Source organism: Plectrocnemia conspersa, unplaced genomic scaffold (genome assembly GCF_051122295.1).
Source record: "Plectrocnemia conspersa isolate PC_06_02 unplaced genomic scaffold, ASM5112229v1 ptg000012l, whole genome shotgun sequence".
In the NCBI taxonomy this organism is placed as follows: Eukaryota; Metazoa; Arthropoda; class Insecta; order Trichoptera; family Polycentropodidae; genus Plectrocnemia; species Plectrocnemia conspersa.
In genome coordinates this window covers 9436217-9508305 of record NW_028277176.1, presented here as the reverse complement: position 1 = coordinate 9508305, position 72089 = coordinate 9436217, and the positions used below count along the sequence as shown (strand labels likewise).

General features: G+C 31.0%; 6 protein-coding genes and 1 long non-coding RNA gene across 10 annotated transcripts; 3 read left to right on the top strand and 4 right to left on the bottom strand.

Moving 5' to 3' along the window:
- The first annotated feature begins 18497 nt into the window (after positions 1 to 18497).
- On the top strand, positions 18498 to 19638 carry LOC148228149 (BOS complex subunit TMEM147). The gene is made up of 4 exons (XM_088199542.1): positions 18498 to 18702; positions 18778 to 18919; positions 18976 to 19098; positions 19164 to 19638. Exons 1-4 carry the CDS (start codon positions 18626 to 18628, stop codon positions 19512 to 19514), a joined length of 693 nt encoding a protein of 230 aa, XP_088055668.1. The 5' UTR covers positions 18498 to 18625; the 3' UTR covers positions 19515 to 19638.
- On the bottom strand, positions 19596 to 29630 carry LOC148228148 (DDB1- and CUL4-associated factor 8). Its single transcript, XM_088200186.1, has 12 exons — positions 29428 to 29630; positions 27995 to 28185; positions 26843 to 27155; positions 26628 to 26767; positions 26318 to 26491; positions 26080 to 26255; positions 25836 to 26011; positions 22369 to 22558; positions 22159 to 22304; positions 21892 to 22087; positions 21703 to 21822; positions 19596 to 21633 (listed from the first exon to the last, which is right to left on the bottom strand). Exons 1-12 carry the CDS (start codon positions 29628 to 29630, stop codon positions 21466 to 21468), a joined length of 2193 nt encoding a protein of 730 aa, XP_088056312.1. The 3' UTR covers positions 19596 to 21465.
- Positions 29631 to 31988: 2358 nt separating this feature from the next.
- Positions 31989 to 37390, bottom strand: LOC148228147 (uncharacterized). The gene is made up of 7 exons (XM_088199555.1): positions 34547 to 37390; positions 34414 to 34485; positions 33763 to 34093; positions 33038 to 33700; positions 32816 to 32973; positions 32578 to 32751; positions 31989 to 32505 (listed from the first exon to the last, which is right to left on the bottom strand). Exons 1-7 carry the CDS (start codon positions 37315 to 37317, stop codon positions 32358 to 32360), a joined length of 4317 nt encoding a protein of 1438 aa, XP_088055681.1. The 5' UTR covers positions 37318 to 37390; the 3' UTR covers positions 31989 to 32357.
- A 2002-nt stretch (positions 37391 to 39392) lies between these two features.
- Positions 39393 to 57012, bottom strand: htt (huntingtin). Its single transcript, XM_088199554.1, has 39 exons — positions 56863 to 57012; positions 56463 to 56604; positions 56271 to 56392; positions 55958 to 56199; positions 55016 to 55150; positions 54816 to 54946; positions 54554 to 54752; positions 54325 to 54494; positions 54047 to 54238; positions 53883 to 53973; positions 53671 to 53814; positions 52680 to 53605; positions 52416 to 52609; positions 52235 to 52354; positions 50401 to 50695; positions 50152 to 50326; positions 49831 to 50091; positions 49590 to 49771; positions 48953 to 49531; positions 48727 to 48887; positions 48099 to 48192; positions 47837 to 48031; positions 47519 to 47764; positions 47059 to 47458; positions 44846 to 45174; positions 44593 to 44775; positions 44128 to 44378; positions 43909 to 44061; positions 42809 to 43844; positions 42540 to 42742; positions 42269 to 42466; positions 41860 to 42030; positions 41655 to 41800; positions 41454 to 41587; positions 41190 to 41387; positions 40895 to 41112; positions 40677 to 40815; positions 40154 to 40609; positions 39393 to 40082 (listed from the first exon to the last, which is right to left on the bottom strand). Exons 1-39 carry the CDS (start codon positions 56925 to 56927, stop codon positions 39642 to 39644), a joined length of 9717 nt encoding a protein of 3238 aa, XP_088055680.1. The 5' UTR covers positions 56928 to 57012; the 3' UTR covers positions 39393 to 39641.
- Positions 57013 to 58824: 1812 nt separating this feature from the next.
- On the bottom strand, positions 58825 to 67980 carry LOC148228144 (uncharacterized). Of its 4 annotated transcripts, none has more exons than XR_015811567.1 (4): positions 67813 to 67980; positions 62581 to 62634; positions 62244 to 62346; positions 58825 to 60555 (listed from the first exon to the last, which is right to left on the bottom strand). It is a non-coding gene; the product is annotated as an uncharacterized LOC148228144 (long non-coding RNA). The 4 variants fall into 4 exon arrangements; XR_015811565.1 differs by lacking the exon at positions 67813 to 67980 and adding an exon at positions 62768 to 62804; XR_015811566.1 differs by lacking the exon at positions 67813 to 67980 and adding an exon at positions 62768 to 62799 and having other exon boundaries at positions 62581 to 62650.
- LOC148228145 (pyridoxal phosphate homeostasis protein) lies at positions 59209 to 60403 on the top strand. The gene is made up of 4 exons (XM_088199221.1): positions 59209 to 59352; positions 59459 to 59816; positions 59885 to 60126; positions 60187 to 60403. The coding sequence occupies exons 1-4, from the start codon at positions 59209 to 59211 to the stop codon at positions 60241 to 60243; spliced, it is 801 nt and encodes a 266-aa protein (XP_088055347.1). The 3' UTR covers positions 60244 to 60403.
- A 135-nt stretch (positions 67981 to 68115) lies between the features above and the next one.
- Positions 68116 to 71845, top strand: Mlc2 (myosin regulatory light chain 2). The gene is made up of 3 exons (XM_088199223.1): positions 68116 to 68171; positions 70590 to 70799; positions 70873 to 71845. Exons 1-3 carry the CDS (start codon positions 68169 to 68171, stop codon positions 71287 to 71289), a joined length of 630 nt encoding a protein of 209 aa, XP_088055349.1. The 5' UTR covers positions 68116 to 68168; the 3' UTR covers positions 71290 to 71845.
- The last annotated feature ends 244 nt before the right edge of the window (positions 71846 to 72089 follow it).

Genomic DNA, 72089 nt, shown 5'->3' with positions numbered 1-72089 from the left:
ATGTTTTTATAAAGGTTGCCTTACATAGGTTTAAAGAAGACGTATTAAAATTGTTTATATATGTTTTCTGAAATACCTAGTTAGTTAAGAATTAATGTTAGTTTGTTCTTAACCTATTGAGGAGATCGCCATACATGTCGGCGACGATTTTTAACTGTTTTAAGGTATCACAGATTATAGAAATAATTAATAAATAACAATTTATTTCATTTAAATTAATGTAAATTACTTTTATAGAAAATATTTTTTATAAATGTAATAAGAAATATTGAAAGCCTCTGTATTGATATAAAAAAATCCATAAAAGCCGAATAAAATAAATTAACGAAATCAAATAAATTATTAAACATACTTATATAAAAAAAGTAGTGAAATAAATGATAGCAATAAAATATTGAGAATATATGTTTTATATAATTTACTAATGATTCAATGTAAAATAATAATAAATAAATAACACAGAAATAACTGTGGAAAGATACTTAAAATTAACTCACTCCCAGGTGTATACTTACAAATTACAAATGTGTATAATTTAACTCACTACTCAAAAGGTTAACAATCTACGACACTTGAAAATAATAATGTCGATTGTCTTAAAACATGCTGCTTAAGTTAGCTTCTAATAAAAACATAGCAGGGGCAAAAAGTTATCAATCGGTGGTCGTTTTTGCAATATTTCCATTTGATTGGAATTCGTAGTATATCATAAAATTACAAAAAATTCAAGGGGGTCTCTGTTTAGAATCCATGTCAAAAGCAATAAAATCGTGCGGAAACGCTCAGTTATCTAGTGATCATATTAAGACTTTTTATAACAATATGTTGATTCATAGCGCCAAAAACAATTATCGCACCTAAGAAGGCAAAAATCCACGTCAAAAGCAATAAAATCGCGCAGCATATAATTTCACTAGCGCCAATCAGCTAAATTATATTTTCGCTGATAGAAATATATATCTACTGGTGAAAATGTATTTGTATTTCACTAGTGAAAATAGAACTTTACTGAAAAATACACATTTGGTGTAACATTTATACATCACATGTAAATAAATATTGATAAGTATTTAAATATGTTAAAGTTAAAATCATATAATTTTGCTAGCACCTGTCAGATATAATATAAAAATATATATCTACCGGTGAAATTGTATTCCGATGTGATTTCACCGAAATGATATATTTAAAAAGATATTTTTGGGGTAGATTCGAAACTGTTTTTGTTTTAGATTTTCTTTGAGGGATAACCAAAGAATTTCTGGTTTAAAAACAGGGACGTCATTTCAGCTTTTTATTTTTTTTATTTCATTAAGTTTTATGGTATTTAATTAAATGGAATGCATTTTCTTGTCCAAATTCAAGGGGTAGCAAATGCCTCCACCTGAAATTATATGTTGCTCTAAACTGTCGTTGAAACTCTGTCCAAACACAACCATATTTATGTAAAAAATTATTATAAATGTTCATTACAATTATTAAGAAAATGGGGTTGTCTGTCTTCAATCTTGTGGAAAAATATTGTGATCAAATTTATACCTATTGTATAACGTGTATATTTATATATCTCTGTGTTATGCTTATAAAATATAAGAACTACTCTAATAAATATATTTTATTAAAAAAAAATAATAGCAGTTTCTCAACAAGAATCAGATAAGGGTGTAAGTCGATTAGTAACACCTGAAAGATATGAGCTCGAATCCAATATAAAACATTTTGTTTTTACATTTCTATAGTGTCTAAGAGATCAAAATTAGTAGTTAATATATAATTATAATAGCAATCAATCATCACAGATTATGTTTTCCCAGCTTTTCCTAATCTAACGGATAAATATCGTGATGGTTAATTGATAACGAACTTGATCATCTATATATGGCATAATAATTTCTCTCATAAAGAACTGAATTCAGCTTATAGCATATAGATATAAATTAACATTTGTATTATAAAAATAAAATCAAATAAATAAAAGCGAGCATTTTGAAAAAATATTCCATTTTTCTTTAACTTTTAGTTAATTTTTTAGAAAAATTAAATTTATGGTATGTACAAAACATGAAAAAAACTACTAATAAATCTAAAAATAACTTATAATTTAACATTAGATTTAATTTATGCTATCTTTGTGTAAAAATAATTTAATAATAAATAATATATATATTTTAATTATATATTATTAATTATTATTTCTGACTTTTTTCTTTATATATCATTTTCAATTTTGTAGTGTATTGATAATTCCGTGTATCGTTTTTTTACAATCATAAAGCATTGGGGTAACATGTTAAGTCACAATGGCCTTAAAATAATTTAAATAAATATTATTCAGTCATTTTAAATATTGTAAAGCAATGTAAAAAATACATTTAAAACTGATTGTAAGTGTTAATTCAATAATATTATTTATAGACAACTATGCATTAAGCTCTTCGAGAATAAATAAAAACAAGAAATCAAATACATCCAATAACTTGTAAATACAACGTTTAATAGTATTATAACATATAAGACCAGTTAATACTTATAAATAGTAAGTTAAATTTGGATTTCGATCAATAACCAGACAAATTATATTGCCCCATTTTAATTATTATATGCTTAATAAAGTAGCTAAAACGACATTGCAAAAAAATAGAAAATAGGCCAATGTGATAAATTTAAAAAAAAATATATTTACTAGTTGGAGAAGTATGATTGAAAGATTGAAATTGTTGGATATTCAAGAAATATTGAAGTTGAATGATTTATTATTTATATATAAATTATAAAATAATATATTATTAGAGTATTTTAATAAGTATTGAATAATAAATACAGATGAACATAGATTTAATACTAGAAATAAAGATAATTTAAGGATAGATAAGTATGAGAAAATGAGTACGGCTAGGGGAATATTGTACGAAGGTGTGATTTTGTTTGATACTATTCTTATAAAAATCCGCGAAAATACCAATATTGTGGGTTTCCTTATTGGAATAAACAATTCCAACTATTGATATAATCATAATAATGTATTCAATGATTGAGTGCGCTAACTCTTGTGTACGTTCACAGTTCGTCCGAGAATTTTGCTCGTTAGTATGCGAGGGGAATTTTCTCAGAATTCCCTTATAAACACACACATACACATTCTCAAACAGAAATTTTCATTATTGCCCCGCACACCATCTCGCAAGCCGTATCTCACACAGTTAGTCGGGGGCAAAAGTGGAAACTTCCAAATATAATTGCGGGGAATGGTCAAAGCGATAAAGTTATTCCGTAAATCGCATTTTTCTTCAAAAGAAATGAAACTCCCGGTTCGATAGTCTATCATCCCCTGTTTCGCTCCGGCCACCCCCTTTCGCGAAAGAAACAAAGCCCGAGGAGGTTGCATTCCTTTTCAAGTTTAACCGACGGATCCACACTCGATTCTCCTATTACGGTCCCTTGTAAAATTCAGTTTACGACTGAATGCACGACACCGCCATTTTATTATGTGATAATATGAAAAACCGTACAAATATACACGATATTATGGGTGGTTTGTGATTTTAACGACGAACACCAGAAGCGACGTCGTTCCGAAGATAAATACTTTAAGAACAGATAACATCTCATATACACAACATAAATAAATAAATCTATAATGAATGCCATAAGACAATCGACTAAGGTTGTATAAGGAAAAAAAACATCAACAGTAAACCACGTATAACTATTTATAAATGATAAAAAATGTTATAAATATGAATTGGTAGTTGTGCGTACGTCCATCGCAAACACCTCATTGATTTTTAATGTAAAATTTATCGACACAAAATGGATAAAGGGATTTCATTTCGCTTTTTATATGTATGTATGTATCCACTTTTCGCCGAGGAAAAATAAGCTTTAATAAATAAAAGAAAAACAAGAAGATCAGAAGCTAATCGCACCCAGTCCACGGGGCCGTTTGATCTTTCATCCGCGCACAGGTATCCAATATCAAAGACAGTGATCGCCAACATTTTTCAACACATTTTAAATATCACTGTAACCATTTTAATGTTAATCACTTTTTATTAATTGTATAGTCTACGAAGCAAAGAACTGCTGGAATCTTGAATACTCGACATATTTCAATAATTTGCCGAATATTGGGTATTTGCTCTCTAGTTCCTTTTGCTTTAACAAATCCAGTTTGTTCTTTCGGTATTTGGCAACTTACATAATTATTCAATCGTTATTTTACTATATTTAATAGTATTTTACTGGTACGGGATATAAGCACAATTGTTCAATAATTCATGCACTTTTCGGTGAATCTTTTTTTGTCCAAGAAAATAAATATGGATAATAAAACAAATTAGATAGCTTTTAAAAACCCACTAAATAGTATGGTACCACTTAATTCTGCTTTAAAAGCCTAAGAAAAAGATCTTATAATTTGAAACTTAAACGTAAATAATAAAAAGAACAAAATGGCAAGCGAACCATGTTTTAAACAAAAACTAAATCGACCGACTAAACAAATCAAAACTGAATATATTAACAACAGATTATTCGCTATTGAAGACAACAAGGAAAATTTAGTAACCTCAAATTCACTACCTAACAAGCTCATCGACTAAATTCGATAAAAATACTTCAAAACTTGAGACATTGAACCCACAAATAATATTATTGTAGACATACGCTTAAATTACAGGATAATTACTAAAGAAAGTACTAGAGAAAATATACAATTTATTACACATTTATGTAACGCCATATTAAAAGTAGCATACTACCTTGTCAAAAATCTAGAAAATATGTTCTTATTTTGACGAGTATTAGACGTTTCACAGTATCATATCAAATAGCATATAATGAAATAATTTAAGAAAATATGTATGAATGTATATATTACATTGAGCCACCTTTCTTCAATATATCGTTTCAAAAAAGCAATTATGTGAATGTGTAAAAGTTTGCTGCCTCCTGAGCGGCTATCTACTTACACTTAAAACCTTCAGGATTTCCACGGACGGGGAGTTTTTCTCTCACACGCGCACATACTCGTAATACATACAAATATACGTACACCAATACATAAAGCCGTTCCCTTTTCTTCTCCATCCCCGAGATGAGAAAAGCGAATCGCAATGTAACAACTTTTATTGGACTCAAATATTTAAAGCCCGAGGCCAGTTTGTGCATACGTAGGTTAGTAAATCTTATTCGAGGATGGGTGTTTACTTTGCGCATTGGCGTACTGGCCTACATACATACATAAATTATTATATAAATAATTTATTTTTTACATGTACATGAGAACGGTTAATCAACGTTGCATTGACCCAACTAGCCAGGAAATTAATTAATACTTGATTAAATTTACACTAACGATGGTTGTTTGATTAAATTAAGTTTAAACCTAACACGAATTGTTTATGTGAATATTTAAATGATCTCGTTAAGAGCTTGTAAATCTTGCGAAATGTTTTATGTTTGCGTTTCTCGTAAGCTCGACATAAATATGCAAATTTTATTATTAATTTATTTTAAATATAAATTACGTATTCAAACGTAAGTACGCCACTGCGATCCGAGTCTCGTTTCACATCGGAAATAGTATGGGATCGTCCATTCTATCAATCGTTAAATCAGAAAATAAAAAAAAAGTAAAAAGGAAACGCTTCGGCCAAAATCGGCGGATTAGAATGTTTCAAAAGGAATAAGAGAGATATATTAGAATTGCAAAGTTATGTTCCGAAAAATAAGCATTATTGCACACTTACTGTTTTATTGATGTTTATTATATTACATATAATATATGTTCATAAAAAACAGTAAATATGCTATTCTTGATTTTTAATTTAGCTACAACTACAATTAAAAAATTGGTAATTTTATAACCTGTAGATTTTTGACACTCATTTTTATGTATTGATATATTTTTGACCATACACTATAAAAATAGTAGGTTACAAATATTTTCCGAAAAATTTATTTGAGTAGTTTAAAAAAATAACTACAGAATTAGTTACATTATAATGCAACTTAATGTACACAATTGTATCGTTTTTATTTAAAAATATATAAAAGGCATATAACCTAAAAACTGATAATACAATATGAAATATAGATATGTTTCTATTATTTTCCTCATTTACTGGGGATAATGATCTAGTGGTATATTTTGTACACTATTTTAATATTTTTTATTATGTTCGCTCAATAATTATAATAATTAATTGATCAAAGGACTTCTATTTAAAAATTAATCCTCATAATATATAATAGATCTAATTTAAATTACAAAAACACATGAGGAATATATATTTTTAATATATAACGATACTTATTTTTTCAAGTAATTAAGAAAATTTTATTTTTAAATATTAGGTAATCCCGGAATTAATGTCGTTTTTTATTAAAACTCAAACTTTTTTTTTTTTTCAATTATTTAATATTTTTTTAATACAAAGTAATTTCTAGTGTTATCTACGACTCTTTGCCATCTTGTTACTAGATCTAAAATTCCTTATTCATAAAAAGCTTTTGGTTTAGATTCGAAGAACTCCGAAAGACCCGATTTCAGTTTTTGTCGAATTGTCGAATTTTTTGTTCCCTAATTGCGTTTCTAAAAAGCGAAATAAGTGAAAGTTGCTCGGTACCAAGTCCAGAGAATAGGGTGGATGCAATAAAACATCCCAGCTAAGGTCCTGGATTTTTTTACGGGTAATATCGGCAACATGCGGCTGGGCGTTATCATGTTGAAGAATGACATTACTTTTATTCACAAGAGCAGCTCTAATTTTCTGTAACGTCGTATTTAATTTGTCCATCTGTTCACAATAGAGGGCTGCAGTAACAGTTTGCCCTTGTTTTAAAACATCATAATAAATTACACCTTTCGAATCCCACCACACACACAATAATGCTTTCCGAGGATGTAGTCCTGGTTTTGGTGTTGGAATTGGGGTTTGACCTCGATTTAACCATTGTTTCTATTTTTTTATATCATGATAAAGAACCCATTTTTCGTCTCTGGTGATAAAGTCATGGAGAAACGGGGTAAAATGTTGCTTTTCTTGCAGTATTTTGCATGTGTTGAGGCGTTGAGCTTTGTTGCGTCGGTGAGCGCGTGAGGAACCGAGATACCTTATTTTTTAACTTTTCGCATTTTCTCAAGATAACGATGGGTGTTCGACCGTGATGTGCCGACTTTCTTCGATAATTCATCAATGGTCATAATCGGATTTGCTTCGATTTCCGCCTTTAGAGCTGGACTATCCACTAGACTGGGCCGTCCACTTCGAAGCTCGTCCTTCAAATCGAGATTGCCCGTTGGAAATTTTTTTAACCCACTTTGGCACTTTCTTTTGTCCAGTATATCATCGTAAATGTCATAAATGCATTCTGTTGCTTCTGTCGCAGTTTTTTTTTAATGAAACGAAAACAGCATACAGTTTCTTAAATGTGTTTCCGAAGGACACGTCTCTGCCATTGGTTGTAAATGGGGTAGAAAAGTTTTTTTTTGTTTAAAAGAAAGGCAAAGGATCACAGAGAAGAAAAAAATTACAACGCACGTCTTCACTGCTCATCGGACCCAAAAATACTAAGCCAAAGTTGCCTATTAAAAAAACGACATTAATTCCGGGATTACCTAATATATATGGAATATAAATCATTGATATACAGTTAACCTTTCAACTAAACAGTACTTGTTTTTAAGTAGTTTAGGAAAAAAATTCAATTACTTTAAATCAAACGTATTTGGTTCAAAACGTGTTGCGCGGCAATGGGTTAATGACTTATTTTACTTGATCTACATATGGTACCTCTCACACTGCCCATACAGTATGTTCTGAGTTGCTTTTTGGAGTGTCGCTGAAGATTTTATCTGTTTACTATATACTACTACGCGTGGATACTATTTTATCATTTTCCCGATTTACCGATTTACGCGATATATTCTGGAACGTATCTACTGCATAAATCGAGGGAGGTTTTAAAGCACAAAATTAATAATTTTACTAAAACAGCAATATTTTATAGCAACTGCCCATATTTGTCTCTTTGTAATTTACTAGTACAAGAGTAGCTAAAATAGCGTTTTAGCGACATCTTTAAAAGCAACAAAGGACAATGAATCATTAGTGTATCTTTCTTATCAATTTATACCGGTAAAAATAAATTTCACGTTTAATATATGATTTAAGTTATGTTATCAATCGGCTTTGACGCAATATGTTTTCTTCGGCGCCTTTTTTTAATAAATTTGGCATATTTATAAAAATACTCAAATACATATTATTCGTAAAGAAAAATACAAATATTGTTGTAAATGTATATAAATTTAAAAATCTGTCGTGTTAAAACATAGTAATTAAAATAAAACTATATTATAATATGAACCTTAAGTTAATTTTTCTTAAATTATTTAAACAGCATTAGATTGAATAAATCGAACTAGTAAAACGAAGCTTAGCTATTTAAGCTATTTAAGAAAAAAAATTAAATAACTTAATATTTTTAATATATATAATACTTTCAATAACAAATAACTTCAACGCAATACGTAAAATATGAGCTAATTATTTAATGTTATTATATTAATATATATTACATATATATTAATATAATAACAAATAGATAAAAACAAATATCTAAGAATACACTACGTTGTAAAAAAATTCTAAATTTATACTTTTTTGTAACTACTATAGTAAGACGCCTACAACTTAGTGACATGTGACGACACTGATAGAAGTATAAATTTCTAACAAAATATATTATATAGAAAATATAGAAAACCTATTTCATAAAATTCCTTAATCCAGTCTTAAAAATGTTGCAAATATTTTTTTGACGTACATCACTAATACATATAATATCATAAATAAAAAAACTAGTTATACTATAAAAATCATATACGTATAATACATACATAAAAGCAAAGTCGTCCAGCACTGAAAATATATTTCATACATACTTCTACATTTCTATGCATGCAAGGAGTAAAGAATACAAGGTAAGGAAGGAGCATTGGAAATTCGAATTCTTACGATCTGCGTTAGGGTTGGAAAATATACCTAATGGTCAATACACGTGATGCATTAGTATGTGTTCGATCCCTTCTCAGGGATAAAAAACTAAATATTTACTTATTTTATACAAAAATAATTAATTTACAAAACCTTCATTAATTAAAATGCACTAGCAATCTGTCCTATATGATGAAAAAAAATATATTAATAAAACATTAAAAATCCCTGCATTTTCTAAAACGTAAAACGTAAAAGGATATTCGCTCGCCTGATATGCTTATACAGTGGGGTTTCCGTGTAATATATAGGAATGGCCACCATTGTACCTATCTATAGTACTATATTTCTCGTCCTGAATACCGGATGAGAGTCCACGGAGGTATAGGTCGCCTTTCGCCTCATGGAAATTATATTAAAAAATCTTTTATCGCCTTTCCATTCTGCTTCTGTGTGCGTATTCACAGGCGTGGAAACAATTTCGCAACACGTACGTATTATATGTATGTATACCTACTATACACACACACACACATGAAGGAAAGTGGATAGAATATGGAATAGGATCGTCGACACCGCAAGACATAGGATTTGATATTATAGCATCCATCAGAATACCCTCATCTCGTAGAATAACTCAATGCGAAGTGCTATGGGGTCGGATGGTGGTTCGTTTCGTATGCATTTATGCCGCCGCAAAGGAAGGGTCACGTATTTTTTATAGAGGATCACAAGACTTTATTCGATACATTTTCAATATCAATACTACATGGAGAATTCGCATTCGACGCCTAAACCATATCACAACTCACCCTGAATAAATTGTGGTACATAGATGGTTTGTAATACTGTTTTTAGAACACTTTTTTTATTATTAAATAAAGTACAAGTATACTTTCAACTGTCGTAAATCCATTTAAAGATGCTCCTGAATCAGGATAGATATTTAAATAGTTTATTTTGCTTTTCTATTAACAGCTTAACGCCCGAGAACTCGTGTACGAGTCTTGAAAGAACGTTGTTTAGTGGCCGGGAACTCAGGCATGAGTCCAGCGCCATGCGTTTTCTTTTATTGAAAAAATACTGGAATACTATTTAAGTTTGCTACATGATAATAAGAGATGGTAGTATACTATTTCTACATAATATCAAACATAAATTTTTTGTAAAAAGAATCGTCTTATCCCAATGCGTTGCAATGCAATACGTCGTCGCCTTTTTGGGGCACATGTATGAACCATAATTATTTATTTCATCTAAAAAATAATACTTTATGTTACACTCCTTGAACAGAAATAGTTTTAAGGGTCAAAACTGTTTGAAGAGGTAAACATAAAATCAATCCAATCAAAAGAAATCGAAACATCCGCGATTGATAGTACATCAATTAACAAAGTTTTTCAATCTGAAATTCTGTATATTATTGCAGAATTTAAAAGTAAAAACGCTACGGTATATGTAGATAAATTAGATGAGACAATAATCAAAGAACTTTCAAAAAATATTATCCATTAACTTACGAACACTTCTACGTGTGTATGGTATTTTGATATTTCCTCACCATTTGGAAAACCACAATGATTCACAGATTAAGAAACTAGGGGGAAAAGCTACAATTCGGATAAATTAACGCCGTATTAGTTTATGGCCGTCATTAAGGCAAATATTTGAAAAAAAATATTATTGCACCTAAAAGAATCTCTGAGGAATAAAACCATAAACGAATAAATATGTTTTTTACATTCCTAACATTTTGGGTAAATTAAAAATGGTTGCAATGGTTACAAACCAGTTTCTTATAATTTAATAATATGTATGTTTAAATGCTTCTATAATTGTTTGTATAAACGATTTATAAAAAATACACATTTATAATATAATATAATTTGCACTCACCAAATTTTTGGCGTCCATTTTCTGCATACAACTGTCACGAACACATGTATTTATATAATCACACTTATAAACTACACTTATTTACACTAATAAACTACTCTTGTAAACTACACTTATTTACACTTATAAACTACGCATTTATTTTTATAATTACACTCCTTATTTATATTTATTTTTATTATTTACACTTTTTAACTATTTCAAAAAAATATTTTAAGTGACATTTTATTCTCACAAATTTCACCCCACTTTTTATTTTTATTGGCTGATGGTTTTTTAGCTTATCCGAAAGCTTTTCTGGTGGACCGACAGAACAGGCACGGCAAGATGTAGTAGAAACTGGTGAAATGTCTTCAGAGTCGATAGATTCGACTGAATTTTGTATCCATCCTTTAGCTTTACCCAAAAGAAAATCTTTGAATTCAATTTCACTATTACGATTCAAATTTTGATAGACACTGAACGAATAAAACAATGAGTATTGAAATAAATGAAAAAACAAAAAAATGTTTATTCCTTTGTTTTTCAAAATATTATTAAACTATGTATATTTATTACAGTCAATTATACATTGAGATTTATATTATTGTAAGGCCGATCGTTCTGGTTTTTTCCCGTGTCTATCAGCTGGCTGTTATGAAAGATAGATATCATTCTGAAATCTCATTTTAATACATTTTCCAAATTTGGATAAGCGTTTTACCTTTACTGCCATCTTTCATCTGTATATGCCTTAATTTTATATTTTTGAGATTCTAGCAGACTCCTATTTTTCTGTATTGTTCCACAAAGTTCTGTCTTACGTAAAAATAAATATTTTGCGAGTTAAACACTATTTTAAAAATTGTGAGCATAAACACGATACCACTTGTCCAGGAATGGGTTTAGTACTTTCAACGCCGTGCTTATTGCAGTTTTGTGACGACTTTTCTATAAGTATGCTTAATTTCTTACAGATAAATTTTTGCAAAATATGTTTAAAGACAACGCACATGTGAGGTTTTGCGAGAAATTATGAATTATTCTAAACATTATTACAATAGAATAATTATTGTACATTTTAAAGAAAAAGATTGTTCAAAACAACCAAAAAAAGTATCACGTGCTTCAAAATAAACTTTAGCACATGAAAGTTGATAATATTTAGTGAATATTATAATTGCTACAAAATATGTTATTAAAATATTAAAAAACCTTAATCGTTATTTTTTTAATTATTAAGATATAAAATGCCTTATTATTCCCTCAAATACTTCATTATTAAATATAGGCTTACAGTCTTTCACATTCTTAAGTATCATCGAATACTATTTGATATAATTTAATCTATTGCCGTGTAAAGAAGTAGAATAATTTAGATCGTGAATGTCAATATGAATAAGACTTCTCGTAAGAGATCTTAAAAATTATACTACCTCTTATTATCCGAACTTAACACAGTAAGGACACGTGTGTATGTATTATATGTTGCGACGTGTGTATGGATTAGTGCTCATGTAAAAGGTTTGTTTGATGGCTGACAGGCTCCTCCCGGCGCTGTAACATAATGCGAATTTTATTTTTATTTTATATCCATTCTTGACATAACCCCGAATGATATTTATGTGCGCCGGCTCGCCCCATTGGAGCAGGTGTCGTCCATTTTTATGAGAAGCCTCCTTTTCCCCATCCCCTAGCGTTATCGTCAAAATCCTTTCCGAATATGTACATAAGGCGGTATGACGACGCCATTATTTTTATGGTGCTTCACGGCGAAAACTTACGCACGCCGACCGTTTCCAACTGCCTACTATTTTTATACATATTTTTTCAGGGATCAAGATCGAATAATGTACGTTGATGAAAGGCGTTGGACGCTTATCTCATTAAAAATATTACATAAAAAAACACAGATACACTTTTTATAGCGATAGTTAAGAGTACTCTGCCACGGAAATCGAATCACAGTGCCTATGCCCTGCCGCGTCACCAGAAAGCCTGCGTCCTTCGGATACTACGCCCGTTCATAAAAAATGTATACTTTCGTTCTCTTTTCCACCTTCCGCTCAGTAACTTCCTTCTTCTTGTATTTGCTCTTCAGTACTGTCCATCAAAAAAACTGAGCACTCAGATCTTAAATACGGCTTTGAGAAGTTAAAGATGGTTCTTCAAGACATGATTTGGTTCTCAATTTAATTTTGAAGAGTTGCAAAGTCAGTCTCGCTGCTCCACTACAACGTATTTTTTATCAGATTCTCAAGACGTTATTATTTTTTGATCTTTGGAAATGCACAAAAATGTGACAAATTGTACATAAATAATTATAAACTATTCGCAGTATTAACACTCCTGATAAATTATTCGAAATAATTATCTTTAAATACATCTACACTTTCTGCAAGTTTTGTTGAACCAACAGTATGGGTTTCATCCAGCCAGTTCCACTGCTATTAACCTTGTCTTTCACCAACACGGTGACAAAATCTCTAAATGCGGGAATTAAAATAGATTTCGGATATACAGATTTTGAGAAGGCCTTCGACAAGGTTTATCATGAATAATTACTAAAAAAATGTTGGACCTTGGTTTCTCGAATGAATTCGGCTTTTCTCAAGTTATGAGAGCGATCGTACAGTTGTTTATTAATGGCGGTCGATTGAAAATATAATGTACAGTGAAACCTCGGATTGCGAGTAACTTGTTTTACGAATGTTTCGCAATACGAACAAAAATGAATCAATTTTGCCTTGCTAAACGAGCAATGTCTTGTCATACAAGCAGTACGTATTTCGTGATTTTCTTCCTGATTGAGTTGATGTTTATTCTCGACATTATATGATTTTTCTATATACCTTGTAGAAAATAAGTTTTGTTGTTTATAAATAAAGATCCAGAACTTAATGACGACTTACTAAAGAAATTCGAATTCATTAAGATTAAATTTGTTTCTCTTAACATCACTTCATTAATCCAGTCCATGAACGATCATAATAACAATAATCTAATTTTAGTGGTAAAATCTTGTTTTATTATGTTATAATTCTTAATCTTTCAAATTGAATGAATTGAGGCTCGTAGATTCGACATTAACACATTAACTTTTTATTATGTTTCATATCAAATATCGAAGCATGGTGTCAATATCGAGGATCAATAAATTGTCATATCGACCCATCTCTATAGTATCATAATAATATAAAAAAAGCTTCGAAGAAAATAAACGATTCTAATACATCAGCCCGAGGCGTTTGACGCTGGCACGTCGCTAAACCATGCTAAATTTTCTTTTCGCTTTTCCGGCCATGATCGCGCCACACCCTCGGGCGCATGGGAGAAAAAAGTCCCGGTCCTAAAGAATATCTATCACCTTCCCCTTCAGAATACATAAAAAAATAACATTGTAACATTCTTTATCTGCGAAAGTGGCGGAGAACACTCGTGCGCCCCCGTCCTCGAGGGTCGTAAAGAAAAAGCCCCCGTCGGACTTTTAGCATACCCGTAAGCCGATGGGTCTTATCGAAAATGGCTTAGTGGATGCAAACTCCCAGAAGCGACATTTTTTATCCCCAAGTTTTCTGTCGCCGGCCACAATGGACACGTCCTGTGGGAGGGAAACGGGGACGCCGGCCACTCGCTGTGTGACACTTATGTGTACACATACATCATAAAAGCGCTGTGGACGTACAAATTGATAATGTGACGAAATTTTACGCAACAATATCTTTTAAAACATGGCGTGACTATCGTGAAATTTGCAATCTCTACGTAACGCAGAGATTGACGTCACTATACAAAAAAAAACTCATTCCGACACTGACCGCAAGAATCAGATTTCGCCTACGAGTCTGTGTTGAAACAGCCCGGGAATTACCATCTCCCGGGACTTGAAAAGGTAGACCGAAATTGACACAACTTCATCACTAGAAATATTTGTAGCACTGAAATCAAAAATTAAGAAAGAATAAATAAGCAGCTCATTGGTTTAATACATAATTTACATAATCCCGAATAGGTTGCCGATGAAAACTATTTTCAAAGTTGCTCCTAAAAAACATATTTTAATAATGAGAAAGATTTATTAGAACGACTTTTTTCTAATTTAGATATTTTGTAATCGGATACTGAAATAATTAATAAAAATAAAACTGATTACGATTTCACTAATATGATGTTGAGCATCGAAGAAGAATTAAACAAACAATTAATAAACCACTGCAAATATTTATCCAGTAAAATAAAATAATAAATGTAGTCAATGAAATGAACTTGAGATTTTGCAACCAACAGGAGAAATAATTATAAATCCTCGTTCACAATTAAGACAACGTCAACGGAAAGCGGTATTCTCAATAGCAGGAATATTCACTACAAAAATTCTGATTTGTCCCCAATTGCTTTGTTTTTCTAAAAAATTGTTTGGCTAAGCAAAAATAAAATATGTATCCTTATTTTTATAACATAATTTTTCTAAAAAATAAATAATTATCTATCTAAAATCCCCTAATTTTTAATTCCTGATTTTAGACTAAATTTGTTTATAAATAGATCATTTAAATATTGTATTACTACATTTTTATATTTTTTTACCAAAATATTTCTGCACACATATGCATATTTTTACATACACACGCCCACATACGTTTAAATATTTCATAGTGCCCCTTGGAGGGTTCGGGGTATTATCAGCGAGAGCTTACTCATAGCTTTGATGGGGTCAAGAGGGTCGAACGTTACTGAAATGCGTCTTTATTTTAATACGGCGTCTACCCTAATATAATTTATTGCTTCATTTTATGCGAAACACATACATTCAAATGGACAATAAAAATTCACACACTTATGATACGCTTTGTGTTTTCTCTTTTTACGTTCGCCTACTAACACAAGTACACACACAAACACATATAAAATATTATTTAGGATTCATATATGCGGTTACAAGGTTAAAAGTCTCTCGAGGTATTGCCATAATCGTCGCATTGCAATTATTTTGTACAATATTTTTTTTTTATTCAAAGAACAATAGAACATCAGTAAAACTGAAACTAATTAACGCAAGAAAAGGTTTACAATATTTTAAAAATACAGTGTCTAACAGGGACATCATTTGGGGGGGGAGAGGTAAGTAGGGACATTTGCCCCCCCCCCTTTATATTTTTGTCCGTTATATTTTTTGTATGTATGTATGTATATGTGTATGTATACAAATATGTATACAATTAAATTTATATTTTTATAATTCGTGCTAAAAATATATATTGCACATAACATTAAAAATTAAAATAAAATGTATTTTTTAAATATGTATAAATATTATACTTTATCAAGCAATAAATATTTTGAAATAAATAAAATTGAAGTAATTCTTTGTATTTAAATGTAAACAATATATACCTACTAGATAGAAAATTGCATTTTTGCTGCACAAAAATCCTTTCTTTTTTATATTTTATATTCAAATAAATTTAATCTTTAGTTTACAAATACGATGTATAATTCAAATTTAGACATAATTAAGTTATTTTTTATAAAAAAATATTAAATTCATACAAATATTTTTATTACTCAAAGATACATATAAATAGGTAATATTTAATTAATGCTAGAAAGACAAACATTACAATTATTTGAAAATTAAAATAATAAAAATTAACTTATTCTAAATACTATGCGTAGTATTATTTTTTAAATTTAAAATTATAACTAATTTATAAAATCTACTAGAAAATGGCCCTTTTGTTTCAAAGTGTCTAATATTTTCTATTTTGTATTAAAATAAATTTAATCCTTGATATATTAGTAAAATATTAAAAAATGTTTTTTTAATTCATGCTAAAATAAGAAACATAAGGCAATATTTCAAAATTACAAAAATAAACATAAAAATTTTCCAAATATAATTTTTAATTTTTTTACTTTAATTTATTATTAATTTTATAATAAAAAGTATAAATATAATATCTATACAGATTAATCTATTCTATATATAGACTCAATAATAATTTACTAATGCAAACTTACAAAAACTAATAATAACATATTTAGTGAATAAATTTCAATAATATAAACACAATAAATACATTTCATATAATAAAACTATTAAAAAAATATTTCAAAATAGTCATAAATGTTATTATTAATATTGATAAGTTTTACACAAATTACATTAATATCTCACAAATATACTTGTTACGTGCAAATTTGTCTTAAAAATATAAATAATTATAGTATATCTTATATAAAACACAAAAAAATAGCTAAAAAACATATTTTTTATACTTACAATTTATTATCTAGAATGTCAACATCATTAAGTCTTCAAAACACATTTCAACACAGCAAAATTGCACATTTAAACACTTACTCACATAATTTTAGTATATTACCGATAATTTTCATGAAAAATATCCAATAACAATGCATTTTTAACATTTAAAACAATCACTTTTATAAACGTACTATAATTCACTAAACAAATTATTAAATCTCACAGCAGAGCAGTGGCTGTAACCACAGACACCTCCGCAGAGAGCCTGCGGTGAACTGAAAAGTCCTCCGTTCCGACGGAGGCACACTGTCTCGTCCTGCTTGTCCCCGTTGCTTACCACTATAGACTCAAATCTATCCCTGTTCGTATAAATATATACAAATACATTCAAACCAGAGCTAGCTAGAAGGGGTTGACTGTTTTTTATCTCTCCGTCCGTGCCGCACTTTCAAACAGCAACGGAACACTGAACCCATCTCTTTTCTTCCTACGTGCAAACCAATAGCTCTTTGCATTGAACCATACGTTATAAATGTTGTGAACCATTATTTTTATATAACAATAGTTGTTATGTTGAACACAACACTACCAAAACATAAAAAATAGGTCTTCCGTCCTTCTCAGAGCAACGTGCAAACGCATCACTTCATCACCTTCAGTATCAAAAAATGATGCTGATTGAAAGGGGTGAAGCTTTCTACCCCTACCCTAAAAGAATAACCCTTTTTATTTGAAAAAAATTCACCCCTTTTTTATATGCATTTTTAGTCACCCCTTTGAAGGGGTTAAAAAGTGCATACAATACAAATGCAATGCTTTTTGCAAGTATATAAACTGATACATGTATATTTTGCTATAAATAATTAGGAACGGATAATATATTTTATAATGACATTTTATTAGTTACAATTATCACTAATTTTTATTTTACTATAATAAATATTTTTAATTTCAATTAAATAAAAAATATACATATAAATTTTTATTACAAATACATATTTATTTAAAGTAGTTTTTAATAATATATATAAAATAAAATATTTGTTATTAAATTAATAAATACACTATTAAAATAAACTGAAATGTAAAGTTAATTATTACAAAAGTAACAATTAAAAATCAATTAAATGTATAAATGTATATATAAAATTACATCTAAATTATATAACATATTTATTTTATAATATATATATAAAAACACACCAATATGTGAAGTATTATTTTTTAAAATACTTTAAAATAAAATTGCTTATAATGTGTAATTTTACATGTGTAATTTTAAAAACAAATAAATCATTTATAGTGATTACTTTCATCTAAAAATTCATTATTATAAAATTTTATTGTAATACCATGCCCGTTTTTCATCGCGTTAAGACCAAAGTCCATATTCTTAGCTGTCAAATCTTATCAAAGATTGGCTCCTTTCGATCAACTGCCGGTGTTATATCGCTTAAAATAGATTATTATAACATAAATCATGACTTTATACCACTTTGGTAACTGCCTAGCATTAGTTTACGTGCCGTATTGGATGGCCTATAAATATTCTGGACTGTAAGTATAAATTGAAAAGTGAGGTTATGTCTAACTAATTAGATTATGCCCATCACACGTTAAAACATCTTATAGATCTGAATATGGTGCCTTTTGGAAATGTATATCGGCTGGAGGAATATACGTGTTCACCCAACTTTGTAAAATGCTCGTTTTGGCAACATTTTTCCCTGACACAGATAGCGAAACTATCAACAGTGGAGCTGGTTTCATAAACGTGAGTCGTTATTTAACATGTAAACGTATTACGTATACTAAATAGCTTTCTTTTAGGAATTCTTTAAATCAACAGTCGACATAGCCGATCTTGTTGGAATGTATATTGTTCTGGCTCGCATTCCAGGAAAGGGTCATTCAAAAGTACTCACAGCTGGTATCGGTTGGGCGAGTGCTGAGGTAATTGTCATATCTATATCTGTTATTGTAATTTTTATAAGATAATTAATTAATTTATATTTCAGGTGATATTGACGAGAGCTCTTCTCTTATGGTTCGGAGCTAGAGGCGCAGAATTCGATTGGAAATATATTCAAAAATGTTTAGAGTCTAATATTCTATTGGTTCAACACATCACGACCGTTACTTTGGTCTGGCTATGGGGAAGACATGATCTTAACAAAAAACTAGTCCCGGTGGTAGTAACAATGCTGATGTTAACACCTTACAAAGGACTTATTTTAGAGACCATCATATCGGTTATGGCCACTGGACCTTGGGTCGGACTTATGATCAAAACCCTATCTTCCGTGGTCTTCGGAAGTGTAACTTTGTATGTTTACGTAGGATTAGCGCAAGCTTTGGGAATATTCTAAGATATTTATATGATTAAATACACCTATTGTTATTTTTTATCCTTTATGTTCAATTGATTATATAAAATTTATAATTCGAGAGATCTTTGAATAATTTATTAAAACAAATATTCTTTACATAAAATAATTACATTTTAATTATTTAATCTGTGTTTATTCCTTGCTTAATGTAACATTTTATTCATCTCATTCTATAAAATCAAAACCTAATATAATTTATGTCCACAAGTATCCTAAACACCGAGCGAAAACTCCAAATCAAAATATAATCATTGATGAAACATAATCAAAAGATAATTTACATTTACTACCGTAAAAAATCAGAATTGAAGAACGTCAGGAGAAAATGTTATATACCAGACCTTTTAGAATCTCTGAGAAGAATCTAAATCGTTTTAACAATATTATTGATAAAACATTAGAAATCCATGACCATTTACTAGTAGAACTAGTTATAGTTAACGAATATTTGATTCACATTACTTTTTTGTAAAGTTAATATAAAAATTGGCAGTGGTATTTAGAAGAGGTTCCATTTTGACGTAAAATATAAAAAGTTCCTTGCTATACAAATGCAAACATACTAAAAATGCAGCAATGTATTTTTATTGCGGGTTCAGAATTCATATGAATTAAACCCCGTTGTTAAATGGACAATAATGCTTAGATCTGATAGCTCAAAAACAAGCAGAGTAGCCGACTTTTACAAATAAATTACCTAGTAAACCCACTCAACAAAAACACCACAGATTAACGACTTAAAGAGCAGAAAAATTAACCTACATTTCACACAATCCAAAAATTGTAACTACAGAGAATAGTTGAGAAGATTTTATGTTTCAATTGATAAAAAAAGGAGAAGATCAAGATAAATAAAAAGAGCAGCAGAAAATAATAATTCTATCAGAATCGGATTAAATATTTGCCTTATTCAACGAATATTTTAATATGATTAATTTTGTCATTAAATATAAATTTTTAATTTCTTCCCTTGGTCTTACAATTAAAGTTAAAAAATCTCCAAATTTGCTATAATGACATGGTATAAAATTGCTTAAGATACTCTAAGAAATCAAAGAATATTATCCTAAGAATTATTCTCATAAAGTTTACATTATTCCAACTTTTTCTCCATGAAACGTTTAATTCTGATGACATATTAGTTTCTTTTTTTATATCCGATAAAACATATTCACAAAACTCATTACGCAGGTTTTATCTATGTACATAATTAAAAAAAAGCATTAGATAAACATACTTTATGAGGTACACGCAACATGGTATATTAAACCAAAAGATATTCATTTAACTTCCTTTGGTATTTATTGATGTCTAACAAAAAAATATTGTATTTATTATACAGTGGAACATAATTTTCTATATTTTGTACCGAAAAGTTTTTAATATTAAGTGACCTTAAAATTCACCTTCCGCGATATGTGCTTTAAAAATATTCAATCATTACACCCCATGTTTCACAATTTGATAAAAAATTACAAATATTTTATTTATAGACAAAAACATTGGCAACAAATTTAATTCATATCATATTGGAGATGCAATTTGATATTAGAAAAACCTACCTGTCCACGGATAGCGCGAAAATGGGTAAATTTTACTAGTTAATACCTATGTCTTGACTGCATAAAAAAATCAGTAGAATTATGTCGATACTGAAAATAATAACCTAAAAAAATCATAAATCTAAATTCAGTTTCCACTGTAAAATATACATGAATTAATTCTGAACCATTGAATTGTTCAACAAACAAAACAGAAAGCCATCAATTTATACACAGCATTTCAGCCTATTCCTGCGTCAACAAGGTATATAATATTATAACATGATTATCGTGACAAATCTAATATTTTCAACAAAAACTTTAACAATCGTGTTACATTAACTATATACATTGTACTCCCACTCTTATTATGAACTCCTATCCAAAACTCAAAAGGCTCTGCACGTGTTATGATCGAAGCGTTCTTCTTGTTGAGAATCGCTATCCGAATTCCTTTCGGCTATTATCTCTGACTCCCTTTGAAATATGCTGTATATGGTCGGCATAAAGTTGAACAACGGAAGTTTCTGACGATCACGCGAGTTCTTTATCACAGTCTAAAGAAAGCATATAACTTGTTCATAACACAGTAAATATTAATATGAATATGATGAAACAATCGTCACCTCTCGCAGACCAGGCAAAGTAGAACTTGTTTCATTAGAAGGAACCCAAATTTTGACATCAGTATCGAGACCGCTGGTAGCAAGTACCGGAAAACGTGGATGACATTCAATACAATTGACCTGAAAATTAATATAATAAGATAAAATGCTCACTTCACCAAAAAAGTACAGACATTTTATAAAACATACCACCCCGCCTTCGTCTCCCATCATCCACTGCACAATGGCCTGCGATTTTTTTTCCCATATATAAATATTCGCACAATCAGACCCAGAAACGACAAACTCGCTTTGTGGTCCAAAAAACGATACACCTTTAAATGTTGCGCTATTGCGATGGCCGGAATAAAAATGGGTAAAGCCATGTACGTTATCGTCAGGATCGCTAAAATACATTGATCGATAAGACAAACCGTAGAGACACAACCGAGTATGTCATAACATTATTTTACTAACCCGTCTTTAGTATCGAATAAATATATGTCATCATCGTTGTAAGACGCTAAAATCTCTGAACCGTCGTAATTATAAACGGCGCATGTTACATAAGCCGCGCAACAGATTTTAGCTTGTTTCTTCGTTGTATCATTATCATCACTTGGCTGTAAAAAATCATTTTAATAGAAGAATATTAACTATAAAAACAATGACTAAAATTTTTGTTACTTTGTTGACAGTGCGGAAAAAGTTGGGACATAACTTCCGTACTGGTTTAACGTTGGTTCCTGTTTTACGTCTATCGTACAACATTACGGAACGATCTCTTCCAGCTACGCACATTTCGTTCATGTCCAGCGGGTGTCCAGCCACGCTGTACAGAGGAACTTTGGATTTTGAATTCCGAACTACAAACAATCTGAAAAATATATTTTTTAATTCATTAGAATAGTAATATGAGTCGCATATAAAAATCACGATAATTGTGATGTCTAGACTCTAGTATCATGTTATATTTACTTATTCTTGAATGTAGTGTAATAAAATCATTGTACATTATTTATTTTTTGATTATTGTTTGATACATAAAATAGGGTAAAAAAGTAAGCAAATATACTGTAGTTTTGGAGATGCCTTTGTTAAATATAACTTATGTACAGCTTTGGTCATAATAATGGACTAAACTTAAAAATAAATAAAAATTGTTAAGTGCATAATTTGACCAAAATATGAGGTGTATCCGATTTTTTTTTTCATGTAACAAAAATCATTCTCAAATGTTTTTCTCAATGATCCAGAATAATATATCTATCTAAGGATATAATATACTTCTCGGTCAATTTTTAAAATACATTTTTATAAAATGCTGAAGGTTTTGATTTAAAATATTCCTATAGTACCTTTTTCACATTGTCTGCATTTTGATTTTTTTTAAATATTTTATTAAGAAAATGTTTCATCGATAAATGGTAGTCGGAAAGAGCAAAGTCTGGAGAATAAGATGGATGAAATAAAACCTTCCAACCTAGTCCCTTGATTTTATCAAATCAATTTCGCCAGATAGGGGTGCGCATTGTCATGTTGCAAATCTATTCGACTTCTTTTGTTTTGTTTTCAGAATCATCTTTGACATTTTTAGTTGTCTAATATATCACCTACTACATAACAAATGTTCTTAATGGCTGTAGTTGCAGATTTTTTTTCAAGAAGCTCATATAACATACAATTTTATTTGAATTGATTACTTTGTATAAATTCTGCCATGATAAATTTAAAGGATAAATATTTCACAAGACGACAGTAGTGGGTCCTTTTCTAATTTTTATAATCCCGACTCTCTGGATTCACGTTTCAAAAACCGGGACGAGAAAATATCGGTGATGTTTTAACATTGATTATATATATAATATATTGATGATATTATTGCATTAAAAATCTCAAGTTTTCTTTTAAATTTCATTTATTGTTACAAAATATAATCTTATACAAGATTACAAAAGAATCGAAACCATGAATTGAGACCATGGGCAGCGAAGAATTTATACAGATTGGGTATTAGAGCGGCAGGAAGTTGATACTGATTTTCCAAAGAAAATTTTCTTCTCTGATGAGGCACATTTCCACCTTTTTGGATATGTTAATAAGCAAAATTGCCACATATGGGGCGAGAAAAATCCTCATGTGATTCATGAGAAGCCAAAAAGTGACTGTTAGGTGTGCTTTGTGGTCGGGCGGTGTCATTAGGACTTACTTTTTTGAAAACGATGAAGCTCAGACTGTAACAGCCAATGGTGAGAGCTATAGGCGCATTTATGGCACGAAATCGAAGATAAATGTGGAAGGCATGTGGTTCTATTAAGATGACGCAACTTGCCACACATTAGGTGCAATGTTGGATGTTTTGCATATAAAGTTCCCAGGTTGCATTATTTTACGTTTTGGTGATGTCAACTGGCTTGTCTAGATCATGCGATTTAACGCTGTTGGATTTTTTGTGGGGTTACAGTAAGAATCGTGTCGACGCCGATAGAACTGAAACGACAGAGCACCTAAAAACCAACATTCGCCAAGTTATAACCGAGATATCGCCTGAAATGTACGAGAAAGTCATCGAAAATTACGACGAAAGGATCGGCTGCTGAAAAAGGTGCCGAGGAAGCAATTTAATTGATATTATTCTTTATATAATTATTGAAATACAGCAAATGTTTGATTAATAAAAAAAATCCGAAGATATTTTTTTTTAAATTCAGAAACTGAGGTAGGATTATCCTTTATTTAGATATGATACAAACAAATTTGTAGCTTTGTATTATTTACTGATTAATAAAAAATAACCATTTTTTCATAAATAATCGTTTTCATTTGTCACTATTTAACCCTTTGGTTGCTAAACATTTTGAAATTACTTTCTAAAAATCTATATATAATACATATATTTATCCCCAAAGTAAATACCTTAAAGGCCATTAAAAATGTATCTGATTATTTTATCAATGATAACGTTGGAACTTTTTTTCACCATTTCTTGCAAAAGTAGCAAAAGCTTATATTTCGGACTTTGGCAATAAAGGGTTATTTTATAAATATTTTTCAAATTTCGGTAGACAATTAAATTGTTTGTAACAGTGAATACAGAAAAAGCTTAGACCAGAAATTGGAAGAAAACGAATATCTATTGTCCAATTGTGAGTTCCTTAGAAACCGATGAAATACATCTTTGTAAACAGAGATTGCAAAGCTACCTATAAATCGTGGCATTTGACAACATCAAAACAAGACACTTGAAGATTTAGTTACAGCCATTTGGTCCAACGAATCAAACTTTGAGATAAATTTGAACTTGCCCTTCTTTGTATAACTAAATATTAGGAATTCAACTTAATTTAACTATTAAATTGAAATGGCAAAATAAGTTTTTAAGATTACTTTTATGGGGGTCGTTTTAGATTTGTTATGGCCAAAACTGGTTGGCAATTGAGTAGCATTGGCGAGACGATATTGTCTCTTGACTGGCAAGCTTGATTGGGTTCGGACATGTGCCGTCGCGCTCACGCCCCTTTGTAACAATGTAAACAACTTGTATCATCAATACACTCGTCACCATCACAGTCCCGAAACTTTATTAAGTTTTAATGACTAAAAAACTGTTACTCTACATATGTATTGAAGAACCTAAAAAGAACATCTCACTGTCGTACAATGGAGTGGAAACATTATAAAACTCAATTTAAGAATACACTCATAGATTCCTTTTGAAAAATGTTTTCAAATATGGTCCACACAACTTCAATTTGAAAAAAAAAATTAATGGTGGGTTTGGATGGCATATACAGTCACTAGACCTAAATTCATTAGATTGTTTATGTTATATTTTAAAGAAGAAAGTTGTCTAACACAGCTTTAAATAAATTGAGCAGTAAGAAATGATCTCCAATGATAACAACTAGTAGTGTCATGGAAACCAAAATCAATAAAATAATGCCTAATCTTGTGACCCAACGTTGACCTATATTTGGTTATTTTTGTTTGTCTGCGTTTAATAAAAGTATGTTAAGAATATTTTAAGACTACAGTAAAGCGTATTTATATGATATTTCTAAAAATAGCACCGAAAAAATATATAACTTTTACCAAAATAATAGACGTTCAAAAACTGGATTTTACAATTCAGTTCTTTTACAGCAATGTCTTACCTATTTGCTTTTTCTTGCCTCACATCCGAGAGTATCACTTGAGCGTCTTCACCAGCTGACACTATAACATGAGGCTCTGCCGGATTAGTGTAAAGCTTATGGGCGGATTTTGAATGTTCAGCGAGCTTTCTTTTGATAGGAGGGCCCCCGCATGTCGGCACTTGCGTTAACAGAACCTGAAACAACATCCGTTGTAGAACTGCAATGGAATCGGATCGAATAAAAATACATTACTATTTATTACCTGTCCGTCTCTTGCACATGATACAATATTTAGTTGACTAGCAGCGTTGAGATACAGAAATTTACTTTGAAAAATGTTTGACTTGTGATCGGTTTTAACGACACGGCGACATGTATTTGTGGTCCAATCCCATATAACAAGGTTCAAATCATCAGATCCAGATACGAGTAGATTGCCTAATTAAAAAATGATTAATAAATAAATACAACAAATCGGCCTACCATATAGCTATACAAACCTTCAGGATGAAAATTAATCGAGTTGACACATCCTTTGTGTTTGTTCAGCTTGTACATGAGTTCTAACCGCTCCACACAATGTAACGATCCATAAAACCTATGCTCGAATACAGTGTCAGATTTGCCATTTAATCCAGCACGTAGAGTCAATCCCATTTCTCGTCTCTTTAATTCTAAAACATTCAACTCATAATTAATAGTCCATTCCTATTTTATTTACCAACAATAAATCAAAAACTTAATTTTAAACTAAATATATAAGATCTGGTACTTTTCGAAACAAGATATAATTAAAATATAAATATTAACCTCGTAGCACGTTCCACTCGTGATCAGGTTTTCGCTTCAATAAAACTGTCGGGGTTTCATTTTCATCAATGTTAAAATCAGAATCGTCTGACCAATTGCCGTAATTTCCCTCTATGCTTGAATTACTCTCATCGTCATTGCTAAAAAAAAGTAAAATATAATATAATAATATAAATGTTTCAAAAATGAAACGTCAAAATAAAAATCAATTGAACCTGCTCGAAGAGAGTGATGTTTGAGGATTTGAATCGTCGTCCGAATCCAAGCCTGTATCGTCGTTGCTATCCGAAGTGTCATTCATATCAGACGACCACAGCCTCGAACGATAATGTCTAGTCGAACGACGAGTTCTGTTTGGTATCCTAATTTCATCAGATAGCTGATTGCTACTCGTTGCTTCCATCTCCACCCTTTCTCCGTCTTCTACGGACGGCATGGGAACGTCGCTGCTACCACTATCTGACTTTTCAACGCATATACCGCTATCGACGTTATCATCGTGGTCGACTGACTCTGTTGTATTATTATCTGAAACAGAATTATAAACTAGTTTATACATAAGTAAATAATTGAATATCAACTACAATATATTGTATATAATTAGTATGTTTGTAAAAGTATTTATATTATTTAAATAAACGTATTAAAAAAAACCAAAGAGCAACTGCAAACTGTTTATCTGATTTAAATACAGTTACAGAAAAAGTATGATTCAGATAACAAGATGTATCTATAGCATTCCATCTACAGCACAATAGACCAGTAGTTTATTCCAGTGATATTGGTGGTATTCCAATCAATCATAAAATAAAATCGAGCTAAGTGTAGATCTATTGATTATAAGCTGTACTAATAGTTTATAAATCATAAAATGACTTTTTGTGTTCACCTCGCTGTAACGCGTCGGGTTAACGCCTGTCAAGTCACGTTGAAACGAAAGATTTGCAATAAATAAAGTGCATCAAACGCATATTACGAGTGCTAAGGGATATGAATTTCTCTAGCATGTAATCATTAATGCCTTTCTGTTATGAAATCCTAAAATATTAAACATCGTTAAGATTAAAAGTGAATAAAATCATTAAGTAAATAGTTAATAAGTAATATTTTATGAAGAAAGTGTGTATCAAGTTAAAAATAAACAAAAAATAAAATAAGATAACGATTAAAGCTTCATAATGAAGGCCTAAGATATTTTTAATTTGTTTATACATAAATTGAACGTAGCGAATAAGACGAACGATTCGAATTTGACAGTTTGTCAATAAAATGTGGTTTGCGGTGGTAAAAACAAGACGCGGATGACGGATGACGGCTCCCGGGGTAGAATGGAGCAAAACTGAAACGCAATTTAAGAATCGAATTACCGCTCCGCGGCTCGGCTGACGTGCCCTCGTGGGGATCCGGCTCCATGCTCGTCCTGTCTGGCTCCATGCCGCCGCAGACGCTCAGCTTCACGAACCCTGGCTGTTTGTTTTTTCCAGCATCAGCTGTTTTGCTCCGACACCGATATACACTAGGTATGTTCGCGAACCCAAAGTGTTCGCCAACGTTCACTCTGGTAAACAAATTTATTTTTAAACACATATTTATTATTTCTTTCGCTTCTGTAATATTTTTTAGGTTGCCATTTATTTATTTGAAATATTTTAATATATTACATATTTTATTATTCATATAAACAAAATTAGAACTCGTGTTCGCAATACTTTTTATTAATATTATAAATACATAATCTAAAAATTATTTCTCTATTTTTTTTAATTATTTAGCATAAGAACACGTTAATAATAATAAATACGCGGATTTATTTATTTCTCCTATATATTTAAACGGCTAATTGCTAAATAAAAAATATTCGTAAAAATATACTCATATATAAGATTTTTATGAAAGTTATATCAAAAAACTTATTTTTTGCTTAATAAAAATTTGACTAACATTATCTCAATGTACATTACATACAAAGACCATTTCTCCGATTTTTGAAATAGTCATTGTACGCAATAATTTTATTTTTAATAATTTATTTAAATTCAGACCATCGTGACCTAATTGCTTACCCAATGCGTCAATGTAGAGTAAAAACGATACATAGTATAATATAGGTACATAAAAAGGGGAAAAAATATAAAATAATGAAACAAACCACTCAACCTCTTCTATTAGTAACTGAATTAGACACATTTAAAAAAATACTTTACTGTATTTATAATACAAATTTATTACGGAGTATAAAGAAATGTACTTCGATTAGAATAAAAACTAGTTATAAATACACTAGAATCATAAGCTATTTTAGCTTATCTTTTAGGTCGGCTGCTCTGTTTGGCAGACGGATGGTGACGGATACTAATTCGACACAGATTGAGCCGCTGTAGTAGTATTTTATTGAAATATAGTTTAGTTCGCATGTTATAAATAAAAGTGAACAGTGGACGAAGCAGCACCGGCCGTTGTTTATTCGTAAAAGTTCACTAAGCTAATGTGCCACCATTACGCAAGTGTCACCAGAGCCCACTAAGTATTTGGCCATAATAAAATAAATACACATATAAATAGGTCCGCACAATCAGCTCGAAGAAGGCTTAGTGTTCACCAAGGTTTTGCTGCCACGGCCATTTACGACAATATGGAGGTGTGACCGTTTTAACAGGTTGCAACCTGTCAATTGGATTGATTTGGAACCTGTAACGGGACCTCTCACTCCCGCGGTCCCCGACTAACTGAACTGCCGTCCGCGTGCGCGTCGCCCCTACACCGTCTTGGCCATAACACCACACGCCCTCCTGATATCTACATCATGAAGTCTTCCAAGTGGCGTGGGCGTCTTTGACTCCTTTGAGCAAAGTTGAGGCGCTTCTTAATGCGTACGGCCTTAAGGCCGAACCTACCGAGAGCCTGGGAGGAGGGCGAGCGCTGGGACTCCACATCGAGAGAGACAGAAGCGGACGGCTGCAGTTCAGGCGGGGAAACATAGTGCCAGATGTAGAGGGAGGACATTCGATGACCAGGCGAGAATTGTTCTCTATATGCGAGAGGCTGGTTGTCCACTATCCAGTAGGCAACTGGCTACGAGTGGCATGTAGTTACGTCAAAAGAGCGTGCGAAGGGGAGGCTTGAGAAGACGCGATCGGCAAGAGGTAATGTCGTATGCTTGGCAAGATTGTGGAGCGCGTGCGTAAGGAGGACCCGGTGCGAGGACCGTGGGGCGTAGTGAACACGGCCTACGCCAAAATTTGGTGTGACGCGAGCTCCAATGCGTTTGGCGTCGCGCTTGAAGTAGGTGGAGAAATTATCGAAGACGCAGCATGGTTGAGGAGGCCGACTGACGCGAGCCAAATTAACGTTGCGGAGTTAGATGCGGTCGTGAGGGGTGTAAATCTCGCCATAAAATGGGAAGTCCAGCGACTGGACATCATGACAGATTCGGCAACCGTTGTGAGTTGGCTGCGGTCGGCCTGCGGAGCGGGATCGAGAGCGAAAGCATCCGGTGCAGCGGAGATGCTGGTGAAGAGACGAATAGGCGTGCTGCGAGAGCTCTTCGACGAGTACGGATTAAAGGTGGCCGTCTACCACGTCGCATCAGAAAAGAACAAAGCGGATGCGCTGACGCGCGTGAAGAAGAGCTCGATAGAGAGAACGAGTGAGACAGTCTGTGATGCCTCCGTTAAGGATCTGCACGAGCTGCGCCACTTTGGCGTAGATCGCAGCCTGCAACTTGCCCGGATGGTGGACCGCACTATAACACGCCGAGAAGTGGAGAAGTGTATGCGCGAATGCGCTAGATGCCACACGATTGATCCTCATCCGGTCACACACGAACCTGGAGCGCTCAACGTGAGTTGGGTACTAATATAATCAACAATTTAATGGTCCACAATAAACAACCACCTCTTTCTAAAAAATCAGCAACATTTCCTTCAAAGCCCAATATTTCACTGTTATCCCAATTAATCTTTTTTGAATAATAGCAGTGAAGGATTTTACAAATTGCTTCATTATAACAAGACATTATATTCCCTTTCAATTGGTATATTCCATCACTATCATGACTTTTTAAAAATAAATACGCTCCAATAATAGTGTAGCCGAGGGTTGTCGAGAAAAACCGTTACGCCAGTGCTACCCATGTGCCGCCAAGTTCTATGTATAAACATGCCCCACAAATATTTATAGCGATTGCTGAAAGATATAATGATTCCGATGAATCGGAAGGTGTAGAATTTCTCTCGGATAACGAAGATGTGATTGATATGTTCGAATCGGAATCAGACGAAGATTGTTGCAAGTTACAAAGTAAGTACTTTTCATATTTAAAATTAATATTTATTATAAAAGCAGTAATAACAAATTTTCATTATTTATAGTTCATATCAAATTTGGGAAACTGCCGATGATGGAACATCTTACATTCTAAATTGCCAAGTATACATATTTTATTGATGGTATGAGTTGTTTACATTATTTACAAGTACGGGTCGCGCGTCCGAATCTCCTGAAGATTGCCATTGAAGAGAATCAATGTCACGCCAGTGCTACTCAAGTGCCGACCAGTTTTGGCCATAACAAATCTAAATGTAAATCGACCCCCATAATTTTAAATAAAAATACTACTGCAGGCTTAATCTGTGTGTAATTGCCACCTGTCACCCTCATCCACCAAATTATTTTATGTAGTGTCATTTTGAATATATATTTTTTGTAAAAATGTACATGTATACAATAAATGTAACTTTTATTCTTTGACAACTTATTGCAGCTCCTTATATTTAATAACTTTATCGATGAACACAAATTATATAAATATTTAAAAAATAAATAAACGACAATACTTAAGCGGCTTCTATAAATTATGTCACAGGTTTAGGGGGAGGGTTAGCGGAATTGTGAAAGTGTGAAACAAACGGGAGTCTGACTCAATGAAATCTTGACATATGGTGGAGTGGGATGAAAAATTCACTAAAAACCGGTGACATCATTTATGGAAGCCGCTTAGATTAGAACATTTTAAATATATAAAAAAAATATTTTGGATTGTAAATTAAACTGGAAAAAGTAATAATTACATTTATGTTAAAAAATATATGAATAATTGATCCTACTTATACATACATATATTTAAAATTGCAATTTATAACATATTTTTGAGACCTATGACAAAATTTGGAAATAATAATATGACCATATTTCTATATAAATTACCTTTTCTATTTTTTTAATGCAAATGTATGTATTATATATCAAAATACTATTTCAATATTCTGCAAAAAAAAAATTTTTTTCAACGCATCTAAAAGATATTTTTATAAGTTTTTAAGAAGTTCATGTGTCAGTAATGTTTTTATGATAAAAAATATGTTGCTGTTTTTAAATATTTATTGATTTGGCACATTATAAACTTATGTCAGTGTGTTTATGAAATACAATCATTATTTTTTAAGATAAGAATTTTACATTTAAATTTAATTATATATTACGAATACATTATAATTTTAATTACACTACTTATGTATTTATCTCTCGATTATGATATCATTGTTGAGATTTATTATATAAGATAAAATCTATAAAATAGATCAATGTAAACTAAATATACACTAGTAAAATGCAAGAAATTTGACTATATATAGGAAAAATGCAAACTAATGAGTATTATTTTGTAAATATTATCTTATATATAATTTTTACACAATTACTTTAATAAAATAATTATTCAGACAAATAATATTATTTGGCGTGTTGTCTAGCGTATTCCCATATGAAAATCGATGCTGTAACATGAACGTTCAACGATCTAACCAAACCTTGCTGAGGAATTTCGACACAATAATCCAATACGTTCAAAAGATCGGGAGATATTCCTTCTTTTTCATGGCTAAAACATATAAACACAAATTAATAAATAAATTTGGTAAACTATATACCAAAAAAATAAAATAATTTATACCCCAAAACAAGGAGTGAGTTTGAAGGAAAAGAAAATTTGTTGAGTAAGACGCTAGAAGAAGACTGTTCAGCGCCAATTATAGAATATCCTTTTGTTTTCATATCCATTAGATAATGTTTTAAATTTTGACCTGGTTGAACCTCGGCAATGTCAACCCAACGTTCCGATGATACACTAATTATTTAGTAAAAATTATGTATACATATAATATCAGATTTATTAAATTGTATTTATTTACCTTAACTTCTGGAATTGTACGTCTTGGATAAGCTTTAAGCTGTTTATGACATATTGTTTTACTCCGAACACTTCGCAAGTGCGACATAAACCTCCCAAGTTTGGTATACGGTCTATTAGGGATGCTACGACTATTAAATTAGATTTGTCATCTTTTATCTGTAAAAGTACATTATTTATAACACAATATGTCTTAAAAAATAATTATAAGTTCCTTAAAAACCTCGGTTTCTTTCAGATTTATCCCGATATCTGCCAACATATGTTTCCAAGGGACAAATTTTTTCTGTATACTGCCACTATTATTCAGTTGTACAGAATCGTCTATGTAATTTTCATTTGAATGCATCACTGATATAGATAAATTTGATAAATCAAATTCGTGTGTAATCTTTTTTTCAGATATTAATCCGTCCAAAAATTTTACATCCCCTACCCATTCATCTTTTACCACTCCGGTTAGCCGAGGAATGTGCAAAAATATACTTTCAACGTTTAAGTTTTCAATCACATCGAATTTATTTATATAAAAGTCATCACGGATCTTCTTCAAATTTTTCTCTTCAGAACACATTTCAAAATTGGCAGATATTATCTTGTTAAAAATCTCATATTTCTTTATACTTTCATGATGCTCGAGTGCTTCAAAAAGTTGTACTATTAAATACTGAGCGTGCAAGCGAATGTTGAAAATTTGACCCATCGTGAACGGAAGATACATTTCGACGGCAAAGTCGATATTTTTCAATAGACTTTCAGTCTTGACATCGTTGAACTTTTGCCAATAAATCTGGCGCTTCACGAAAAGATATATTATCATAAACTGAGACATTTGAGGCATCTGATCCATCCTAAAAGTTCTTATTGCCTCTTCCAGCGATAAATTCTAAAATAAAAAAAAGAATTAATCTTGGACCACTTCGATACATGCAATGTTATAATATTTACCAATTTAAATAAATGGAGAACGATCAGCCATTCTAATAATATCTTTATGCTATGATGATGTGGTTGATTATTCAACAAACTCACACACCATTCAATGATTTGGAATATATCTTCGGTACATTTAGTCAATTTATAATTTAATAACATGCATTGCAATGCTCTCAGTAATAATCGGTGGTTTAGCGAATTAGCATGATAGCGCTGTTTAGGTTTGCATATTGAATTAATTTTATTCATCAACATGTGCATCATTTCAATCTGCAAATCACTGTTTTTGTTTATAAATATCTCTAAACCAATCACTCTGATTTGATCAAGCCGATTAAGATTGCTGTAAAAATATTATTAATTAATTAACATTACAAATTTTAATCACTAAAATATATTTGCCACAAAGATAAGATTTCTATGTAGAATATTACACTAATTTAAATTGTTTCACTAGTTTTTTTGATATTATTTAACATAATTTAATTGTATTTTTATAATTAATTATGATATACTATAGCAAATAGTGCATATTGAATTCTTTAAAGTTGAATTTCAAGCTCTTCCAACCGAGACTATGCGCTTGATACATGATGATTAAATTATACATAAAAATCTAGTTATTTTAACTCTGACAAAATTCTTATAAAAAAATAATCTTACCCTTCTAAAAGATCATTGGATGAAAAAATATCTTTATCAGATTCCATAAATGCACAAATATCATATTCTATTCTGTAAATAAAATTATCATTAATATAACAAGTAATCTAATATATTTAAAAAAATTATATACCTTTGATCCTTCCTTAAAACATTGCCAAAAGTCAACGACTCAAACAACACATTGAGCAATGGCCTCATATTGTAGCTTTTGTAATGCAAACGAATCTGTCTCATCATTAGGTAGATTGAAAACGGAGCCGTTTCTCCCAATTCTAATATTTTCATGCTACAATCTTCTATGATATTAGTCATTCCATTATTATCAAGCACGGCTTTGTTGAACAATACTTTTACAAATTTATCAATGCATTTCCTGAACTGTTCGTTTTTCTTTACTTGCAAAATTTCCTTCCAAGCTCTATTCAACAAAGAACGAATCTTATCCCACAGATTTTCAACCATCAATTTGGGTACTAATATAATCAACAATTTAATGGTCCACAATAAACAACCACCTCTTTCTAAAAAATCCGCAACATTTCCTTCAAAGCCCAATATTTCACTGTTATCCCAATTAATCTTTTTTGAATAATAGCAGTGAAGGATTTTACAAATTGCTTCATTATAACAAGACATTACATTCCCTTTCAATTGGTATATTCCATCACTATCATCAGTTTTTAAGAATAAATACGCTCCAATAATATTGTAATGGGAGTTGATTATTTCTATCGACTTTATTTGATCAAAATAGTCACTTTTGTGTATAAACATTGTCATTTCTGATAATAACTTGACGGAAAAACATTTTTGTATATGATCTTTATTACTCATGTTCATGATTGCCGCCATAATGGCAGTAATTGGACTCACATTTAAATATATTTGTAGAGAAATACGATCGTCTTTCATCAATTCTTTAAATCCATGTGAAATATCACACATAATGTAATATTCATTAATAGATACGTTATTCAATTTCATTATTAAATAACTTATAATTGAATAACAGCGATCGCTTAAATTAGACACAAACGTATCATATAAATAATCATCTTTAACATTTGATTTAATTTCTATTAAGCAATTCACTATGAATAAGAAACATTCATCAAATTCATTTCGTTGTGCGTTTGCATATACCCTTTTATCGCAATCCTTTAATTCTGCAATTTTAGAATTTGTCAAAGTGATAAAATCATCTATTTTAATTAGTGATGCATCAATAAACATGACGAGCATCTTTATGATTAATCTCATATTTTTTCCATCGTGTAGAGATGTTATTTCATTGAGGATCGATCGAGAATCGCATGTGATGAATGTATTTTTAATAACGTCACTTGTGTCTCTCCATACTTTGCTATGTCTGCATAGTATATTTGGAGAAAATTTTGCAAATATTATCGCAAAATCATTTAGTCGTGGAGTTAAAGACTTGTTTTTGATATAAAAATTCAAAAGACAACATTGAGTCCCGTTTTCGATGAACCAATTGTTGAATTTGAAACCATTTTCTCCAAAAATAGCGTCCGATATGTCTTGATATGTGTTATTAATTTTAATATTTTGCGAAGCTTTCATTATCATGTAAACCATGAAAAATCGAGGAATTGGCGATAACGATTCGTCCTTCAAATTCCTTATAACAAATTCAAAGTTTTTTCCCTTGGACAGGAACAAAACAAACAGTGACATTAATTTATTTTGAGGTTTGAAAAAATTTTCATAAAGAAATATTTTATTCATAGCTATCAATAAGTGATTATAAAAAAATAAGTGATATTGATTGTCATATTTTAAAGCAATAGCCAAAGATTTTCTCATAACGCCATTAGATTCGTGGACGAGAGTTCTTTTTAAAATATAGTGGTACCAAGACGGGTGAAGAATTGTAATATTCGGCAATAGATCTAGAGCCGAATCCACTAAATTAAATTGCTTTTCTTCGATCGATTCTATGATGACAAATAAATCATGCCATGTACTTTTAAATGAAGATCTATCTTCATTATCGTAAATAAAATATGGAATGTTGCTTTCATTATCAAGAACTGCAATATTGACATTATTTTGAAGCACATAATCAATTACTCGCTTAACGAGATAGTTGCAACACTTTCTGGTTGAATCGTCATTACCAAATAATCCCTCTTGTATTTTCTTCCAAAATTTAACATCTTTCACAATCGAAGATTGTATCTTAGCTTTGTATTTTTCAGTAGGAAAATAATAATTGGACAAAGAGCATAGACTCAATACATTGTTAAAATGTAAACTATCGCTTTCTGCCACTTTATCATAAATATCATTCAATATTCCATATTCATTGAAACATTCGATTATATTTGGAATTGTATTCGAAAAAAGATGTAGATTTACAGTCTTCTCCTGACAACTGAGCAAACTGAACATTTCATTTTTTATAAATATATTATTGGGCTGTAGTGAGTTTTTAATGCACGTTTTACACAAACAATCGATTATTTTTAAATAATGCATATTCTGATTCACATCCTCGCTAGTGAACGATTTTCTATTTAGCGTCAATTCGGATAAGACTTGTTGCAATATATGTTCTATCTTGTACAATAAATTTTCTTTATTCAGTTCCAGGGACAAAGAAAGGAGCTTTAATAATTGGTTCAACTTATCTTCCGTGTTGTTTATCATTAATTGCCGAAGTAGAAAGTTTACGATCGTTTCATTATCACAGTCGGTATCTTCCTGCATTGATATCATATGTTTGTACTTAACCAAACAAAGAAGAATTCTAAGTTGCATATTGCTGACGTCCTTTTTCATCACAGCTTCTATTTTTACGTCTATTAATTCCTCGTTTAGATCTAGGAAGTTTAAAGTGTCTAATACGTCGTTCTTATTGTCTTCTAAATCGGCCATTTTATTATTTTATTTTGAAATAAAACTTAACTTGGAAATCTAACCTAGCAACTGTCAAGTCAACTAGAGATGTGCACACCACAAAAACAGTTACAAAAATATGGGTTACAATTTAAAATAATATATGTAATAATAAAAAAAAATATATGTACAGCCTTGGCCATAATAATGAGGCACCGCAATAAATGTGTTATATCTTTAAAAAATCGTGAAAATATAAATAAAAAAACGATTAAGGTTGTTTACATGTTTATTTTAAGCTTATTTTTATTATTTTGTAGATTCGCCCTTTACAGCTTTAAGCTGCAGCTGCAACCCTTTTTGGCATACTGTCAACTAATGACTTGCAGATGGACAGACAATTTTTTGGGAATGTAATGGTCTCTCGTGAATCACATGAGGATTTTCCTCGTCCCATATGCAGCAATTTTTATTTTTAACATACTCAATGAGACGGAAATGTGCCTTACCAGAAAATAAATTTTTCTTTGAAAATTCAATACCAACTTTCTGCTACTCTAACACCCAATCTGCATAAGTTCTTCGCTGTTTAATCTCTGGGCTTCAGTTCTTGTGTTATGTGAATTTTATATGGGTGTAGGTCAGTGGCGTAGCTAGAGTATGTGCCGCCCAGGGCGATCCTTGAAATTGCCGCCCCCCCCCCATATAATTTTTGCATGGTCATAAAATCAGCATTTCTTAAAATAATAAATTGGTTATTATTAAGCTCTTGTTATTCGTGGATTTATATATGTTTTAGTGTATTCAGGGTTAAGAACCACACTAGACGATCCCATCGCGAATATGCCGCCCCCAAGCAAGTGCCGCCCGGGGCGGCCCGCCCCCTCCGCCCCCCCATAGCTACGCCACTGGTGTAGGTGCAAGTTAAGAATGAGTCAAAGGGAGCCATAACAAAATCCCATAAGCTGAGAACGCCGACGAATCGACAATTTCGAGTTTTCGGTCACACTTTCCCTTATAGCAGCAATATTCTTGGCTGAATGGGTTCCACGATGATGCACATATCTCCAACGCTTCCAGTTTCTTTAAAATTCATGCGATCTATTTCGTAATGTTGTTGCAAATTAACATTTGGCACTTTTAGCACGCGTGATTATCAACAGCTGTTTGATTTACAGTATTGACAACACAGGAAACTTGAATTGGATCAACCTGTACTACCTTAGCAATTTAAAATTTAACTAGAGGTAAGAACTGTGTTACGTTTTGCTAGTATTGTCGAAGTTGGCACAGGATAAAATTATTTTGTTTTGAATTTAAGAATATTTTTTCTTAAAACTGTTCCCATTTAACATAATTATGAAGTTTAATTGTATGCATTTTATAAATATTTTCAAAAATATAAACATAGTTGTGGCACTCAAATGTTTTTTATGACAATTCTTTTATTCCAGTGTTGTTTTATTTGCAAGTCACATTTTTTTCTGAAAATAAAACGTCCTTGATATTTTATTATAAATTTTATTTAACATGTTTTCTGAAACAGCTTACGCGATGGAAAAGTTATCAGAAGGACATCAGAAACATGTAAAAGTTGAGCCCATTGACATACATGAACATTATATTGACCCTCCCGAAGAAAGTACAGAAGACAAAGTGGCGTCTATTGAAAAATTAAAACATAAATATTTGGATTCGTTGGTTGACTTTGCGAAATATACAAAAAACGAACTTATACTCTTAAAACAGCCAAGTACGCAACGAAATTTAATATTCACGAAAAACTATTTAAAAATGTTTTTGACGCCCTTTGTATGTTGTGTGGTAATGATTATGATATATGAAGGATTTTTCAATTGTTGTGATGATTATAAAAGAGTTTACTGATTTATGAAGCAATAAATAAATTACAACAATTTGTGAAAGTTGTTTATTTTAATATTATATATATATAATAATATACATATATTTTAAATAATTTCAAAAGTTTTATTTATAATCTATTTGACTAACATAAATTATAAAGGATAAAAATAATTATTTTGCACGTACGAAACTTAAAAGAAAAAGATATGGGCAGATAGTGTTCAGATCTTTTGATAAAAATAAATATATAATTTCTAAATATATTCAAAATGATTCACCACAAAGAACTATGTATTTTAAATAAAATATTAATTTGATATAATTTTTACAAAAATTATCTCAATATTATAACAATTAATAAACACACATTTCTAAGAGTTTTAATAAAGTAGATTTCAAGTATAATCATTCTATATTAATATAAATAACAAAAAAACATTAAAGTATTATCGCTTCTTATATATGCAATTCATATAAAGATATACAAAACGAAATGACTACATCTCCAATGATAAGCGTAAATCGTTAAGCGATGCTTTTCCTACGCAAACGCTTTTTAACTTTTCCAACTGAAACTTGGTGAAGTTCGAATGTAAAGCCGCCAAGCACAACAGTCTCATATCCTCGAAACTCATCTTGTTAATTTCTGATTTGCCGTACAGTTTCTTCGGAATCACAGACGTGCTTTGTTGCTGGTCATCCATATTCATAGACCATATCACCATGTTGTCGGTAATATATCCAACTTTCAAAGAGAAACATATAATTGGCGCTAATTGCCTGATTATCTTATTCGAGCTCGCCGAAGATATGAGCACTATAAGACAGAAGGGTATGAGATTTGGTGAGAATTTAGCCTCGATGAAGTGGCCGAGACCCTCGAACAGCCATCCGTTGAATATCGCCAATTGATCTTGAGTTATCGCTGCTTCGAACACCTTTCATTAAACAATTAAAAAGTGAGGCAAGAATGTAAATATCTGAGTCGTCTAATTCACTTAATACATACCTCAAACACAACATTCCCGAACAACTCCACATAAAACGGTGCAAGGTTTAATCCACAATTAGCTTTGGTGATTGCTACATTTTTATCTAAATTAAAACTATCCGACCATCTACAACAATCGATGAATTCTTGAACAACTTTATTCAAAATTGCAGCCGGCGGTAAAAAGTCCTTCAAATAGTATACTAAAGCGTTTGATATATCCTTTGCATGACTGAGAGGCGACAATGTTGCCGATTTTTGCAAAGTGGCGAAAGTTTGAAGGTGTATCAATAATTGTTCTGGCTCTAAAGAACTCTCCGGAGTTTGAATATCACCACTTGTATATATCTGAGTTAGCAACAATGGCAAAAGCCGGTGACAAACTTCGGGATTCATATCCAAAGCTTTGTATATCATACACTTTATTTCATTCTCTAATGTGCCTTCTTTTGCTAGAGATGCTCGACAGATTCCCTAAAATATACACATGTTATTATTATTGAAAAAATATACTTGCAAAATATAATTGATATTCGTTTACTCTTAATATCATATCAGAACAAAAATGGTTCGGATTAGAGAAGAAGAAATCAATGGCTATTTTTAACAGTTCCTTATTTCCATAGTGTATAAGAGCAAACAGAGCCGTCCAACATAGTGATTGTTCATATAGGGACACACTAAAAATAATAATTTATAAATATTATACGTTTAAAATATTTACACTACATAGTTTATAGATTATATAAAAATAATTACACTGCATTTGGTACCAAATGTGGTCGTATCACCGACAATAAGTTAATGTCCAACATAGAGTTGAACTGTTCTTGTGCAATTTTCATTGTCGGCTCCATTCCCAACATTAGAGCTTCATTTAAAGATAAGTGCATTATAGCTGCATGAATAGCTGCTATGCGTATCGGAGCAAAAGATGATGATAAACAAGCAGTTAACTGGTTTACATCGGGAATGTCCTGAAATCATACGTATTTTAATTAGCACACTACTCCTACACACCCACCACTTAATAATCTGACTAAAAAAAACGTACCGATCCCAAAACACAATGTACTTTAGCCAAACCGATGGTGATATACTGCTGGGTCAATATATCAGACGAATCCGTTGATAAAGACATCGACGATAACTGTTGGGCTAACCATTGCCACTGCATTTTAGTGGTGAATGTGTCACTCATGTTGATAATACAACATAGTAGCGTATTCCGAGCGCCTAAGCCCCAATCAGACTACAAATATGTATACATTATATTACTCTGTAAAATTACAATAGAATCCATCTATCATCAACAAACCTGAGAAAATACTTGAGAAGTGAAATCCATGAGAAGTTGAACACAACTATTTATATCAATACCCCTCGATTGTAGCATTTTCCTTGATTGACCGAGAGCATTTTGTATTTTGACATCGGGATATTCATTCAATCCTATCAACATTTATTCATATTTATACTTAAGACTTGACTATATTAATTAAATATTTTTATTATATACCTGCTATATATTTTAAATAGTCGATGCTCACTTGTGAATAAAAATAACGGCCGCAGTTTTTATAAGGCACTGTCTCTAAGTTTTTATTATAGAATAAAATATCATAGAAATTACAGCTCAAGCTAATCTCTTTCAGTTTTTTAATTCTGAAATTTTACATAGACATGAATTGTTGAGTGTTAAAAATGTTAACTAAATCAATTACCGTGTATTCGCCAAAGTATCGCCTCTAGAACAATAGTTACAGTTGGCTAACAGTATCAGTTGCATCATTCCTCTTATCGCCCAATGAGTTCCGTTACCTTGTAATGCTCCTAAGAAACTAACCCATATTTCTTCAAAGCCTTTTTTTGAAGTCCAGCCGATTAAATTAACTCTACAATCAGAATATAAATCGATTATCTTATAAATTGTTAACAAGGTGTCGTTAAATATAGTCAAGTGAGGTTTTCTGACTATTTTTACAAGCCAAATGGAAGCCAAAATTAAATTCAGTTTAGTGATTATTGCACACAGCATAAATTTCATACAAGAAAAATAAGTGGTAAATTTTTTACTAATATTATTCATATTTTATTTTATATTAGTATAAATTTAAGTTAATAAAATATTACCTAAAGAGAAATTGTTCTAATATGTCCATATCTTGTAAAATATCAATAGGAATTGGAAAGTCAGATTTTAATTTCCTTTCATTAATAATCTTTGGCTCGTCCAACTCATTCATGGTCATATTTTTGACGTCCTCGAACAATTGTAGACCTTCCCAAGCGCAAGTAGGCAGTAGAGAAAATGACCATGAAAATTTACATCTATAAAATATAGCACACATTATTTTTACATTATGTTTAATTAATATTAATAAATAATGAAATAAATATACACCTGCACAGTGATATCAATAAATTTTCTATGGACATTTTCACACTCTGTGAAATGAAATTTTGCCTTTCCATAAGATGGCAACAGTTATCCTGCCAATATTGAACGATGGTGAGTAGTTTATCGCACGTTATGGCAATCTCTTTAGACTCTTCCGCGGTTTCATTTGAAGAAACGAACGAGTTAAATTTCAAGGGTAGCGTATCCTTAAAAATATTTAATACGAGTTAATATTAAAGTATGTATATAAGAATATAAGTTAAACTGCTTACTTTAGTAACATATGTTACATAGTTGTATAGACAATTAACGGCTGAAAATATTCGCAAATTATTTTCATCCGCATTCAGCTCAGTCCATATGGATCTCAGATTTAATGCTAACGAAGAATTTTTGACACACAAATCAATAACATGATCCAAATTATTCAAATCATTCTTGTAAGTACTATCTTGTGAAATATGCCACGAATCATTGCTTTGTTTGATTAAATAAGATGTGTATTGTAGAGATATAATTGAAAAGAGCATAATGTTATGAGAGAGACTCTTCGACATGAACAAATCCATTATTTTATCGATGTTGTCCGAATCCATGTTTTTGGAATGCTTTTCAACGAGTTTCACGCAGCTCAAATACTCAGTCACCAAATCTTGAACGCTCAGCATCAAATCATGGAAGTATCTATCTCTAAAGACTATATAGCACCTTTTAGTGTATTTGTCCATTGTTTGATAGTCCGTCAGAGTGACCATTTCGAACTGACTCAAAGGTCTGATGTTCTTCGGAAACAGTGAATTTACCGATATTAACATTTTTTGGAAATACTTTAAAGATACCGCAAGCAAGGGTTTGAATTCAGGCAGTGCAAAATCTGACTTTTCGTCGACTTTGAGCGACTCTAGCTTCTTCGTTTCTGTATTGCTGTTATTAGTGGAATGATCGACGGATACGAAAAACTGAGATTGACCCTTGATTTTTTTGAACTTTGGAATGCCAGTGATGTTGAATATGTTCGATTCCATAAAACTATCCTTAACATTCAGAAACCCTTCGTTTTCGGTGATTTGCTGCTCGATTAGCACTCTTCTTCTATCAGTTTTGACGCACTCTTGTTCGGTTACTTTATTGGTCAACTCATTTATGTATATTTCAGTTCCTAATTTTAACGTTTGCTTAACAATATCTGTATCAAATTCGCTCATACCGAATATCGTATTAAGATCATCTACATTAAACGACACCAACGTTTTAGCCAAACTTGCATTCTTTCCGTACGTTACTGTATTATTTATGCATTTATAGCACCTAAAAATAAAAATAAAATAATTTTATATTTAAGTAATATGATTTTAATAATTAATTAATATACCTATTTTTAATTTGATTCAAAAACCATTCTGAATCTAACGAAGTTGTTTTAATATTTTGAGGGTTTATTGGACGGTCCAGTGGCATGTCTAATGGAGACAGATTGTACAGTGAAGAAGCAAGATTATTGATTTCATTGATGAGTTCAGGATATCTAAAACATACAGACGCATAAATAAAGCTTCTACTATTTAATTTATATATAAGAATTGAGACATACCGTTTATCGACTCTATCATTATGAAGCATTTCCATAGCCATTTGAATATCATCTAAAGTAATTTGAATATTGGCTTCTTCTATCGACAGTGAAGCTAGATATCTGCATTGTTTGATTGCTAATTTCACGAAATAAAAAGCATTCGATAGTGGTAGACGTCCAACAAAACGACAAATACAGAACAGAAGAGATCCGGATTGACTAATGTGACATATCGATAGTATTCTATATACATTAATACCATACGATCCCTAAAAAACATAATACAAATTACTTTTGTTAAGAATAAGAGCAATGAACTTATATATTCACACATAATTGTTTCACAGTTGCTTTTTATAATCCTTTAATCAATATACGTCTTTCTCTAATTATCTTTTCCGATTATATTCAATCAATCGACCATAAACTCAGTTTCCGTGTTTGCAAACACTTAACAAATTAACTACAATACAAAGAACAAACCTTTAAATAAGGTTGACATCTTGCTGAAATAGCTTGAAGTAACAGTCCAGAAGCACTCGCACTTGCATTTATCTTAGCCACAAAGTTTTTAACAATACTCTCATTGTAATATTGAATTAAATAGTGAATTCTGTTCACCAAAAGCCAAGTCAGATTTATAACTTCGTCTAAACCGTTATCCACCTGGATCATATAAAAAAATTGGATTAATTAGATGTAAAAGTATGAAAGCAATGATTATAAAAAATCTTACAAAATATTCGCAAAGGGTCAAAAAACACCCAATTTGCAATATATCATTGTGTATATTTTTTTGACTAGCTTCAATTGATATGGAAGAATTATGCAAAAATCCTAATAGCGAGCCCCAATTTTTCTGTTCCATAAATTTCAATCTGACCAGCAAATGACACCAGTGGACAGCTAAAATCGGCTGCCTCCATAATATTTTAGAACAAACAGCAGCTAATCTCTTCAATGGAATATTTTCATCAGGACTGTATAGTCCAGTATTCAAGCCACTCTGTTCGTTCTGTAATACGACTTGAGCCGTTTTGGCAAGCAGAGGAAACCGACATCCTTCTAAAAGTATAAAACATTATATAAAGCAAAATTTTAAAGTGGTGTAGAAGCGCAGCAGACCAAAAAAATCTAAAATACGTTTAAAATAGATATCTTTCATGTATTTTATAGTACTTTTTTAACTACAGATTCATGAAATATCAGTAGTAGAGTCTCCAATTCGAGTAATCGAGTACTCGATACTCGAGTATTTTTGTCTATTTTTCAAGTACTTGATAATCGAGTATTTTGAAAATTACTCGATTAATACTCGAAATTAAAAATTTTTGAAATATTTCAGAAACAAAAATAACTTTAACTCGGTCCGGTAAAGGTTAACGTCTTGCTTTTATTTGGCGTTTATGCCCGAAGTCCCGAGTTAGAGCGATTACTATCAGGTATAATTTTTTCATAGTTCCATAGTTGCATAGTTCCGGTCGTCGGCTATGTTAGTGGGTACGACGGAGAAATTTCTTTTGTGTTTTCTGTTCGACAGTCCCGACTTATCTAATTTATGGCAATGAACAATATGAAATATCAACAAAAAAAATTTTTAGGTTTTATGACTATACAGTTGTAGCGTAAAGTGTTGTAAATTGTTTATACTGATCCTTCAGCTTAAAATATAAATCAAAACAATTGTGTGTTTTAAAGGCATTTAAAGTAAAGTCAGTTCTTTGCGAACCGTTTAGCTCTAGAGTGAAAGGGATTCACCCAAATACATTTTCGAAGGATATAGATTTAAATTCTTCGCATTAATCAGTAGGAGTAGAATATTGTATATTGTTAAGAAAAAAAATCTATTCAAGAAGAATTACAAAATGCTATTTTGTCAATAGTAGAAGGAAATAAGAGAAAAGCAGAGAAGGGAATGAAAGAAGAGAACATAAAAAGAGAGTTCAAAAAATTTTATATCTATAAAAAGCGAACAGATATAAATTAGAAGCCTTATCCAACGCGTTAATGACAATAAGACCAACATCAACAGCAACGGAAAGGGTTTTTTCCATAACGGGAATAATAAAACCAAAGGTTAGCAGTAATATTAAATTCGAGACACTTTTGCATTATTGTTTTTAAAAAGTATGTTCGTGAAGTTAAAATAATTGTAAAAATTAACATACTAAGTATTTTATTTATTTATTTATATGTACACGAATTTGAATATTAGCTATTTTGGTACATTTGGTAAATACTCGAAAGTACTCGAGTACTCGAGTATTTTAAAATTTTAATATTCGATACTCGAGTAGTTGATGGTTCGAGTAATTGGAGACTCTAATCAGTAGTAACACTTAACCAAAGGGTCGTTTTTTCGTTGCCTATAACATAACTGTGGTCAGTCTTGCGAGAATTTCAGGCAACTCAAAGTCAAAAGATTATCAATAATTTTCAATCAGTAAGTCACGTAAAATGAAAATTGAAGCCTAAGTAATTTACATCTTAAATGTTTTATTTTTACGCGAAAAAAATATTTACAAAAAAATGTATTAGCATCTTGCTTAAAAAGTCAGTGGGTTATAACTACTGATGTGGGTGAAATTAAATTTATTATATAACCTATAACTTTGTCAGGGTGAAAATAATAATTAGGGTGTCATTTTACGATCTTCATGCGTGTAAAAAAATACGTTTTAAGAAAAATTCAAGGGAATAAATTAAGTAAAAATATTTTTTTTATATGGTACAAACATTCATTCTATATATGGCAGCACAAGTTTTGCAGTTAGATACTACAGAGCCCATTGTCCCCTGGATTACCATCAGCAAATATGAGGGGTAGGACTACCTGACCCATTGATTAAGTGTCAAAAAAAGTAAAAGTACAACGCTTTTTTGGGTCACTGCATACATACGCGACGTCTAAAATTCTAGATGTCACATATGTAAAAACAACATACATACCTTTTAAGTATAATATATTTTTCACTTGATAAATTATACTAGTAGTTAGTTTCAACCAATACGATAAATTGCGAACTACATTTTTGCTATCTGGTTCTATCAGTTCATTTTTATCGTAAAATTCCAGTTCCAGTAAAGCATACGACAGCAATCGGAACAAGAAACGGACGAATATCACATCGGGCGATAGATTCGCACAGTTTTCATTTACAGTTTGCACATTGAGTGGATCTATGCTGTTCTGCGAATTGAAGAATATAGAAGCAGGAGAGATGCAAGATGTTTTCAGGTAATTCAACGAAAGCAATATTTCATTTTCCGCCAAATTGAAAATAATCTTTCGTAGAAATAACAATATTGTGGCTAGCCAACGTTCTTTCACTTCCAAAGGCATATTTTCCTACAAATAAATTTGTATTTTATTTCAAAGTCAATGAGATAGTGACTTAATATGACAAACCTGATCTGGTGGATTATCAAATATAATTTTCATGATCACTTCAATCTTGGACTGATCGAATAACACTTCTCTGTGAATACAATCGAGCAATTTATCTAGATGCACATATGATTCGGTACTATTGATGTCAATACTTTTATGCTTCAACAATTGAAACAATGTATCGCAAACTAATTGAGACCATCTGTAATGACTTTCTGGATGTTCTTCAGAAAATATTAGCACTGAAGATATCAATTTTACAATCTAAAAATATATTTATAGCAAATAATAAATCTGAATTTGGTAATAAAAATAACATATGAAGGAAATAATCACTCTGGTATCGCGCATCATTTTTTGTAGCATTGAAAATAGTACTTCTTTCGTGACTTGTGCTTCTTGAATCTGCAATCGATTTTGACCTGGAATCTGTTGATACATCACAAACACTTTATAGACCAAAGGATGGAGCGATTGAATGCATTCGTTATAAATTTCGCCAGCCATCAAACCGTCGCACAATTGTATCAGCTATAAAATACAAAATTATTAATTAAGATATCATAGACATGATTTGAGTAAAATAAGAAAATTATACTTTAGGAATGTCCATTAGTTGCTTTGTGTGATGTTCGGCTGATGAGAGATGTATAAGAAATGTGAAGATACTGCGCACAAGTTCTTCGCAATCCCTGTAAAAAAATATATATTTATTAGTTTATTTCTAATTATATGATAATGAAGTATCTATTTAAACAATCATGAATAAAAGTTTGCCAAGTACATAAATTAGGTAAAAGGTTGAATTTCGTTTGTATATGCACTAAAATAGGGCGGATTCCTCAACGTCCTTACCTAACATAAATGATAAAAATAAAAGTCGAAACTTAGCAACGTCTCACTTGTGCTCAAGGCGATTTAAATATGCTCCAAAGACCCGGGGGTGACTACGAGACTTGCTTAGCTCAAAAGTTTTTTATCCATTAATTCATTGAGAGGTAAGACAGGCTGGTTAGACTGCTCGAGGGGGTGCAAACAGCTTCGAAAGATAGTTGGTCTAAACCCAACTACTCTCTTCAAAGGTAAGTGAATAAAAAATCTAGTCAAGTACGAGAAAGCATTCAGATTTGAGTTTTGTGCGAAATATTCATTGTTACACTACAACAATTTTCGTCAAAAAATAAATCAATTTATAAAAAAAATATATAGAAATATATTTTACTTACAAGATCTCGTTGTGTTCTATGAATTCTAATTGTTTAAGGACATACTCAACAAAAACTCTATCTCTGTTTAGGAAGCAATAGTTGATGCGTAAAGCGAGCAGTTGATTCATCAGTTCTAAAACTTTACACTGCATCAATATATTATCTTGTATGGTGTACCCCTAAAGTAGTTATACAAAACATTAAAATATATTTTTTAAAATATAAACCAAGTGGTGTTAATTACTTTAAGTGCTTGAACCACGATTGGTTCAAGCAATTTTATATATTTAGCAAAATCTTGTTTATGCATCGTCCATTCTTTATCGGTCTTCGATTTTGTGAAGTTCTTTATACTCAAATAGCAATCTCGTTCAAATTGTAAATGAGAGTTCTTTCCGAATCCTTCGGCGATTCTAAGATTGGTACAATTATCGCTACTGTCGCTTAGCTGACAGAACATTTTCTCATTAAAATTCATGATTGACTCAAAACTCAAGCTTTCGCAGTTTCGTGTTAATATATCATCATAAAATGACGGTTTAGTCAAAGCCTCTTTTTTAAAAACGCTCGAGTCATTGAGGAATGTTTGTAAATTGTTTCTCTGAGCAGTCATGTTGACTGAAAAAAGGCATTTTACTAATTGTGTCACACACGCTACAGTCCCATCGGGTTTATGTGGCAGTAAACATTTCAAGTAGTACAATATCTCTTCTGATACTTTCCCAGCTTCTTTCTCAGACATTATTTCTAGTTGCATGGATAAGCTTTCTAAAGTTGTTGAGAGGAATTTAAAAAATACGCTCGATTGCGCATCTATACTGACCTAAAACATATTTTAAAATTCATATATGTAATACTAATAATATTTAGTGGCATCTTACTTTATGACTTATATATGCAGATTTTAAATTTGCATATAGCTTCATAAGAACAACGTCGTTTATAAAATAGCCAATAGGTATAAAGTGTCCGGAAATTGTGCTGTAACTTTTCTTTTTTGATTTATCATCTGCTGGTAAATCGGTGGAATTTGATGTAGAGAAGACTTTATTAGCAGCTTCATCTAAAAATATAATATAAAATTAATAATATTTTGTTATAATAAATTTATGATAATTATACCTGTTCTTTTTCTCAAGGGGCTAGGTGGCATGATGCCTGAAGTCCTTTGCTGAATATACGTGGGCGTCACATCGAGAATGATGTGAATGAGAATGTTTAACAATTTCAGAGTCGTCTTCAAAAGTTGTTCAGCTTTAGATGAAAACGAAGATACTTCAAATTGACTCCATATCTTTTGCTGATCTTTTAAAATATTAATATTCAAAGAGCTGACAGAGAGTCTATGCATATGTTTTTGAGAGATAGCAGTCCATGCTTCAACTATAATAATATTAAATTAATATCATAGTAATAAAATAATAAAACGATAGAATGACTTACCTATATAAATTTGAGTCAAAAATGCTAGAAGAGTTTCGCAGCATGAAACCGATAACGTCCTATATTCCAAAAATTGCAAGCATATCTCCAATAGACCCATACCGCAGTAAGCATCTCTATACTTCGTAGGAGGATACTTCAATGATAAGCTTAGCAAAGTTTCTAGACATCCTTGCTGTAACATATCCATTAAAAAAAAAACATAAAAACATATAATGATAAAAATCTATCTTCCATAAAATGTAATACCATAACATATTTGCATTGAGAGAGCAACAAGTTGTCAGTTATTTTGCCAACAATACACTTTAAATTGCTATATAACAAATCGTTTTCGCTGAAATGACGATTGTCCGAATCACTGTTTAAGTCCTTTAGAGAATTAGGCAACACGGGGAAAACTTGTGAATTTTTATAGTCCGAGAGTAGCTTAATTTTCCTTTTTGAAGTATTAAAAAGCATCGATTCGTTTTGATTCATGGCTATGTGAATCAAAGATGAATTTGTGTCGTAGTTTAGCGGCGAATGAAAGTATGGCACCAACCTGTAAATATAATATTATTAATATAAGAAACTGATCCATGTTAACTCGTAAAGTTATAAAAATAATAGTAAAATTGAATTTTATATTGACAGTAGATCTCTCTATAGTAAAATACAGCCTAATTTTAACAAATACAACAATATTTAAGCTCTTCATAGATATTTAAGATAAGAGTGATACTTTTTTTAAGTACAGTAATCCCCTGAACTTACATATTAAAGATAAGAGTGATACTTTTATGTACAGTAATACCAAAGTGATCTAATTGGTTCTCGACAGTTCGGTCAATTTAAATGCATCAATTTTAGACTAATCGCTACATTTGTATTTCATAAATATTGTTTAAATAAAATAAAATATACTTAAATTTAAATACAATAGTTTTAATTCAAGGACTTTTTCTTATTAAACAGTCAGGGCCGGCTTTGAGCTTACGCAACCGATTCACTCGCGTAGGACCTCGTGCTCAAAGTTAAAATTTAATAAAAACAGACGTTAATATTATTTTTATCACAAAATGTGAAATTACAACTCATGTAGAGATATTTCATTTTCCAAAAAACACAATGAAATTAAAATTGTGCAAATTCTGGGATCGGTTTTTCCGTCTCAGACTGTGTATCTTTGTAAAATAAAAAAGAGCCGGTCTTGTACTCCACCAAAACTCCATTGTCAATTTTACAGGGCCATTGGAACATTTTGTGTAAAAAAAGAGCCAGAACAACTTGAATGTGTCATTTTTATGAATCATTGCTTAACGTTTGTCTTTGTCGCAATAAATCAAGAAAATACACAAAAAATCTACAGTCCATTAAGATGCATATGTTCGATCATGTGTTTTTTTCTGATAGTCCATGTTTCGGAATAAGTGTTTCAAATTTCAATATACGTTGATTGTTAGCATTGATTCGAAAACTTTTTATATCGAGCCCCTTTCTAAAGTTAGCAATATTCTAACTAAGGAATAATTTTATTAAGATTTAATAATGTAAAGATTCATTAGTCGCCATATAATTTACAGTACAATGAGATAACGACGTTTTTTTGGAACCAGATTTAAACTGCATTCCAACATTTCTTAGATACATATTTAAACTGCTTTTTTTTGCAAATTTCAGTGAGTCATACGTTTCTGAAAACCATCTCCACCGCCAGGCATATTAATAGTTTTAAGCCGTGCCCCAGGACTGTGAGTCATTGATCAAAGTAAGCAGTACACTTTTTGGACAAGAGCCTAAGCCTTGGACCTGACGCCGGGGCTTGGCCCTTAGCTTGTCGAGCTTTTATTAAAGGTCTCATAGCAGGTCGCTATTCGGCAAGCTTTCGTCCTTAGCCGGCTGTCCCCATTTTTTAAGACCATTTGCATATGCACCAACGCTTGGCTTTTGATTATGTAAAATTTAAGGCATTCTCTATAAAGGGCTCCTCCCATTGACATAACATAAGTTGGAGGATTACTATGCTATTTATTTCAACAGGTATGATGGTAGTTAAAATAATGAACATATACAGTAAAGTGAGAAAAAGAGCCATACATACTTTGCAATAGTTTTAACAGACGCCTGTCGGACTTTCTGATCATGATCATTTAATAACTTGATCAATGAGTCTAATAATTGCCACGATCGAGTCGGCCAATCTATTATTAGTATATTCAATCTGAAGAACAATAAAATGTTAAATTTATAGAACAATACAACACAATATATTATAAATATACCTTTGATAATCTATGGATGCATAAAAGTTACATAGATTGACTTTGCATAGCCAATATGAATTATTTTCAACGTGACGTAAATTATTGAAGATTGTCACGACACTTCTTGAATTACAACTCGAGAAAGAGTTTATGCATTTTTTTAGTGCTGTTATGGAATGATTAACGCATTGAGGTGTCGTGTCTGTAACTCCCTGTGAAACAAATAGATACTTAATATCATCTACTTTATCGAGTACTTAATAATAAAATTAAATAATTTACTTTTAATATAATCTCCAATAGATTAGCGATAGTCATGTTTTTAACAATTGTTTTAGGAACACTAGACCATGGTTTCCACCTGTTGTATTCTCCACAAGTAGTATCACACACAGAATATAAAAATTCGCCTATACAAATCCTCGTCAAGCCTTTTATTTGTGGATCTGGATGATTCTCCAATAAGAAAAATATATCAGCAATATGTTGATTAGTCGTTTCAGATTCTATAACGCGTGATTCAAAATTGTCCTGGTGTTTAATATCACAAATGTTTGGTTCTAATGATGACAAGTCTCTTTCACTACTCTTTTGCTTTGATTCAATTGATTTGTTTATATTCTCCGAAGTCACCAACATCTCCTGAAACATCTGCTCCAAGTCGAATTTGTTGATATTCTTCTGTTCAATTTCGGTTTGCTTTGTAGGATCATCGAAGCTCATTGAAGACTCACCAAAGTGATCGAAGATCATTTCTAAATCTAAGCTAGACGTAAGCGGATCTATACTAGTGGTCAATAATTCTGTTGATACAGGATAATTCGAAGCAGTAGTCTGACTGGCCATCGTAAAATTGCTAGTCGTCATGGCGAGATTCATACTATCGGTCATACCGCTAGTGGCCATTTGATTGTTAGCGATAGATTGTTTGCTATCCAGAAGATTACTGGGTACACCAGCTAGTGATGACGTATTTTCATTGTCGACCGATTTAAGCTTTTCAATCTTTTGAGCAACATTTGATATTTGATGACTCATTCCTGATTTATTACTTCCTGTGCCGCTAGCTTGACTTATTAGATCTGTACTTTTGCTCAACAACTCTTGACCAAATGAATCCGTCAATGACTCTTGATAGCAAATGTTTCGCTCTAAAACGAAATCGTTCAACTGCTCATTGTGTGATGTTGAACTCATTTCAGAATTACCTGTTTATAAATAAAGCGTTATTTATTTTACTATATTAAAAAGTCAATATAAATGCATAACACACCTGACAGATTATGCAGAGTTGGTTCAATTTGAATGCTTAAGAATAACGTCATAATTTCAGGATATAACTCTATTATCGGAATCATGCATGATAGAGCAGATGCTTTAATCGAAACCCTTGAAATCCCATCAGGAATGATTCGATCTGAAATTTATTTAAAATAAAGTAAAAAGTAAGTTATATAAGCATATTATAAAACATGTTTTATTTACTAGAATATCCTGTTAATAAAAATCGACTAGCGATTAAACGGCCACAGTATTTTAAAGGAACATCAGCGTCATTGAAAGAACCGATGTTTAACTAAAAATCAAAGATATTGTATTTAATAGTATAATTTAAAATGGTGTTATATAATTAAATATTAAAAAAATACTTTATTATTGATTTCTGGATTGTGTTCATCATCAGTATGCAAATGATTGCTTTGCACTTCTTCAGATTCATCTTCTTTGTTACTCTCCTTCAGTTTTTCTTTAACATACACGGAAAATTGCTCAGAAGTCATTATTTCCGAGTTGAATTCGCTTACCATGGATTCGCATGGAGAGTCAGGAGTGTGTATACCCTTAAAATATTTAATAAAAACATACACTATCGGTAATACTGTTAATTTTAAATAATTCCATTTACAGATTTTTTATGTATAATTACCTTTAGACTAAGATCTTCAATGCTTCTATATGGTGTTTGACTTTGTGAAACACTTCCATAAAACGAGGTATGAAATACATTATCGCTGTGCTCGCTATTCAAGATGTCTTCAGATAAGTTTGCTGTCGAAGAAGCTGTAGATAATAAAGAATGTGCCATGCTAACTGAACCTAAAAGCAAATAATGGCATTAAAAAAATATACAGTATTTAATACGTCATTATACATACTTAAAGATCTATGATGTCCTCTAACAGTACGTTTTTCCTTAACAATCGGTAGTACTACAGGACCCTTTGGATCCAGCAAAGCTAATTTCAAAGCCGAACTTGCGTCGTTAAGAATTACACTTAAACATTCCATAACGGCGTTTAATATGTTATGGTTGCTTTTGGTTGAATCGATATAATACAAGCATATTTGATACAACTGAAAAATTGATTGATTAGTATATAAAAATATATTTGTATATGAATCATGATTTTAAAATACCGTCATTAATTTTACGACCGATATAATATCAGGTTTTAATGTATTGACAGGGTTGATTGTCAATACCGTTCTCAATGTACCAAACCACCCCAATACTACATTCTCAGGAACGTTTTTTTCTTGAAGCACACCTAAACATTACACATATTGTAATTAAATAGCACACTTGAATAAACTAACATATATTTTTTAAAACATACCAATAGCTAAGTTTATAACATGTGAAATATATTTTTCTTTATGATATTGACAAATATCTGCAATACAATTAGCAGCGTTTCTTCTAATAGGTGTAGTGGTCGAATCAACGAGCTTGATTAAATTACATAATAGTCCTGAAAATAAATTAATCACTAAAATATGGAGAGATTAAGTGGTTCACGAGGAGTGAAACAAAGGAGTGATACCCGAATTAAAAGTGACAAAACTAATAGGGGTATTACGATTCTTAACATGACACATGAAGTCTCAGACTTCCTATTTAACATATTGAGCAAATAGTTACACTGAACAGTCCCACCATTTTATATACATTCATTTCATAAGACAAACTATTGAAAAAGCATATTAATATATTATAAAATTTCATGACCTATTAAAAGATTTCAAAAAGGGTTCCATAATGTGAATAAAGTAAATATGACATAGTTAATTATCAATAATCTCTTGCACGTGTTGAAACCACCGATTCAAACTCTAAATAATAATTAGTTTGAATTAGTGTTTTTTTGTCTTCAATCCAAATTGAAGACAAAAAACATTTTAAATGAGGAAAAATGTTTATTAGACAATTTATTGCTCAAACATATTTCATGTAAAAGTATACATTAATGTTTCCAGAACAAAATGATCACATGAAAAATATTGACTACTACCATATAAATGTCAACAACTAGCTAGATATTAAATATAAAGAAATGAATGAAATTGAAATGGAATTTTAATTCCTTTGCATTATTTATTTTCATGACCCTTGCACTAAAGTGTCATTTATAAGTACATCTTATACGAGTTGAACTTTAAAGTTTTGATTGAGAATAATGAAATTGAAGTGTAAAATGATACTGTGCAGCCAAATACTTTTAGTAATACCAAGAAGATGTCTTGAGACCATCCCATGCACATATAAAAAATATTTTTACCAAACATTTCATCTTTTGTCGCGAATGGAGATATAGCTTTCACTATTCTCGGCAAGTTAGATTCTAAGCATTCCATCAAGAGCGTATCTCCTTTCTCGACAATCAACTGTGGATCTCTAATTCTATCTAGTATATCTTTTAATCTTATCAAAGTGCTTTGAGCGAATATCCTTCCTTTGCCTATATTTGCACGAAGCCATGTCTTCCCTAAAAATACTCTGGAAATAGCTGCCCTCAACCATCTACAAAAGCAATTAAAATATTAATTTATAAATTTATAAGAATATTTGTAAAAAAATATATAATTATATACCTAGGATGTTTATCGGACGTAATACTTTTATAGAAAAATAAGTGAACTTTAGAAGAGTGGAATGGTGCTCCGCCAACGACTATACGGTTTAGTGCTTCATCTGCAACCAACCGTATTTCGGCCTGAAATTAAATTTTTCTATTAAAAAATACTCATTTTTAAATGTATTTTGTACAGTAAAAAACTACTTACACTGTTGTGGGTGCATAGAGATAATAAAATCGGAATGGATTGCTGTAATAAAGGATTGTACTGATTGACCATAGACGGATGCCCGCCTAAAATTCCCATACATTGTCCCAAAGCTCCTGCATAGCTTTGTAGCTCATGTATCCTAAAATGAAATGGATCATAAAATACTTTTGTGCTTTCAAGGTCATTAATAGCTTTAGTCAAAAATACCATATTTTTATTAGATACAACTGCATTATTACAATTAAATATGGCAATTTGCACAAACATAATTGCACCATGTTACTACACAAATTGTTTATGTAATATATTGCAAAGCTATATTTAGATATTATATAAATCCACTGAAACTATTTGACGTTTTAGTGCAATGATATATATAAATAAGAAATAAACCTACTTGTTGGAATTTTCAGAATTTTTCAGGAATTCCAAGGCTTTGTCTATTTTTTCTAAAATCGCCATTTTTATCAAATTTTCTGGATTACATCGTTATGTTTATATTTCGCTGTTCACAACACATCCTCCCATCATTAACCTTTTAAATTGTGACACATTGGCCATAACGCAAAACATTGTGTCCGTACGCTTTCATATAAGTAAATATTAAAACGTATTGTTGTGATTAATATAGTTTATATCCACAACACTAAGCTTAAAAATAATTTATTTTACTCACTAAAATATTTTTTTTAACACAAATATTTTCTAAGTTATTATTAGTAGGAAAAATGACTTATTTCTAACTTTTGAAGAAATATAAGAATTATGATATCTTAAAAATTTTATTATAAATTTTATTTTTTTTATTTTAAATTATATTTATTTAAAGTATAACAAATTTTAATTTTCATAAAAGGCATTTTATGAACTACTTTGTTAAAGCTAGAGTTCATTAAGAAATATATTTGCTTCCTTGCTATAAATATTTTCAAATAGCAAACATGATTTTCTCTATATAAAGTAACTAGATCCTGTGCAAAAAACAGCAACATTACTTAAAAAAATTATATTTTTATTCCACAATTATTAATTCAAAAAGAATGCTGTTAAACAGGGAATTATTTTGATAAATATGTGCATTTATATAAATACTTTGTTTCAAAAAACAAATTATTTGTGCATTTATGTAGGGTAATTAATTTTTACTTCGGACATTTGCTTCAATAAATGATTCATTGCAGATTATTCATAAGGTGTCAACTGTTCTAACTAATACTCGCTTGCCACTGCACACTCGAATCTAATCTGTCCAATAGTAATACAGCAATAATTCGTTTTATGGAACAAATATTTCATTATATGCTCATTTAAATTATTTTTTTAAATATTTTCATGTCTTTGTCAATATTTTATTTCTATTTCCAATTTAAATATTTTTTTTATCTTTTTGACGTGTACGTGTTTTTGTAGATCGACGATGACGAGTGACAATACAAATAGATTGAGCTGCTGCAGTAGTATTTTATTAAAGTTATAAAATAATTACACATTTGTTATATAAATATAAACGGAGTGAACGGTGGACGAAAAACCAACGCCATTGTCTTCCCATGAAGGTCCACCAAAAGAATGTGCTGCCCTCCGCCACCGTCACGTGAGTGTTACCACAGCGCCACTAAGTTTTTGCCATAAAAAATAATAAATAAACAATAAATAGGCCCCCACATGCTATTAATATTATTTTTCACAGGCATCGCATATTTAGGGGAATCGTTCAGCTAACTGCTGCGCAAACTGTCTCAACTATTGAATTCAATGGCACTACGCAACAAATATGCGCTACATGCACTTCGTAAAGATAATATAAAATATGTATATCCCAATGTATATACAGCATTAAGTATTAGGCTAAAAAATAGTATTAGTAATATCTACTCAATGAAGTTTTTCTAAATTAAAATTGCTTAAAAACTATTTAAGGGTAAGTAAGCAGCAAGAAATGTAGAAGAAGTCGCCATGCTGGCAAAATATCGATGATGTAATTGAGCACTTAAGTAAGAAATGCATGTTTTTAATTTAATTTTATAAAATTAAAAATATAATCAAAAGTGCAAAAGAAATGTATGTTTTCTAATAATAAAAAATAAATATTTGATTAAATTATTATTAAAATCATATTTATGCATTATTTCTACCATTGTTTTGGGCGGACCTGCATATTATATTTTCCCGCGGCCCCACTATGTCCTCAACTGGCCCTGGTTGTAGAAATTGTTTAAATGCCTAATATTGAAAAGTAAACACTATTGAATGATTTAACTGCGTTTTTAGAAGTTACTATAGTTATTTTTATGGGGGCCAATATAGATTTGTTATGGCCAAAACTGGTCGGCGCAGAAATAGCGGTGTTGTGACGGCTCTCTCTTCCGGCAAGCTTGTAAGGGTTCGGACGCGTGCCGTCGCGCGTCCGCCCCATTTTTGTAATGTAATCACTGTAACCTTAAATAAATATACTACTGCAGCGGCTCAATCTGTGTCTCATTGCCACCCGCCATCATCACAGCCCCTAAATTTTATCCAGAATAAAATAATATTACATTTATAAATTTGTGGTGATTTGTGAAACACAAATTATTATTACACATGGATTAGTAAATGTAAATATTGTTGTATTAAAAATAAATTTGCTTTTATACGTATTTATAATTAAAATAAAAATATTTTTTAATTCTCTGGTCCTTGTACTAATTGTCAGGACCAAAGTTATAACCTTAAATTTTGACAGCTGTCATTTTATAACTATATGCTCAATAAAATTTGTGTTAAGAATTATAAAGATAACATAAAAAAAATCATAATGGCGGAATCCCAAAGTGACATTGACATAATGAGATCTTTAAATATTGTTTGGTCTCAAATGAAGGAAGCTGTCAAAAGAAGAAGTCAAGTTAGCTATTTTTAAATTTATTTATCTTTTGTTTAAAGTAACTTGAAATACATTTATCTTTGTAAATTTGAGGTTATGTATGAATGTATATTTTTATATTTTTTAGTCACTGCCCCAAGTAGAACCTCGTTTGGTTTGCGTTTCTAAAACTAAATCGACCACTTTGATAATAGAAGCATACGAAGCTGGTCAAAAACACTTTGGAGAGAACTACGTTAATGAATTGAACGAAAAGGCAAACAGTGACGATATTTTGGATAAATGCAAAGATATAAAATGGCACTTTATCGGTCACTTGCAAAGCAATAAAGTGAATAAAGTTTTGAGTTCACCAGGGCTGTATATGATTGAGACTATTCATTCTAAGAAGATCGCCGAAACTGTAAATAAACAATGGCCAAAATATGCTAAAGATAATGAATGTCTCAACGTTATGGTGCAAGTAAACACTAGCGGAGAAGACGGTATTGGCGTAATGTACATTTGTTGTGTTTTGATGTATAATTTTATAAAAAAATAAACATTTTTTTAGCTAAAAGTGGCGTAGATCCAAAAGAAGTTACAGATTTGGTTAAATTTGTGAAAGAACAATGTTCTAGTTTGACTTTCAAAGGTTTGATGACTATCGGTGAGTATGGTTTTGATTGTAGCACCGGTCCAAATCCAGACTTTTTGCATTTGGTCGAATGTCGCAAAGAAGTTAGCACAATCCTTAACTTAAAAATAGATGAAATTGAATTATCTATGGGAATGTCAAGTGATTTTGAGCACGCTGTAAGTATAAGTAATTAAAAATTATTTTTTACAGTGTTATTTAAATGTATTTTTTTTTAGATTGAAATGGGTGCAACAAATGTTCGTGTAGGATCAACTATATTTGGAAGTCGTTAAAATAGTAAATTATGCGAATAAAACCTGACTAATATATTAGTCATGGTGACAATAAATACTAATACAAATGCATAACTATGATTTATTTTCATTCCTCTTATTTTTTATATAGATAAAAATGTTAGTTGTTAAGTTTATATAATAAAAAAAATTGTTTGAATTTTTTTTTTTCAATAAAATCCTTATTTCATTGCCAGCTTTCATTTCTTGGCGTAATTTTTGTATTAAAAAAATATAAACAAGTACTAATATCCGGTGTCTGCATATCTTTATTTGCCAGCTGGCTTGTATTTATCTAATCTAAAAATACACCTGTAAATAAAAGAAGAAACAGTTAATTTTAGATTGGTAACTTAATTAGAGCACAATAAGTGGATATGTGATATTGTGTCCAATTAAATAGTAAATAATAATTGGAAAACAAGTATACCAAATTTTATTTTTATTAATATATGAGAAACTAATTTAATTTAAAATATGAGTAGGTGATATTAAATGAAAGTATTTCTAAGATTAGTATTACATTAGGCGTCATATAAGATAAGGTGAGATTTATTTATTAGCTTAAAGATGAATATCACTCTTGAGAGAAAAAGTATGATTTATAGTCACATCTGAATTTTCCACCTCATTAAACATTCGTCTAATTTATTAATTAATATATTTTTATGATTATAGAAATAAAATATTAAACTACAATGTATGTACAGTAAGTACTTATATAAATTAGATAAGATATCAAATTGACGTGACTGAATGCATTTTGTGGTGTTGAACAGAAGTACGGATATAAACACCAAATTGTTTTAAGATTAGGTGGGAGAAACTCGCATCTGGGCTAGTGACTAACTTGGTATTTTTAGATTGAGGCCAAAATGCGTGAAATTTAAACACAATACTGCCGATCAGATTGCTTTCCCTGTGCTATTAATATGTATAGTATTATGATTTAATTTATTGTTAAGTGCAAACTATTGCACTTTATTTGCATTGAAATTATTGTCTTCAATGAATATAGTAGAAATGATTTTTAATATAAAAATGTATGGTACTATACTTTATCATATACAATATATAATTATTAGCAACATAATCTATGTAGTTTTAAATATTTTATCAGCAAGTAAATGTGTATAATTTCACTATTTGATGCTTACACTAAATATTATTTTATTGCAAAATGAAATAAAAAAGAATGTTCTTTATTTATTTATGATTCATAAATAAATATAAAACAAAGCTGTTTATTTTTATTTTACAATATCATAGTTATATTAAATGAAAAGTAGGATATAATGAAATTACATGTTAAAGTTTTATTTATGTAATATATATTCTCAAAATGTTATTGGAATTTGAAGTTATATATAATACAATATAAAACTGAATAAATGTATATAGAATTCAGTATTCAGATCGGAAATTTGATTGTAATGAGGATAAGGCCATTCATAAATACTAATCCTAAAAATAAATTGGTGTTTTCACGGGAATTAGGGGCTTGCCGACCTAAGACGATAGTCTGTTTTCAACTCCTCATTGCTGTCATAACTATTGTTATTTTAAGTCGGAAACGAAGTAGTAGCTCTAAAGTCAAATATATTTTTTTTTGTTTAAGTAAAATTAAATACCTTTAATGGCAGTTGCTTCAATTGTAAATAGACATACAATGTATAACTGCTCTTTTGTTTGAAAGCTGACAAAAATCCAAATTTATAGTATATTTGGAACCCAAAAATCTATTACTTTTATAGCCCTTTTAATAAGTCTTGCGCAACTAATTTTGACGCAATAACAATTATGCTATGAAACATTTGTTTACTTAAAAATAATAACAGAACTATAATTCGTTTCATTTAACACGTAAATGATAACGATTGATACATTTTTGATTTTGCTAGCTTATAACTGTCAACATAAAAAATATACTAACATTTCTAATTTCTCTAAGTTTGTTTGAAATATAGAAAGGAGTAATGATAAGTATATGGAACGTATACCTGCATCTTGTACTTAAGAGCAAATTACTGGGGCGTACATCCAAAGTTGTCATCTCATTTTCACTTATGAATAATGACGAAATGGATTGACCTCAAAGTGACTCTGTTAAAAGAAACGGATTATAGATGGTGCTAGTAAATAGTAATTTATACATATATTATACATTCAAGCTTCGTATAAGTATAAGAGACTTGGCTTGCTTGCAGAGGACTAACGACATCTAAATCAGTTGACCACAATAAACCAGAGACAAGAGAGACTATATCATTTGCTACAACCCAGTTTTAGGATCAACATTAACTTATTATTCATTTAACACCGCCGATCGATACTCACGTTGTTTATGTTCATAATTATAGCCATAGGAAGTGCATTGCAAATTTTCAGAATCTGTAACATGAGACCACTATTAAATGTTATAATAATAATACAATTTTAAATTCATTTTATTGCTATTAATATTTCGACTACGCCATAATATGTGTAAACACTACAAAACAGAATTTATAGAATGCCAAAGCACCGGTTGAGAGAGAATGACGTGTTTGCGTGAACTGAATTTATTCAGCACTGTGTATTTATATCTTGTGTGGCAAATACTTAAAAAATATTCAAGAAAAGCAATTATTATTATTTACAAAACAAATGATAATGAATAACAATTATTAGCAATAAGTATTTTGAAAAATTTAAAATAAATTGTATAAAATATCTTATTAGTTATATAATATAAGAAATAATATAATATATGTATAAGTGAAATAGTTTTAAGATGGTTTAATAATTATTTGGAAAAGAAGAAGCAAAAATATAAAATAAATAATGCTTCTTCAAGTGAGACACAAAACTGAAATCAAAGTCTAAATCAGTTTTATATATGTTAATAATAATAAACAATTTACAATTAATATATGTACATTTGTACAACTTAGCTCGATTTTATTTTAATTATTTTTTACGATATTCATCAGCGAGATAAAGAAAATCAAAGAAAACCCAATCTGTGATGATACATTAAAATTATAATTATATAATAATGACTAATTCTAATTTCATAGACACAATATAAATTCAAGAATGCATGAATCTATATGGGATTCGAACCCAGGACTTTATTGTCACCGACGTATACCACTAGTCTATCGTCATGACGATTTGACGTATGTATAAAAGTAATTTTTAGCTATATTCAAATAGTCGATTCTGTTCAAGCCTTTGGCCCAATTAAACGTTTGGCTCATATGTGCGTTAATGAAATCCCTAGAGAAAAAGTAGAGTTCAAGTATGTTCTTTAACAGATTTTAATATCAAAAAATATAAAATACTATAAATATTATCTTAAATTTTCTTTAGTATTTATTCTTATTTTAATTATTGTTCATTATGCCGTAAATATAACGTTTGTCAAATTAATGATTTCACACGCAAGGCTATAAAAGTGTTAATTTATAAAAAATCACTATATAAAATATATTTTTTATTAATTTATCAAAAAAACATGTATTGCCACTACGCAAAGTTTGACAAGCATATTAAAAAAACATGCTTAAGTGCACTTTTTGTGATTTATAAAAAAACATTGGATTATATATCTTGATCCGTAGTTAACTGTCCTGATTAAATGGCATTGTGTCCCAAATAAGCCAAGTAATTTACTGTTATTTCCTTGGTTTCTGTTCTATAACATTTGATCCAATTAAGCTACTGCCTCGATTAAGCGAAAACGTCTATAATACATATTGTAACTTCATAGTTTTATATTAGTATTACAAATAAACGCAATTAATGGAGGAGAATGAGGAAGATTGGAGAGCGAAGTTAAATCTATTAATATAACTCTACGGATCAAAGTACACTTGTCTGACTCGTCAGCCACCATACCAGTAAATAACAATATGCTCTAATAAATTTATACTATTATTATGCTATATCGTGAGTTTATTAAAAAATATTTTATATGTATTAATCTAATATATTTATTACACATAAAATAATAATAAAAAAAAATTGCGTGTAATATTTGTAGACTATTTTTGTTGCAATATCACGCGCGTGATATTGCAACACACAACTTACAATGAGAGAAGCATCTTTCAAGTCAATTCTTGTCATATAGTGATTTATTTATTGTCATGGCAAAGACAGTAAGGATTGGAAAGCATTATAAAACAGTTTCAAATTACTTACTCATTTCCCTAATAATATATTATGTGGCTTATGTCTTTACAAACAACTGCGTTTCATTAAACAGTTTTGGTTGATTGAAATTGCTCAGCAACATAATAGGGTTATCAAAGTTAAATGTTGTCTAAGCTGTAGTAATACATTTGGATTTCCTTAGTTTGCTTCGGTGAGAATCATTTAGATAAAGATACGTAATTATGATTTAAAATACGTATAGAAAAAATATTTTAATGTGATAATTATGTGTTTTAAAAGCACGTTACTTATTTTATACTATATTGTTTTAGTTTAAATAATAACTATCAAATAACCGAATAGTGAGCCATATAATATTTGCGAGCATAACTGTTTCTAAAAATATCATATCGCTAGAGTTCTATTCGCGAGCTTTCAGAAAAATAAACAAACACATACGTTGAGAATTATAGAATAGATTATTCTAGTATATTTTATTGTATACATTTATAGTATTTACTTAAATGTTTAATAATAATACCTTGGACGCGGTTCTGATTGAACTCAAAATATCGACCCTGGCTTAATATATTCGTTCGCCATTGTTGGACAGTGCATCAAAGGATATAGATACTATAGAAAATTACTAATATCCTTATACTTTAACGTAATATAATTCGTTTGAATTACTTGCGTAGTTAAAAAGTATGTTTAAAATTACCAGTTATGTATCTCATGTATTAATAGCTGAAATATTGTAGTGACAACTATGATATTTATATGTCTTCTTCTCTACTCTCTGTTATGTTTCTTTTCTGTCTGTATGTATGTGATTATTTATAGAATGGTCAAATTTAAACACTGTTTTCTTAATTGCGATATAAATTAATTACGTAAAGGTTTATATTATATTTACAATTTTAGTAATATTATAGAAATTATACATGCAATATCAGTACAAATGACTATACTTTACAAGCTGTATAAAATCATGTTCATGTGAAATTCTATGTTTGTATATGTATTGTATAGTATATGTATGTATGTACATATTTAAACGCAAAAACCTATTGAGAAGAATAACAACCATTCGATTTATATGTAGATTTTGCGCTTTTTCGAAAGTGAATTTTATGAATAAATAAATATCAACAATCAGTATCAAGAGCAGAATTGGAAAACACATGACAATATATCTAGAATATTCTCACAGCTGAAACTTTAAAATAACGTTTGAGGCATGTGAGTAAATAAAATGTCGCACATTAGAATATTTTGAGAAAATTGGTTTGCTAATTTTAATTATGTATCAATTATTTTATGCGTTCCTTTGAATATTTCAACTAATTATGCTCTATTTTAGATACAAAACAGATATAAGGGTTTGTAGGTTTTTGAAAACAATGTTTAAAAACCGTTTTTCGGAGAAGTTTGTTAAATTTAAATATAAAACCTTTGGATAGCACCTTTTTAATTTGCTACAAAATAACTTTTTAAATGAATTATTGAGTTTTACAAAAGAGGAATTAAAAAATTTACGTTTATAGATATTAACTTATACAGTTAATAATAATGGACAAAGATTTAAAATTATATACATGTAAGTTATATTAGTGAAATATCTGATCAACGTTTAAAGACAAGCGAAGAAAATTTGTAAAACATTATTTAGTTAGCTGGTGATTACTGTTCCAAAACCGAACTACTACCGTTTAAATGTCAACAACCAGCTAGATATTTTTGCTGTACAAAAAGTTTCGAAGAAACTTTTTGTACAGCAAAAATATCTAGCTGCTAGCTGGCTTTTTTCAATAAGAGACCTTTCGAAGACATGTATTTTTTTAAAAATAAATAATATCACAAAATTCAAGTTTAAGGTGCCTTTTACATTTACCCAATTTCACAACACTATGCTTTTTTATTTCATCTAAAGCTATTGAACGTTATAACGAATGAAACTCACGTATATAAATTATTCATATCGCCGAAAGGGTCAACTGTTTTTCTCAAAAATTGTCGTGTATTAAATCCCTTTATTCGACTTATTAATTGGTTTTTAAGCTCCATGCTGAATATTTTTTATGTCAACTATATAAAACATTAGCTCTTTTAGCATATTTTATCTTATAAAGTCGTTTAAGCAATAGCAAATATGATTGGAATATATGTGCTTAGAAAATATGATTAGAATAACCTTAAATTTAAATTTAATACAATATAAGCACAAAACACCAAAGCACACATTAATTTAGAAAAATAAGTGTGGGGCTACTCATTCTTGAAACTCACGCAGTAAATTGCCGTAGTCAAGGATGATCAGTCATCAATAGAATGGATTAGACGGTAAAGTGTGAGGGATAGGACCTCACAACAGCCGTAGTTACGAATAGAAAAAAAGGCTTTCATATAAATAACGTGAATTATTAATTATTAATTAAAATTATTCTCCGACGCATTCAAAGAATATTCATTTGTTGCGAAACGGTCACGGGAAGCAATATATCACCGGAAGACAAAAATCAGCGTAAGGCCACAATATTCCCGTTGCATATTTTGACCTCGGAAAAATGTCAATCAAGCAGATGTCACTTCCTAGTGGCGTATAAATATTTCGTTGATCTGAAAAAAGAGTGCAACAATTGGCTGGATGGTCGCATGATTGCGATACGTCAGTAAACTTTGCAACTCTTAATATTTAGTGCTGGTCTCCAATGAGGAGAAGGCAGAGACACGGCAGACACGTAGACACGGCCCGACAGGAGATACGCTGAGATATAGCCCGAGGTGAGGACCATAAGGTCATGAACGGCCATCCCAAGAGAGGGACTCCACCAGATACGACTGCAGCAGAGGGACCAACCTCTATTACACCGTCGCTGCCTCATCTACAAGGCTATTGAGGATTTTCCACTGACATCATCCCTCCGCCATCTACTCCACCACCACTTGGAGAATAACAATATCGCCTATCATAGTTTGTCGCAATATGTAAATTTAACTAATAAATTATTATTAGTTTTCAACGGCGTCTTTTTGGCTGCAAAATCACACCCCTTGGGGTTAAAAACCTTAAAGTGGTGATCCCGACGTGATATAAACACGCAAATTTCAACACCTTAAAGTGGTGACCGCGACGTTATACGAACACGCAAAGTTCAACACCTTCCGACAAAAACTTTCTGATTAAACAAGTCATAGACTATGAAATTTGAATGATGTGTGTGTAAATTAATTCTTAATCTTTTTTCTATTACTAAAATTACTTAAGGTTTTTTTTTTTTAATCGATGCCCTTTTTCTTATTTCGCTATATTGTATTTTAATAAAATCATTATTTTAAACTAGCAACATGTATTATGTGATATCGAAATAAACGCTTAATATAAAAAGGTATAGTCCAATAAAAATTAAATTCGTTTTAAAACGATACATTGAAAATTTCTCGCTGAGCAGCTGAGTGTAAAAAATGTATCTCTCATCTTAAACGGAAACATCGTTCAAGTGAAATGCGACTAGGGTCGGGTGCGTTGCCATTTGATAAGAACAGAACAATCGGTAACAGTTTCGAGGAATCTGCGAAAATCCATTTATATCGCGGCACCCCGGTCTCCTTGGACAGGATGGCCACGCGGCCGAGCTCGTCTCTCCGACTAAATATGGGCTCAGGTGGATCGAGGGCCGCGGCGGGGGCCACTCTAGTCGACTTGGTACGGGAGGGACTCTCTCGAGCGCCAGTCGGTAGTCGCACTCCGAGGGTAGACACTCCTTCTTCTCTCAACACAAAAAATGGTAAGTCAAGAACAACGGACAACCATTCGACAGTGACCGACAGTGACCTACAACAATTGTGATAGTTATCAATTATTATGCCACAGTGACTATCGGGAAGACATACAACTACTACACACAACGCAGTGATTGTGATTATTTTAAATAATATTATTCGAGAATTTAGAATTGAATATTAATTTAATTCAAATATTCACTTTTTTCTCAAAGAAGTTAATGTGATGTAACTCAATCAGTTGAATGATATTCGCATATTTGCAATTATTTAGAATTCAAATCAATTGATTGTGATTCAATTTCAAATAATTATTCATGCGATTATATGTATGTGATGTATTATGATTTAAATCAGTTCAATGATATTCGCATATATTGTGATTATTTTGATTGTGATTGTGATTTATTTTCAAATAATTATTCATGAGTCCATAAAATAATTTGAAATTAAAATCAGTTTTATTCAAATACAATACATAACACAAATATACAAACATATTTTAAAACACACATACACTGATGTATGTATGCGTGCTTAAAATATTTATTTAAATTTTTAGACGCTCATGGACGTAAATTAGTTTATTATGATCAATCGCGTGCGTCATAAAAATAAAAAAATCGCGTAACGCGATCTTAATCGAGCATATTTTGACCATGTTTTCTAAAGGCGTTATCCGATATCTTTGTTTACGCAATCTCCAAATCTGTTCGCCGCGCGGTATCTTAGATATTGGAAAAATACGAGGAAGAGGGGCTTTTCCATTTTCTCGTGTCTCGAAACACAACGAACGCTTCTATAAATGTACTTGGCATCGGGCGTGCGAACCAGAGCCGGAGTTATGTGTAGCGCGGCGGCTATTTTCGTATAATGGCGGTCGTATGTGCCAACGAATGGCGGCGATCTAAATATGGACATCTGCCAGAGGATCCGGCCAATGAAACGCAATACAATGCGGCGCAGGCCGACCGGTGTCGGCTTACGACAATATTAGATAACGAAGCAGACGCTCAGTGGGAAATAGGCGATTATTTCGAATGAACCGCCGCGGAAATAGACATTAACGAGTGGCGCTAATATTCGGCAACCCGATGTAACGAGCGCGAAGCGTCCCGACGCTTAGCGCGTCATTTACATTTTCGACGCTTACGTTATCCAATGCGTAATACATTTATTTATTCAGATTTTTTTTTATAAATCCTAATCTAAACTACTTTAGCCAAACAAATCTTTATTTTTAAATACTCTATTATATTATTTTATAATAAATAAAGGGGATTTTCTATACGATTAAAATCAAGCGTGATTGCATCTCTGGAACAGCTTGTCGGCCTCGACCGAATTCTTGAATTATGTCAGTCGTTTCTCTGAATCATATTATAAACCCTATTTAAGTTTTACTAAAAATATTGCATCGTTTTGATATAGCAAACAAACGAGCCAAAGAATCACACCTTTAATATATTTCATATATGAAACTTCCTCATTCATTGAATAGTAGTTTTTTATTGTCTTATAGTTCGGATTTGATGATAAGATATATAGAAAGAGAATATTCGAACCATTATTACACAATTTATTTTTTCAATAAGAGCGTAAATTCAGCTATTTAAAAATTTATGCATAAGCCATAATTGCTCTAAAGTAATTATTATAGTACTTGATCAGTACAATAAAGTAAAGGAACTAGTTGCTAGATATAATATATAGAACTAATTTTTGAGTCACTTAATTTTATTTTTTAAATAAAAATAATTATTTTGATCTACACATATGGACAACCATGCTGATGTGGTTTGCGATTCTTCTTTCTAATGCATAAAAGCTTATGTTTTAGAGTCAATTATTTACGGTGATTTAGGGTTTTTTTCTTAAAATTTAAGTTTTATGCTGTTGTTTTAGCTCGTTCATTCAATCTCGGTGCGTAATTGCTTACTCTTTCGAGTATTGAGCATCATCAGTGTTTTACGTAATAGTAAGTTAGCATATTTACGTGAAACATTGTGTACTCCCACAAAAGCAAATGTTAACTGTTTTTCATAAAATCTATAATTATACAAAGCATTTAATTGAAAATTCATATTGTGTTGTTAAAAACGGTAAAATAATTTCTGTTTAAGTAGCAAAAAAGTGGTCATTTCTGACATTGTAAATGCTGCTGATATTAGACAGTGCCTGAAGATACAAATTGAGTATTTAATACAAGTAAATAATTCCTATGTTTTAGCCATACTGATCAATAATGATGGTGTAGCATAGCTTTCGAATCAAAATATTAATGACTTTGAGTGTGTGACAGCTGTAAGAACTAAGCTTATTTTAGCATTTTCTGAACACATACTTAACAGCACATCACTGGTTCAAACAATGAATTTAGTATTTAGTAATATAGTTTTATCAATCATTTTTTCAATTTATAGGCGGATAAAGATAAGAAGATCAAGAAGAAGAAGGCGAAAGAAGATGCCCCCGCGGAGGCCGCCCCTGAGCCTGCGCCAGCACCAGCACCAGCACCAGCTGAAGACTCTGGAAGCCAACGCCAATCTTCCAGAGGCTCCCGCAAGGCCAAGCGCACCGGCTCCAATGTCTTCTCTATGTTCTCTCAGAAGCAAGTCGCCGAATTCAAGGAGGTAACTATCGTTTTTGTATTACTGTTAATTTTTAAATTTAAAGGGGTAGCTAATATATATTTTTTTAATACAGGCTTTCCAACTAATGGACCACGACAAGGATGGTATCATTGGAAAGAACGACCTTCGCGCCACCTTCGACTCCCTCGGTCGCTTGGCCTCCGAGAAGGAACTCGACGAGATGGTCAACGAAGCCCCCGGACCAATCAACTTCACCCAGCTGTTGACCTTGTTCGCCGCCAGGATGGCCGGTGGATCTGATGAAGACGACGTCGTCATCAACGCCTTCAAATCCTTCGACGAGGAAGGCAAAATCGACAGCGAGAGGTTGCGTCACGCTTTGATGACCTGGGGAGACAGGTTCTCCGGCGACGAGGTCGACGAAGCTTATGACCAAATGGACATCGACGACAAAGGTTTCATTGACACCATGAAGCTCATCACCATGCTGACTGCCTCTGCGGAAGAAGAGGAACCAGCTGAAGCGTAAACGCCAACAAAAACATCATAAGACACGCCCCTCCCGCATTTTTACATTAAAACAACATTTATTTAAGATGTTAGTTTTAGTTTAAAAATACGACAGCAAAACAAGACACCGAGGGAGACTGCCAAATTTATTATGTATATAGTAAATATATATATATGTCTATGAAAAATAATAAAAAAATATTAAACGCATTTGTACCTCCAAGTGCCGAGAGTCATTTACCGCCATTTATCCAGCGTTGTTTCATAAGTTTCATCTTTTCTCTACTATTTTGTACGATTTTTATCTTCCACATGTGTGCACACACGGAAAGGGCACGGAATACTTGGAAAAGTCAATCGAGTTTCAGCGGTACCTAGGAATTAATTGTTAATTTATTTAACTTTTCGTTTTTGTTATATTGAAAAAAAGATAAACAAAGAAATTTCTTTCCATTTTTTGTTAATTGTAACTTAACAAAATAATGTCCCATGTTCCATCGCGTCCGTTCACCACCATCGAACGACGCACGTTTTGTAAAGCAGATCTTTTTACAAATAAATATTTATTAAGTAAACGCTATTTTCTTTTTTGAGAACCTTTTTTGCATTTTCATTCAGCGTATGTGTATTAGATGTTATTAAACTTTCAGTTGTTGAACCGGCTTTGTTTATTTTAATTCCTATCCTGATCCAATTTTGCACACGAGCTAATATGCATTTTCCGTAATGAAATATTTACTCGCACGTATAATAAAAACATTAAACAAACACATAGTATAACGTAAGAGAAGGAAATACTAAACGTTCACACAACAGCAA

What these genes read in the sequence shown, in the direction of transcription:
- Mlc2 (XM_088199223.1), top strand. An exon ending in AAGTCGCCGAATTCAAGGAG is followed by an intron (nt 70,800 to 70,872) that starts GTAACTATCGTT and finishes TTTTTAATACAG; the next exon opens with GCTTTCCAACTAATGGACCA.
- LOC148228145 (XM_088199221.1), top strand. Translation starts at nt 59,209, where the DNA reads ATGCTCAATAAAATTTGTGTTAAGAATTATAAAGATAACATAAAAAAA. An exon ending in AAACACTAGCGGAGAAGACG is followed by an intron (nt 59,817 to 59,884) that starts GTATTGGCGTAA and finishes ACATTTTTTTAG; the next exon opens with CTAAAAGTGGCGTAGATCCA. An exon ending in CAAGTGATTTTGAGCACGCT is followed by an intron (nt 60,127 to 60,186) that starts GTAAGTATAAGT and finishes ATTTTTTTTTAG; the next exon opens with ATTGAAATGGGTGCAACAAA.
- htt (XM_088199554.1), bottom strand. Translation starts at nt 56,927, where the DNA reads ATGGCGATTTTAGAAAAAATAGACAAAGCCTTGGAATTCCTGAAAAAT. An exon ending in TTGAAGATCTTAGTCTAAAG is followed by an intron (nt 54,239 to 54,324) that starts GTAATTATACAT and finishes AAATATTTTAAG; the next exon opens with GGTATACACACTCCTGACTC. An exon ending in TTATTGATATCACTGTGCAG is followed by an intron (nt 42,467 to 42,539) that starts GTGTATATTTAT and finishes TATATTTTATAG; the next exon opens with ATGTAAATTTTCATGGTCAT.
- LOC148228148 (XM_088200186.1), bottom strand. Translation starts at nt 29,630, where the DNA reads ATGTCCTCCCTCTACATCTGGCACTATGTTTCCCCGCCTGAACTGCAG. An exon ending in CACTTGGAAGACTTCATGAT is followed by an intron (nt 28,186 to 29,427) that starts GTAGATATCAGG and finishes TTTGTTTACCAG; the next exon opens with AGTGAACGTTGGCGAACACT. An exon ending in CGAGTGGAACGTGCTACGAG is followed by an intron (nt 26,492 to 26,627) that starts GTTAATATTTAT and finishes TGAATGTTTTAG; the next exon opens with AATTAAAGAGACGAGAAATG.
- LOC148228149 (XM_088199542.1), top strand. Translation starts at nt 18,626, where the DNA reads ATGACTTTATACCACTTTGGTAACTGCCTAGCATTAGTTTACGTGCCG. An exon ending in GTGGAGCTGGTTTCATAAAC is followed by an intron (nt 18,920 to 18,975) that starts GTGAGTCGTTAT and finishes GCTTTCTTTTAG; the next exon opens with GAATTCTTTAAATCAACAGT. An exon ending in TCGGTTGGGCGAGTGCTGAG is followed by an intron (nt 19,099 to 19,163) that starts GTAATTGTCATA and finishes TTTATATTTCAG; the next exon opens with GTGATATTGACGAGAGCTCT.
- LOC148228147 (XM_088199555.1), bottom strand. Translation starts at nt 37,317, where the DNA reads ATGGCCGATTTAGAAGACAATAAGAACGACGTATTAGACACTTTAAAC. An exon ending in TTCTCCATTTATTTAAATTG is followed by an intron (nt 33,701 to 33,762) that starts GTAAATATTATA and finishes TTTTTATTTTAG; the next exon opens with AATTTATCGCTGGAAGAGGC. An exon ending in TAAATCTGAAAGAAACCGAG is followed by an intron (nt 32,974 to 33,037) that starts GTTTTTAAGGAA and finishes GTACTTTTACAG; the next exon opens with ATAAAAGATGACAAATCTAA.